The following is a 72,089-nucleotide window of genomic DNA, read 5'->3' on the forward strand; positions in this document are numbered from 1 at the left end:
TGTTCGTAATATTCCTTTCTCATCACTTTAATGTCTGTGGGACCTATGTATATGTCCATTCTTTCATTATTGCTATTGGTTGTTTTTGTGTTTTCTCTTGTTTCCTGGTCAGTGTGGTTAATGCTTTATTAATTTTTTTTTTGTTCTGTTCAAAGAGCCAGATTTTGGCTTCATTGATTTCCTGTATGTTTTTCTCACTCTTTCTTGATATTTTAAAAAATTTTTTATTGATGTCATAACAGTTTATAACATTGTGAAATTCCAGTTGTAAGTTGTTATTTGTCAGTCACTATATAAATGTGCGCCTTCACCCCTTGTGCCTACCCCGCAACTCCTTTCCCCCTGGTAACCACCAAATTGTTCTCTCTGTCCGTGTGTTAGTTTATATTCCACATATGAGAGAGGTCATCCAGTGTTTGTCTTTCTCTGTCTGGCTTATTTAACTTAACATAATACCCTCCAAGCTCATCCATGTTGCTGCAAATGGGACAATTTTGTCTTTTTTTGTGGCTGAGTAGTATTCCATTGTATATATATACCACATCTTCTTTATCCAATCATCTGTTGACGGACACTTGGATTGCTTCCACATCTTGGCTATAGTGAATAATGCTGCAATGAGCATAGGGGTGCATAAGCCTCTTTGGATTGTTGATTTCAAGTTCTTTGGATAAATACCCAGAAGTGGGATAGCTGGATCATAAGGTATTTCTATTTTTAATCTTTTGAGAACTCTCCACACTGAGGCTGCACCAGTTTGCCTTCCCACCAGTAGTGATTGAGGCTTCCCTTTTCTCCACATCCTCTCCAACATTTGCCATTTTTTGTCTTGGTGATTATAGCCATTCTCACAGGTATAAGGTGGTATCTTAATGTAGTTTTGATTTGCATTTCCCTGATGATTAGTGATGTGGAACATCTTTTCATATGCCTATTGGCCATCTGTATATCTTCCTTAGAAAAATGTCTCTTCATATCCTCTGCCCATTTTTTTGGTCGAGTTATTTATTTTTTTGTTGTTCGGATGTGTTAGTTCTTTATATATTATGGAGATTAACCCCTTGTCGGATATATGGTTTGCAAATATTTTCTCCCAGCTGGTGGGTTGTCTTTTGGTTTTGATCCTGGTTTTGTTTGCTTTGCAGAAGCTCTTTAGTCTGATGAAGTCCCACCTTTTTATTTTTTCTTTTGTTTCCCTTGTCCAAGTAGACATGCAATTTGAGAATATCCCTTTATGACCAATGACAAATAGTGTACTGCCTACATTTTCTTCCAGGAGTTTTATAGTTTCAGGTCTCACCTTCAGTTCTTTGATCCATTTTGAGTTAATTTTTGTGTATGGCAAAAGAAGATGGTCTACTTTTATTCTTTTGCATGTGGCTGTCCAGTTTTCCCAGCACCATTTATTGAAGAGACTTTCCTTTCTCCCTTGTATGTTCTTTGCTCCTTTGTCAAAGATTAGCTGCCTGTAGGTGTGAGGTTTTATTTCTGGGATTTCAATTCTGTTCCACTGACCTGTGTGTCTGATTCTGTAGCGGTACCATGCTGTTTTGATTACTATCACTTTGTAGTATGTTTTGAAGTCAGGGATTGTGATGCCTCCAGCTTCGTTTTTTTTCCTCAGGATTGCTTTGGCTATTCAGGGTCTTTTGTTGCCCCATATGAATTTTAGGATTCTTTGTTTTATTTCCATAAAGAATGTCTTTGGGATTCTGATTGGGATTGCATTGAATCTGTAGATTGCTTTAGGTAGTATGGACATTTTAACTCTGTTTATTCTTCCAATCCATGTGCATGGGACATCTTTCCATTTCTTTATGTCATCATCGATTTCTTTCAATAATGTCTTGTAGTTTTCATTGTATAGGTCTTTCACTTCCTTGGTTAAATTTATTCCTAGATATTTTATTCTTTTTGTTGCAATTGTAAATGGGATTGTATTCTTGAGTTCCCTTTCTGTTAGTTTGTCGTTAGAGTATAGAAATGGAACTGATTTTTGTAAGTTGATTTTGTACCCTGCAACTTTGCTTAGTTGTTGATTATTTCTAATAGTTTTCTGATGGATTCTTTAGGGTTTTCTATATATAAAATCATGTTGTCTGCAAACAGCAAGAGTTTCACTTCTTCATTGTGTATTTGGATTTCTTTTATTCCTTTTCCTTGCCTAATTGCTCTGGCCAGAACTTCCAGTACTATGTTGAATAACAATGGTGAGAGTGGGCACCTTTGTCTTGTTCCTGTTCTCAGAGGGATGGCTTTCAGTTTTTCCCCGTTGAGTATGATGTTGGCTGTGGGTTTGTCATGTATGGCTTTTATCATGTTGAGGTACTTTCCTTCTATACCCATTCTTGAGAGTTTTTATCATAAATGGATGTTGGATCTGGTCAAATGCTTTCTCTGTATCTTTTGAGATGATCATGTGGTTTTTATTCCTCATTTTGTTAATGTGGTGTATCACATTGATTGATTTGTGGATGTAGAACCATCCCTGTGTCCCTTGTATAAATCCCACTTGATCATGTTGTATGATCTTTCTAATGTATTACTGTATTCAGTTTGCCAATATTTTGTTCAGAATTTTTGCATAGATTTTCATCAGCGATATTGGCCTGTAATTTTCCTTCTTTGTATTGTCCTTATCTGGCTTTGGTATCAGGGTGATGTTGGCCTTGTAGAATATGTTAGGAAGTGTTCCCTCTTCCTCTGTTTTTTGGAATAGTTTGAGAAGGATAGGTATTAAGTCTTCTTTGAATGTTTGGTAAAATTCTCCAGAGAAGCCATATGGTCCTGGACTTTTATTTTTTGGGAGGTTTTTGATTACTCTTTCAATCTCTTCACATGTGATTGGTCTATTCAGGTTCTCTATTTCTTCTTGATTCAGTTTTGAGAGGTTGTATGAGTCTAAGAATTTGTCCATTTCTTCTAGATTGTCCAATTTGTTAGAATATAGTTTTTCATAGTATTGTCTTATAATCCTTTGTATTTCTGTGGTATCCATTGTGATCTCTCCTCTTTCATTTCTAATTTTACTTATTTGAGCCTTGTCTCTTTTTTTCTTGGTGAGTCTGGCTAAGGGTTTGTCAATTTTGTTTATCCTATAAAAGAACCAGACTTTTGTTTCATTGATCCTTTCTACTGTTTTTTTGTTTTTAATTTCATTTATTTCTGCTCTAATTTTTATTATTTTCCTCCTTCTGCTGACTTTGGGCTTTTTTTGTTCTTTTTCTAATTCTGTTAGGTGTAGTTTAAGATTGCTTATTTGGGATTTTTCTTTTTTGTTAAGGTGGGCCTGTATTGCTATGAATTTCCCTCTCAGGAGCGCTTTTGCTGCGTGCCATATGAGTTGGTATAGTGTATTTTCATTTTCGTTTGTTTCCAGATATTCTTTGATTTCTCCTTTAATTTCTTTGATGATCCATTGGTTGTTCAGTAGCATGTTGTTTAGTCTCCACATCTTTGTCACTTTCCCAGCTTTTTTCTTGTAGTTGATTTCTAGTGTCATAGCATTATGGTCAGAAATGATTCTTGTTATGATTTCAATCTTCTTAAATTTATAGAAGTTTGCCTTGTTTCCTAACATATGGTCTCTCCTTGAGAATGTTCCATGCACATTTGCGAACAATGTGCGAACAATGTGTAACCTGTTCTTTTTGGATGGAGTGCTGTCTATATTTCTATTAAGTCCATCTGGTTAGTTTTTCATTTAAGTCCACTATTTCCTTATTGACTTTCTGTGTGGATGATCTATCCATTGATGTAAGTGGGGTGTTAAGGTCCCCTACTATTATTGTGTTGTTGTTGATATCTCCTTTTAGGTTTGTTAGTAGTTGCTCTATGCACTTTGGTGCTCCTGTGTTGGGTGCATTTATATTTATGTGTTATGTCTTCTTGGTGGAATGTCCCTTTTATCATTATATATTGCCCTTCTTTGTCTCTCATTACCTTTCTTTTTTTGTGTGTGTGAAGAAGTTCAGCCCGGAGCTAACATCCATACCAATCCTCCTCTTTTTGCTGAGGAAGACTGGCCCTGGGCTAATATCTGTGCCCATTTGCCTCCACTTTTTTTTTTTTTTATATGGGATGCTGCCACAGCATGGCCTGATGAGCGGTGCATTGGTGTGCGCCCAGGATCCCAACTGGGGCCACCAGCAGAAGAACACACGCACTTAACCACTAGGCCGTGGGGCCGGCCCCTGCTCTCATTACCTTTTTTATCTTGAAGTCTACTGTGTCTGATATAAGTATGACAACCCCTGCTTTCTTTTGTTTGCCATTAGCTTGGAGTATCATTGGAAGATACTCCATCCCGTCACTCTGAGCCTGTGTTTGTCTTTAGAACTAAGATATGTTTCCTGGAGGCAGTAAATTATTGGGTCTTGTTTTTTAATCCATCCAGCCACTCTGTGTCTTTTGATCGGGGACTTCAATCCATTTACATTTAGAGTGGTTATTGATATATGAGGGCTTAATGCTGCCATTTTATCTCTTGTTTTTCAGTTGTTATGTATTTCCCTTGTTTCTCATCCCATGTATTTTGGACTGCTAATTCAGTTTCATGGCACTCTGTGATGGTTTTCTCTTTATTTATCATTTGTGTCTTTGTTCTGATTTTTCGTTTAGTGGTTACCGTCCGGATTGTATAAAAGATCTCATAGATGAGACAGTCCATTCCCTGATAGCCTCTTGTTCCCTTAGTCAAAGCAGGTTTCATCCCTTTCCTCTTTCCCTTCTAAGTTGTTGTTGTCACAACTTATTCTGTGATGTGTTATAAATTTGTGGTTAAAATGAAGTGATATTATTTATTTTTGATGTTTCCTTTTCCTTTATCTTTAGTGTTATACTTGTTTGCTAATCTGTTCTGATAGAGAGTTGCAATTTCTGATTTTGTCTGCTAATTTGTCTCTTGCTCAAGGCTTTGTAAACCCTTTCTTTTTTTCAGATATGAGGGATTTCTTGATCAAATCTTGTAGGGGGAGGTCTTGTGGCAATGAACTCCCTCAGCTTTTGTTTATCTTGGAAAGTTTTTATTTCTCCATCATATCTTAAGGATGTTTTCACTGGGTATAGTATTCTTGGCTGAAAGTTTTTGTGTTTCAAAATTTTGAATATATCATTCCACTCTCTCCTAGCCTGTAAGATTTCTGCTAAAAAATCCAATGAAAGCCTGATAGGGCTTCCTTTCCAGGTTATTCTCTTCTGCCTTGCTGCCCTTAAAATTCTTTCTCTATCATTGACTTTTGACAGCTTTACGAATATATGCCTTGGAGAAGGTCTTTTTACATTGATGTAGTTAGGAGCCCTGTTGGCTTCTTTTACATGTAATTCCAGTTGAATCTCCAGGTTTGGGAAGTTCTCAGTTATTACTTCTTTGAACAAAGCTCCCTTCTCCTTTTTCCCTCTCCTCTCCCTCTGAAATACCTATGATCCTTATGTTGCAATTCCTAATTCAGTCAGATATTTCTTGGAGAATTTCTTCATTTCTCTGTAGTCTAAGTTCTCTCTCCTCCTCCATCTGAAGCATTTCTGTGTTCCTATCCTCCGGATTGCTAATTCTCTCCTCCATATTATCAGCCCTGTTGTTTAAGGACTCCAGATTTTTCTTTATCTCATCCATTGTGTTTTTCATCTCTAACAATACTGTTTGGTTTTTCTTTATAGTTTTGATCACTTTTGTGAAGAATTCCCTCTGTTCAATAATTTGGTTCCTGATTTCATTGAACTGTCTTTCAGAATTATCTTGTAGCTCATTAAGTTTTCTTATGATGGCTGACTTGAATTTTTTATCATTTAGATCATAGATTTCCATGCCTTCGGGATTGGTTTCTGGGTGTTTGTCTTTTTCCTTCTGGTCTGGCTATTAATATATTTCTTTATACCATTTGATGGAGTGGATTTGTGCCAGCACATAGTGATAGTTTCTGAACGCAGGTTCCACCTACTGCCAATGTGGGGGGTGGGGGGCAGGAGCTGTGTAGTCTGAGCCCACTGCTATGATCCCTGTCAGCTGTGCCTGCCCAAGCCTGGGTCACTCTTTGGGATTGCAGTGGCCCTGTGGGGTCTCCCACCAAATGGGAAAGTAGGCACGCAGGGGGCTCATGGCTACTGCCACCTGCTCCCACAGAGCCACAGAGCTGTGCTCCCTGCTTTGGGGCCACAGCAGTACTATGGATGTTCACAGCAGCCAGGAGATTGTCTGTGTGGACTGGGATCTCAGCTGCCCTCTGCTTCTAGGTCGCACCAGTCATTGTGCTTGGTGGGTGGGACCTCCACTTGATACCGAGCAATGGGCTCACTCTGCTTGCCAAGATCTGAGCCAATTAATCACAACGAGTTAGGGATCGAGAAATGGAGTTTAATTAGATTAGCTGGAAAATTGGAAGACAGGTGACTAATGTCTCAAAGACCCATCTTCAAAGATTACAGAATCTTGAGGCAGTTATATAGGGAAAATGGGCAGTAAGGAGGGAGTCCAAGGATGTTGGTCTCCAGGCATCATGGGCTCCAGGCATTACATTGTTCCATTCTTCTGTCAGCTGTGATGGGTACCTTTGTAGGTGTGTTTCCCACCTGTGGTCAGCCTGTTCCTGGAGAGAAACTCATAGAACGAAGTTTTTAATTTATCAAGCTATTGGGGTGTACATAGGTAAGCATAGGCCATAAATAAGGAAAGCATGTGAATTTTTTGGAGTATGTGTAGCGCTGCGAGTGGTCACATGGAGGAGGGGCTGGGGCCATTTACTGTAACAAGATGGCCTCACTTATGCTCACTTATACCCTCTGGGACTGAGCCAAAGCCTGTCTCTGGGACCATGGTGGGTTTGTGGTTTCTCCCACTAGATGAAAGAGTGATCACACGGGGGCTCAGGGCCACTGTTGCCCATTTGGGGCTGCAGCAGTACTATGGGTGTTCATGGCAGCTGGGAGCTTGTTCACCTGAGTGGCAGCTCAGCCACCCTCTGCTCCTAGGTAGCACCAGCCTTTATGTTTGGTGGGCCAGGCTTCCCCACTGAGTCCAAGCCTGTGCTGCTCTCTGTGGGCTGCGTGGCCCTGAGTGCTCCCCAGTAGACAAGGAAGTGATCACACAGGGGGCTCAGGGCTGCTGTCACCTGTTTCCACAGTTGCACAGAGGCACGCTCTCACCCTTGGGGCCATAGCGGTTCTATGACCACTCCAGCCAGGAAAGTAGTCACACATGTGCGAGGGGCTGCCTAGGGTCCAGAGGGTGCTCACCTATCTCCACCACCTCCTGGAGTGGGGGTAGTCCACCCACCTTCAGATATACAGCTGCTCTGTCTCTCAGGCATCCTGGTGTGTTGTGTGGGTATCCTCTACTGATCAATGAATGTCCTTTTAGTTGTGGTTCAAAGGGGGAGAGAAAGAAGGAACAGGTCACTCGGCCATGTTGCTGACATCACTCTGTGTGTGTGTATTTTCAACTGATAAATGATATATGTTGTATGCCCCTTTGTTTCTTATTTTTTTAACTGAGCTCTAAGTCTTTTAGATCATTCATGTTCCCACGTGTACATCTAATCCCTTCCTTTTTACTGCTTTAGAATATCCTTGGTGTTCATCCACAGCACTTTCATTTATCTCTTGTCCCACTGAGGGATATCCAAATTACATGACACCTGGCCAACACAAATAACAGAACCACAAATCTCCCAGGAATGTACCTTATGTGTCTTTGTGAGAATATTTTTTTGGCTCTATGTTTAGCAGTAATTGTTGTGTCATAGAATATGCATAAGCATAAGATGACCAAGTAATACTGGATTCCTTTCCAGAATGGCTGTACCTTTCTACATTCTTCACAAATGTGAATGAGAGTTCCTCTATTTTCTACTTTTTTGCCAACACTTTATAGTATCTGACTTTCTAATTTCTACATATCTATTACAAGTTTAAAAAGATATCTCTTTGTTACTAATAAATTTGAGTATTGCCTTATTCTTTATTGACGACAAATCTCAGATTTTGATGAAATCAAATGCATCACATTTTTTCATTATGGTTTGTGCCTTTGTAGGTCAGAAAGATGTTCTCCTATGTTTTCTTCTATAATGCCATTGTTCTATTTTAACATTTAGATATTTCATCCATTTAGAGGCTACCTTCTTGTATCATGTTAGGTAAGGATCCAGCTTTATTTTTCTCTATGGAGTAAGCTAATTTTACCAACACTATTTACTAAACTATTTGTCTTCTCCCTAATGAGTTTTGGAATAACTGTGTCATACATTAAATTTCCACTTGGGTTTATCTATGAGCTCTCAATTCTGTTCTGTTTGTTTATTAGTCTTTTTTTGCACCAATACCACCTGGCTTTTATTTTTGTGGCTTGGCAATATGTCTTAAAATCTGGTAGGGTATTCCTACCCCCCCCTTTTAACATGCTGACTAATTGTGAATTGTTATTTATCCACAGAAATTTGAGAATAAATCTATTGAGTTACTCAAAAAATCCATCCAAAATGTTTTTGGCATTTCTTTAAATTAATAGATCAATTTGGGAGAAATGAAATCTTTATAATATTAAAGCCATCTGATCCATGAGATAAAGTATTTCTACATTTATTCAGGTCATCTTCTACTTTACTAGAGCTATGTTTTTCCCCATAAAGGTCTTGTGTCTTTTTTATTTGTTTCTATATACTTTACAATTTTTGTTGCTATTGTGAAATTGCTCCATATTTTAAAAATTATATTTTCCAGTTGATTACTGCTAGTAGAGAAATTTTCCTCTTTTTTTTTTTTAGGTTTGTGCTCTGATCTGGGAAATTTGCAATTCTTCCTTTATTACCTCTAACAGCTTGTTCATTGAAGATTTCTGTCTTTGTTTTTTCTAGGTGGGTAATCACAGGATCAGCAAATAGTACAGTTTTATTTCTTTCCTTCCAATTCTTATATCTTTTTTTCTCATGGTGTTTTCAGTGACTCTCAGTGCCATGCTAAACCCAATGGTGATAGCAGAATTCTTCTCTTGTTCCTGATCTTAGAGCTTGCACTTAAAATTTCTACATTAAATATGAGATGTATTATTGGGTTTTGGTATAGAATCAATCAGGTAAAAGAATCTTTATTTTATTCCTAGCTTATAAAGATTAAAAAATAATAAATAGGTGTTTTTCTTTAACAAACAATTTTCCTACATTACTGAGATTATTATCAGATTTTTATTCTTCAGTATAATAATTTGTGAATTTCCTTGTAGGGTTTCTGATGTTGAAACATATTTGCCTTCCAGAGACAATTTATGTTTGATCCTGCTGTATTATTTTTAAATACCCTTTTGAATTTGTTAGCTCCAATTTTAGTTAGAATTTTTGCATGTGCATTTATAAGTGAAATGAATCTACATTTTTCTTTTCTTATATACACTATTATGTAGTTTTGTACTCCTCAAGTTTACACAAGTCTTATAAAATAAGACAGGAAGCATTAACTTTTTTCCTGTCTTTTAGGGAAAAATGTATAAAGAAAGTAATGGACTGTTTCATGAAAGTCTGGTAGGAGTCAACTGTAAGACTATCCAGACCTGGAGTATATCGAGGGGGAAAGTTTTTGTGGTTTTATTTTCAGTGGTTATTTGTCATTTTTAGTTCTCCTGCAATTCTTTTGTACATCAATTTTGCATTTTTTATTTTCTACAAATTTACTCATTTCATCTGTTTTAAAATTTATTGGCATATAGTTGTTCATAATAGTCTTTCATTTAACAAAAATTTTATCTGTAGTTATTTTCCTATTACTCTGTATTTTGTTTATTTGCGTTTTCTCTCCCTTTAAAAAATCACTCTTTTTTTCAAACAAAAGTGGTGACTTTCATTTTTTCCTTAAATAATGCATCATAAGAGAAAAATATTGCTCCACATAATTTGCAGGAAAGGCAATGGGTTGGATTTGTGTTACTTGAGAAGTAAGAAAATCTTCAGAGCATTTTTGTCATGCATTTTAATAAATATGTTTGGGTCCCTAGTGTTATCATTATTTTGTGTGTTTATTCTGCTATTCATTTACTCAATTGTGGTAAAATACATATATCATAAAATTTGCCATTAAAATGTACAAATCAGTGACATTTAGTACATTCATGATGTTATGAAATTGTCACCACTATCTAGTTCTAGAACATTTCGTCACACTGAAAGGAATCCCCATGCCACTAACTGTATGGTATCATCCCCCTCTCCAGCTACTATCTGCCACTAATCTGCTTTCTATCACTATGTATTTCTATCTCTATGTATTTGCTCATTTTAGATATTCCATGTAAATAGAGTAATACATATGTGGCTTTTTGTGTCTGGCTTCTTCCACTCAGCATGTTTTCAGAGTTCTTCCATGTTGTAGCATATATCAGCACTTCATTTCTTTTTATGGTTGAATAATATCTGCTGTATAGATATGCTACATTTTGTTTAGTCATTCCTCAGTTGAGGGACATTTGGGTTGTCTCCATCTTTAGGCTATTGTGAATAGTGCTGCTATGAACATTCATGTATAAGCATTTGTTTGAACACTTATTTTCCATTCTCTTGGGTATATACCTAGGAGTGGAATTGTTGAGTCAGATGGGAATTCTATACTTAACTTACTGAGAAACTGCCAAGCTGTTTTCTCACAGTGGCTGCACCATTTTACATTCCCAGCAGCAATGTGAGGGGGCCCAATTTCTCCACATCCTTACCAATACTCCTTCCTTCCTTCCTTCCTTCCTTCCTTCCTTCCTTCCTTCTTTCCTTCCTCCCTCCCTCCCTTCCTCCCTGCCTCCCTCCCTTCCTCCCTCCCTCCCTCCCTCCTTCCTTTGCTTTATTATCACTTGAGTCCCTGCTGTGAGCCAGGAATTTTGCTAAATGTTGTGGATACAGAGCAATATAAGACACAGCCTCTTGTTGTTATATAAATGAGCCAAAGACAGCCTCTTTATGTTGTCTCTTATGTTGTTTATTTCTTCACAGTAGCCTGACCCATTAGCTCAAAAGCCCACTGGTGCCACACTCAAAATTTTACACAGACAGTTGTTTATGCTATAGCCCAAATAAACATATTTTAGCCATTTAGCGCCTGCCTGCTTTGCACACCTTCCAAAACTGACCCCAATATCTGTTAGCCATAGAAAGATAAACTCCAAGGCTATAAAGACCCCAAGCTGCTGCTGCCCTTTGGAGCTCTCTGATTCAGAGACTGCCCACTGAACCGTTGAGTATGTCACCTGGACATGTAGGCCCTTCTCTGACACCTGGGAGTTACCTTGCCCTTCTTCCCTTCTGAGTGGTGGCCCCCTATGGATGGTCTCATGCGGATGGAAGGCTTACCCTGCACACAAACCTGTGAGTCACCCCAATACAGCTAATGTGCGACTGCCATCCTGTGGTCATGTAATTCCTTGATCAGCCTTGAAATCCTTCAAACATCCTACACAAGGGTACACGTGTTTTATTCAAGGACTGCTTGATAGAAAGAAATAAATATTACCGACTACAACAAATTATAGGATTTTCTATCATTGAAGGAATTAAGGAAAGATATGGGGACACAGAGAGAGTAAGGCTTAGCTTAGCCTAAGTTGTGAGAACCATCAGGAAATGGTTTGAAGATAAGGGAGATGAAGTCTGGGCCAAATCTAGAAGAATGAAAACTGTCAAGCAAAGGTAAAAAATTCAGGCAGTGGGAAGAGCTTGGAGACTCTGAGGAAATAGAAGTCCATGCATATGGTTAGAGCACAAGTTGCATGTCGGGCCTGATAGGAGATTAAATTAGACAGGAAGGTAGGCGCCATGTTATAGAGGCCTGTTGACCCTCATGGGGATATTTGATTTTATCCTGTGTGGGATTTTGAAAAAATGCATAATTGTGCTGGACAACTTCCTTTTGTCTCTTCAGGATCACTCTCACCTTTCTACACTTTGCGTTGTATGCCGTGAAGCTAATCTCAGTGGTTTGAATAAATCAGTCTTCCTTGCCTTCAGACGACAAATTATGTTTGGCCGATGAGGGATTCTTGCAGGAGATTAGCGGGGAAGAGGGAGTTGAGGAGGATCAGAGTATTTGTCCTTCTGGTTCCCTCTTTGGCAGACTCAGGTTAGCAGTGACCCTTTCCTACAAAGACAGGTGTTTCAGAATTTCCCTTCCTGCTGTTGCTAGCCCCTGGGGCTTCACCATCCCTTTAACCCTACATTTGTAAGTTGTCCCTTCATTAAACTCTCTTTAATCACCCCTTTTGAATGTGCCATATTTTATGACGTAGCTCAAGTACATTCTTTTTCACACCTGTATACTAATTTTTGAAGTTAAGCCACTCAGTCAAGCCATGAAAAACAAAGACAGACTGAGAAATTGTCATAGACAAGAGGAAAATAAGAGCACATGACAACTGAATGCAATGCTCTCCTGAAACAGAAAAAGACATGAGTGGAAAAAATGGTGAAATTCAAATGAATTTTGGATTTCAGTTCATGATAATTGCCAATGTTAATCTCTTAGTTTGACAGAGATACTGTAATTATGGCAGATGTTAACATTAGGGGAAACTGACTAAAGGGTATACAGAAACTCTCTTACTATCTTTACAACTTTTCTTTAAAAGTAAAATTGTATTCTTGATTGTTGTAGCTTTATAGTAAGTCTTGAGTACAAGTAATTTCATTCCTCTGATTTTATTTTCTTTTTTCAAATTCTTTTGGTTATTCTAAGTCCTCTGCCTTTCCATATAAATTTTAAAATCCGCTTGCCAATTTCTTCAAAAAAATCTTATACGATTTTGATTGGGATTGCATTCAATCTATAGATAATTGAGTCTATGGTTTAATAAAACACTGAGTCTTCCAATCCATGAACATGTTATATCTGTTCATTTATTTAGATCTTTAGTTTCTCTTTGCAATGTTTTATAGTAGACTAGAGTCCAAAAATAGACAGACATTACTAGTTAATTTTTGACGAAGTTACCCACTGAATTAAGATGGAAAAAGATAAGGTTTTTAAGAAATGGTGCCAGAACAATCGGATATTTGTATGGGGGAAAAATGAACCTTGACCCTTGTCTCACAGTGTAAACAAAGGTTAACAGAAATGGATCACAGAACGAAATGTAAGATTTAAAACGATAAAACTTTGGGAAGAAAACATAGGAAAAAAATCTTTGTGACACTAGGTTAGGCAAGAGTTTCTTAAACAGGGCACACAAAGTACAACCTATTAAAGAACAAATTGGTAAAATGAACTTCCTCAAGATTAAAAACTTTTACTCTTTGAAAGACTTAAATTAATAAACAAAATATCAAGTCACAGAATGGGGGAAAATTTTGCAAGGCATATATCTAACAAAAGACTGGCATCCAGAATATATAAAGAACACTTAAAATTCAAAATAAGAAACCAACCCAAAAAGAGAACAGGCAGAAGATTTGAACAGACATTTCACAAAAGAAGATATACAAAAGATCAACAAGTACGTGAAAAAAAAGTTCAATGTAACTAGATACCAGAGAAATGCAAATTAAAACTATAATGTTTTATATTATACACTACATACCCACTAAAACGACAGACCATACCAGTGTTGACAGGGATGTGGAGCAACTGGAATTCACATACACTGTTAGTGAGAATGCAAAATGGCACAATCACTTTAGAAAGTGCAGGTAACTGGAACAGAATTTGTTTCTTCGGCTTAGTTATCTCTTCACCCCTCTTCCTTTGGATAATTTATGCCCGTGTTTCAAAACTGAGTTTAAAATTCACACTCTCAGAGAAGATTTTCCTTAATTGCTAATCTATATGAGAACCTTCTATTCTTTTCCTTCATGATATTTTCACAATTTGTAATTACATCCAATTTAAATGCTCCTCCCAAGAGTGTAACTGAACGTGATCAGGTACTCTGTATGTTATGTACTCCACTCTACTTGGGAGTTATCACAGTGCCTAGCACACAATAGGCATGGGAGGGGATGGTTCTTTGTCTCTCTCCAAATTTTCTTCTATGTCAAGGGAACATTGGTGTAAGACTCCTAGTCTCTACTCTATACTCATTTCTTCCCAAGGGAGGAGGAGGAATAAAATCAAATTGCAGAATAAACAGGAATAAATTTCTCGCTTTTGTTGGAAGATACAATGGACAGTACTTGGCCTGTCCTCTTCCCTTGTCCCACTAGCCCTTCTTTGTGGGAAGTACTGACTTGGTCCCTCATTGCCTGTGATTGCAAAGGTAATTATGTCCATTTTGGGGTTGGAATCTTCTTTCTTGATTGGTTCAAAACCTGGGTTGGAGAAAGGGGGATTCATATTAGATTCCCTCAAAGACCCTTCATCTCCGAAAAAAGAAGAGAAGAGGCAGAGGCTAGATAGCATGTGTTCAGATTTTCCCTTTAATCTTTCCCATTAAGTTGCTCCTCATTTCTCAGAAGTAAGTGGGATGCTGAGGCAGAGACAAGTCCAGACTTGTTGCACAAATGGGACTCCTTTAACACTGAAGGAAACATCAGAAGTGGGGAAGACATGTGCTCTTTTAACAATATGTGATCAGTTCATATTTGGTGAGTTAATTCATGAATGAAAGAGTATAATATGATAAGAGAAACTGAGCAACTAATTCCTGCTGGCCAATGACTGTAATGTTGTAAAGCCAGGGAGGCCCCAGTGACCACATCAGAACCACTTTACCTAGATTTTGTATAATTTCAGATAACTAAATAAACCACAGAATGGAGCTCTGGAACTCCACCTTGGGAAGTGGCTTCATCTTGGTGGGGATTCTGAATGACAGTGGGTCTCCTGAGCTGCTCTGTGCCATCATTGCAGTCCTGTACATGTTGGCCCTGACCAGCAATGGCCTGCTGCTCCTGGTCATCACAATGCATGCCCAGCTCCTCGTGCCCATGTACCTCCTGCTCAGGCTGCTTTCTCTTATGGACTTGATGTTTGCATCTGTAGTTATTCCCAAACCACTTGTGGATTATCTACGGGGAGAGAACAGCATCTCTTTTGGGGGTGTGCCTTGCAGATGTTAGTAGTCCTCACCTTGGGAGGTGAAGAAGACCTCCTACTGGTGTTCATGGTTCATGGCCTATGACAGGTATGTGGCAGTTTGTCATCCTGAGTTACATGGTCCTCATGAGGCCAAGGATCTGCTGGCTCGTGATGGACATATCCTAGATCCTAGATCCTGGCAGTCCTGAATGCTGTGATACACACTTCATTTACCATGCACTTTCCTTCTGTATGTCCTGGGAAATCAGACACCTGCTCTGCTAGATCCCACCCTTGCTGACGTTGGCCTGTGTAGATATCTCCAGATATGAGCTCATGGTGTATGTGATGGGTGTCACCTTCCTCATGCCTACATTTGCTACTATCCTTGCCTCCTATACATTTGTCCTAGTTGTTATTCTCCACATGTCTTCAGGAGAGGGAAGGCAGAAGGGTCTTGTCATGCGCTCTTGTCACCTGACTGTGGTAGGAAGGTACTATGGAGCTGCCATGTTTTTGTACACCCAGCCCAGTTCCTACCATAGACCCCAGCAGGACAACATCCTCTCTGTATTTTATACTATCATTACTCCAGTACTGAACCCTCCTATCTATAGTCTGAGAAACAAGGATGTAATGGAGGCCTTCAGGAGAGTACTGGAGAGATTAACATCTGTCCAGAGACTGTGGATGCCAATGTCATCTGGAAGCCCTATAGCTTCTAGATGGGACCCCATATACACTCTTTGTCTTAAGCTAGCTCCTTCCACATTTTGAAAATTCTGAAAATCTACTACACTGGAGATAAGTCCTCATTTGGCCTTAGAGACACAATTTTGTCTGCATCAGCTCTATGTTTCAATAGCTAAGGATGCATTCATTTCTCTGATCAACATCACATCAGGCTGAAATTCTCTTTCTGTTCTGACAGAGATGATCTTATTTTTCACTTCATATTTTCCTTTCCTCCCCGCCAACAATCCTACACCCAATCACACAGGAAGTGTGCCAGAATTTTTTTTGATAGGTCTACTTAAAGTAGGAAATAAAAACTGAAGAGAAAAATGAAGATGTTGAATAAAGACATAAATGTTAGACTTTACTACAGTTTCTAGTGACAAAATCACTCAATCCTTATCTCCTTATTAGTGTGAATTTGTGGTCATATAAAATTAGATGCTTTACTGCAGACAGATCTTCCCAGGTCCATATCAGAGTTCCAGACTCTGGAAAAAATTCCCATCAGATACCTATGTTTTGGATTCCAGTGTCAGTCCCTTAAGCAGCCCATGTTGCATTAGGACAGCCAAGTGCTTTCAGTTGACACATTATTTACAAATACGCTTCATTACAAAATATCAATGCCTTAAAGCTAGTGTGTGAAAGCAGCCAGCACGCTTCCTAACGAGCACCATACCACAAGAGTTCTCTGCTGGGAACATGCTCCTTTAAAGCCTTAGTCCCAATTAATACTGCTGAATGTGAACAAATGGTCAAAAGTGACATCTGAAATGGAAATGGTCTTTCCCATAGCTGCATCATCACCACTTACCCTTCACCCAGTGGTCAGACTTTTCTTTTATGACTCCTTCCTGCCTCAAGTCCTTTCAGTGTTCCTTGAATTCTCCATTTAAAATGAGACTCCTCTTTGCTCCAAGCCTCCTGGCTGAAGACCTTTAGCTACTCTGTAATGCTGGAAACTAGTTCATAAGGAAAAAGATAAAAAGGTATCTTTCCCTGAAAAAGAAATGAACTAACATTTTCTTTGGACAAGATTTAAGAAATAAACAAGTGAAAAGGCAGAACAGACACTGAAATTAATGCTCATGACGGAAAGTGATGTTATGTACTCAACCAGACAAAGATCCTAGGAATCATGTATGATTCATCCCTTTCTCTCACTCCTAATATGCAGTCTATCAGCAAGTTCTGGGTTGTTGTTTTGTTTTGTTTTGTTTTTCCTAAACTCATTCCAGATATACCAGTTCTCAATACTCAAATATTCCACTCTGGTCCAAACCACATTTATCTCTGCTCTGAACATGCACTATAGCAGATTACTAACTGGTCTCCCCAATACCATTCTCTATGCAGGAGCATAGAGCATAATATTCTCTTCTTTTTAATGCATAATGTATCCACAAACTATATATATATTATATATATATATGCATCTACCATCTAGCATTAGCAATACCATTGAGGCCCCCTGTCTAATTTCATCTTGTCTCTCACTAAAAATCCCAGTTTCTAATGGCAATAACATACCACTCAGTTGTTTTATCTTACCACATACACATCACAACCTGGATGCATAGCTAGATTTATTTCATTTTTCTTTCAGGTTTTAGGGATTGCTTTTAAAATTTTATTTTCATTTTATAATTATGTAAAATATTTACCTGATTAAAAAATCAACCGATGAAACAATGTCTAGTCAGAGAAGTCTAGCTGATATCTCCGTCCTTTCCAACCTATTCAGGTCCTCCACTCTCTATACATAGCTGTACATATACACTGTTTGTATAACTATTCTTTGAAATTTATTGCAATTGTGTTTGTAACAATATCTGTGAATGTTCCATGTACATTTGAAGGAAGATATAATTTTTATTATGATAGTTTACAGTTCTATATATATTTGCATTATCCACCTTATTGGTTATACTTTTAGACATTTTAGTCTTGCTATTTTTGCCCATTTGATCTGTCTTGAATTGGGAAAGGTATATTAAAATCTTCTCATTTTATGTATTTATCTATCCCTGATTGCATCTCCTGTAGAGTCTTCTTTGTGAAAGTTATTATTGGAGATATAAATATTAATAGCTGTTACTTTTAGCCTTCGGAATTATAAAGTTGTAAGTAGGGCAAATATTATCCTCATGTCACAGGTAAAATGACTGATTCTCAGAAAGGTTTGGTAGCTTATCCATATTCACACAGCTATTAAATGTTCTCTCTAATCAGAGGCGGTCTCTCTTTTGCTTCTGCTGAATAATTTTTATTCAATGCTAACTGAGCATATATTGCTCTGCTGATTTCCTGCTGTCTTGAATGGAGAAATAATCAGTGAGCAATATTGTTCAATTACTCTTTCATATCATTGTAAGAATTTCCTGTTGCTGCTTGTACAAAAGTAAAAGCAAAGTAAAATAATTAGAAACGGAAAAAGTACTTAAATATAACTATAAAATTGTGATCATACTGTTGAATATCAATAGCTAACAGGAGAAACATATCAAAAGAAGAAATAAATGTATAAATAAGCAAATAAGCCAGATATGTGTGCCTCTGAGTGTGTGTATGTGTGTATTCCAAGATTTACACAGCAAGAGCTTTTGCTCCCAGCTGAAATATAAATAATTTCTATGAGAAATACATAAATCCTGATTGAAAGTCCCTGGACTTGGATTGTTTTTATAGCAACTGCTGTCAGAAGAGCTTCCTTCACCCATTTGCCTTAAGGATAAGATTTTACAGTAGGTAATTTTCTACTCCAACAATTATAAAATTCAAATTGATTAAATACATTCACAGATAGGTGTTTGGTCCCATTCCCATTTGGTGATTCTCAGGGACACTCCAGGTGAGGAGAGAGAGGAAGAGAAGAAGTAGTGAATTCTGGAGGACCTATCATTAGGGGGATGTTACAAGAGCAGGTTGAGAAAGCACCTTTATCTTTCACATGTACACTCTTCCTTCTTGGGACTTCGCAATTTTCTGCCTTCAATTGCCATTTTAAATTCATAATGAGCCAAATGTAGACTCAAAATGTACTTTCATTCGTCTTTTCACCAAGGCCTCATCATTTCATGGGGTGGATAGAAGGTGTGGGAATGTATGGCACAATTCTGCTTGATTAGTCCCATCTGAGTAGTGGCTTTGAATTCTTACTCTACTCTGTCACAGTAGTAACTTTACAACATACCTTCATTTCACCATGGTGAAATTTTCTGTCTAATCAGACCTACTGAATGTGGAGAAAGTAATGGAGATCTTGAATCCACTACTACTAGTTTATCGCAACTGGATTACTTCAAACTACTATTCTTTGTGTCAAAAGACCCCCTTATTAAAGAATGAGATTTCATTTTCCTACCTGATACTACGCCTTGATTCATATGTCCGTTGATGACTCACTGGTTGCCGAAGGGCTAAATCCCATTCCACCACTGCTAATAAAGACACTTCCACAGGCTCCCCCGTCTCCTCCCAATCAATTTTAATCCAGATTTATCAGACTTTGAGCTAGGATCCCATATGTATTTCATCCATTATTAAGCTCTATCTACATAAGAATAAGTTATTTGAGCAATGACCCATGGGATTTTAGTCATATTTCTTCCCAACATCAATCATAGCTCTATAGAGACATAACTATAGGCCTTTTCAACTAGGCCAGCTTAGTCCTTCTGTAACACCCTAGGAAAAGAAAACAAAACATAAAACTTTTTTTTAAAAGGTTCTAAGTTAATCAAAGTTACATTGATATTTTTCTAGCCTCTGTCTCTTAGTACGGATATAGATCTAATGATGTACTAAATAGCCTCTGTGGTTAAGAAATTGGGTAATTTCCTCAAATAATTAGTGTAATTTAACTAGACCAGATATGTAAATGTTCATCTTACTTTGTAGGAAAATATAAGTTTATCTACGTTTATAGAAACTCAATCAAAAAACAAAGTAGAACCTGGTAAACTTGGCCATATCAAATCCTGGGTCCCACCTCCCAAATGGTCCTAAACACAGGAGAGAACAGCAACATTTAGTAAGGAATAGCAACAATACTCTTGTAAATCCATAAGGTCAGGACCATCTAAACTAAGAGAGTCAGAAGAAATAAAGAGAAAAGGATGGATTTCAGAATTATTTAAAGGTTAGAAATGATACAACTTGCTGACTGATTTCTTACAGGTTAAGGGAGAGAATCTAATGGTATCATGATTATTCTATTCATCATATATATGAATTATGATCAGGCAATTAGCAATGCCCAAACCATATCCACTGTACTGAATGGGGGACAATGAGCAGCCCCCTTCTTCTCTACATTCTGCACTAGGATGAGATGCATAAGGAGATGTGGTTGAAGAGCCCTTTCCCGTAGCTCCTCTAATCCATCACATACACCTTTCTTTGTTTCCTCATTGGATTTAACAGACAATTGTGAGTCAAACAGAAGTATGTTTCTTCCTTTTGGGGAATAAGAAGAGGGTATCAGGTGACTTCTGCTTCCACTTTTATGAGGCCATAGACACACTAGCTATCTTTGTTCTTTTACATGGTCTGGAGCCAGTCAGATGGGCAGTGTTGGGGAGGGTAGAATATTTTCCTGTTTATATATTTCTTCTTCTGCCTATGTAGAAGAGGAAAACGCTTCTACTCCATTTTTTACTATTCTCAGTACATTTGCTAGCTTCTGTACAAGAAAAGAAACATAGTAATATTGTAGGTAATAATAAAGGACATGAATTTGGCATATATTTACTGGTAAACAGGGTAACTGTGTTCCAGGAAGGCCAAGTCTAAACTCCATGTCCTTTCTCTCACTATTGAACATGAATGGGAAGGTAAAAAGATATTGAATCTTCTGGAAAGGCCGGGCATTCCTTCTCTTCATTTCCTATGTTCATGTGGTAAGTGCACAGATCCTGGCCCGTAGGGCTGTACTGTACATCTTTGTCCACATGCTTGTTGGGTCGTAGACTCAAGGGCTCTCTAGATACTCAGGCATGTCCTTACCTTTATGCAGGCATGCTTTCATATGCTTGTCCCAAGGTTTGAGATGACCCACAGTGGCCTTAAAACTAATGCACGAACCCTATGCTTACTGTTGAGAAGTCAAGGGTGAAGAGTGAGCTGAGAGATATTGAATATCTGTCCTACCATTGAGAAAGTGGCATTGGAGTTTTCCTTCAGCTGTTTTTGTTTGCGGTATGTCTGAATTCAAACAAATGGGATTCTCTTAACCTTTGATATATGACAAGAGTTCCAAAGGGGAGAAATTAACTGATTATTCATAGCGCAATGGAACACTTTTTTTTATTAAACAACAACAGTGTAAAGAAACAAACAACTCTATTCCACTAAATCTATTTTTACTCATCTTTTTAAATCTCTGAACATGGTCAATTTTCATCACTATTCTACTGTCAGGCCAAAAAAAAAAAAAATCCTTTACACTACCTATTTTCCTGCATCATCAGAACACTAAATTCCCTTGCAGAAACTTACCTGGAGTCAGGGTTACACATGGGGAAGTGGTACAGGAGGAGGTAAGAGAGACAGGCCTAGGACTAGAGCAAGGCTAGAGTCTTAGATTAGTTCAACTCTGTCCTTAGACTAGCCACTTAGTATGAATTCCACTATATTTTTCTATAAAATGGGAATAATAATAATAATAGCTAGTCACACTAATTCTTCCCATATCCTTTATCAGAACGAAATTCACAAGCATCTACACTGTCTTCCAAACTGGATCTCAATATTTCTTGATTTTTTTTCTTTCTCGTCCATCTCATTCAATAGACAGGGTATCAAATCATATGAATTTTACAGAAAAACCTAATAATGGCGAAGAGTTAAGTAATTAGGAATTAAATAACTTTTGAATCCAATTAAATGGAAAATATATTCTTTACAATATATTGACTGAAAACATATTGATGACAAACTGATTTGAATAAAGAAAAAACAACAACGATGTAGTAGAGAGAATTTGAAAGGGTAAACTAGTCCCATTCCTCTGGATAGTTTTAAGAATATATGAAATCCTACCTAGACATTTTACCTTAGAATAAACAGCAATTTGATATAAAATCCAGAAAAGAAAAAAATGCAATAAAAAATTTAAATTTTTATCAAATATCTGTGATGGAAGAAAGGAGTTTAGATTCAATAGAAATTTCACGTTAGGAAATATGGAAAATGTTGATTGATAAAATTTTTAGATTACTGTATAATTACATAATTATATTAGTGGCACCATTAAAAGAAAAAGTGGATGGAGAAAATTTAGTAATCAATATGATAAAAGATTACAATATTTTCCATATGAAAAGAAATAAACATTGATGAGAAAATACAACATTGAGCAATTTCAACCTAACATCCCTCAGAAAAATATGGATCTGTCCTTGTATTTGGCATATGGTTCAAACACTTGATTTTTATAGAATTTTTTTCTAACTTGCTATTTTTTGGACCAGCTAACATTAACAGTGGGCACTACATCCTCCAATGAACAACAACTGTAAACCCATTTTAATAGAGAAATACTGAAGAAGGGTACAAATTTCCACTTTTCTGAGGATTTAAAGTAAAGGATGCACAGCTATCTGCATGCATGCACTTTACACTCGTGAGTCTGTTCCAAAGAAAAGAGAAGGGATGGTATGGATGAATCCTTGGACCTTGCTCAAGCCCATAGCCTACGAAATTTTTTCTTCGTTTAGGGAAAGATTTTTAATTAGAGGGGGTTCACAGAATTCAATCCATGATTAGAAAAAATTACAAAATGTCCCAGCATATCTCATTGTTTTTGGAGATAATAGAGTGAGCTGTGCCCAGGAGAACCTAAGGGAATGTCCTGTTTACGTAATCCCTCAGGTACTCATCATTCCTCTCAGACAAAGATTCAGCCAGTATTGGTGCTCAAAAAATGTATTTACTTCATACAAGAACACAGTCAAAGTTTGGAACGGAAGCCACTGATATGTCCAGTTCATGCCCAGCTGTCAGGAGAGAGGACTGACAATCGCCAGGATCCAAAACCCAACTCTGGATCTGCAGCTTGCATCTCTGGATCTCACTCTGCTATACTCACCGTGAGGTCCCCTCGCCTGTAGTTCTCTATCTCTAGAACAGACTCATCCTAGGCATCCAGGTAAGAAGAAGGAAGATACAGAAGCGACCAAGTCTCACCATAACCAGAAATCATAAGTCTATTTTGGGAGATGGACCCTCCTTATTTTTACAACCCATAGTCTATTTGGGAGAGGAGATTTTTCCTTTTCTCTCCTCTCTAGATTCCTCAGTCTTAGAAATCTTGCTATTGGGCTCTTCCTGAGGGGGTCAGTTTGTGTGCTGAGAGGCCTAAGAAATCCAAAGATCTGTTGTCTCTCAAACTACCTACCCCTAAGTACAGAATCTTCCTGTACTCTGACCTTTCGTCCCTGTTATAATGGATGTTCTCTTCCTCCTTCACTTCTCCCACACTTTCTCTTGGTGATACCCTGGACTCACAGGGAAATACTTAGGATGTAAGACAGAGCTTCTTGCAACTTGCCACCCATTGCCCGGGAGGTAGGAAGGAGCCAGAGCTCAGTGAGTGCTAATGTTGAGTGTGTGGGCACTCCCTGCCCCAGTACCCTAGTTTTCAGGTTGGTACCACATTGCATATACTCTCCCTGGGGCTAAGAATGAGCAAGAGAACAGGATTGCATATTGAAGTTCTGTTCCTATTTCCATTGGAAAAGCAGCCACAACTGATGTCCTCTCACCTGCACCAGTAGTCCAGGTGATCATACCTTGTGTTTCTGCTTCTGATTGGTCACAGGATCTCCTCATTCCAAGGATATCATGAAGCTGGACCAGCATCAGCTGTGCCTTCCAAACTGTATACTGTGCTTTAGATAGGATAATTAGTGCTTGGGAGTATTTGAGTGTGTATGTGTGTCAGTGCCTGTGCGTGTGAATGGAGTATGCTTATTCCTGGATGCATCCAGTTACTCATTCATTAATTCTGTCAGTCAGTGGACGTTTCTTGTAAATTTACTGTATGCTAAGTGATGCAGACATATGGAGTGAGTTAGGATTACTACCCTGAAGAAATGTAGAACCATGTCCGGAAGACAGCCTTGTAAAGAAATAATCATGAATAAATTACTAAGAACCTTAAAAAGCTTATTATTATATATGTGTCAAAACTCATCAAATTGTATACATGAAATATGCACAGTTCATTACTTGTAAGTTTACCATGATAAAGCAGTGAAAAAATGCACTTATCAAAAATTATTGGAAAATGAGATCAGTAATGCATTGTTTTATTGATGTCCTTAGGAACTTTTTACTTATATCAGTATTCTTTTTCAGGATTTTGATAACATTTACATTGAACACAGTCTACATTGTAACCTAGTACACACAATACCCCCACACACACACTCACACACAACACATACACAGATAAAATTGAAACAAGTGTTTTCTGACTATACTTAGATTATACAAGAGATGATATTTTGTTTTATATTTCAGTTTTAGTAAATACTGGTGGCAACTCACTAAATCTATTTCATTACCCACTAATGTGTTATAAATCACACCTTCAAAATCACTGACTTAAGAAAGATCTATTTTGGCTATTGAGGTTGCAGACTTCATTAGTGATCCTCTTGTATCTTCTCCTTACACTGTATCTAAAGGGAATATGTTTTTCTTTAAATTTTGCCAATCCCTCAAAGTATTCCCTGACTCTGCCTTCTTGGTCCCTCAAGGCTAATGGACCCTACTGTAGGTTCAGGCTGGACTCACTTCATTTCCATCTGGATGAAAATTCATGAATAAAAATCTCACTGTTACCCACTGGCCTTGAAATCAAGTCATACTTGGCGGCTCATGAGCCAGTGGTCCAACAACAACTGATCTGACCACACTTTTCCTATATTGCCAGCTGGATCTAGGGTCTTACGTGTGAAAACAAATCCTCATATGTTTGCAATCTTGGACTTCCCTCTAGCTCAAGATTGCCCTGCCAGAGGGGCTGACTTTCACCTCTGACATCTCCTTTCTAACGGGCACTTCTAGGACTAGTACGTCAATGCTTCCCGGGAATATCAGACTGCAGCCCTGAGTCCCAGCAGTTTGCCCAGGACCCTGCTCCCTTCCTTAACTCTTTCTAATCTTCTTCCCCATTAGCTTGGGTTCAGCCATGCTATTCTTTGCTTGTTCCTGATGTACAGTAATGCACAGACTTTTAAGAGTGTTTCGTGCCTGGCTTCAAAGCATTGGACCATTGCCTGATTTCATATTGATGCACCTATCCAACTGGTTGGATGTTCTGATACAAACGGGTAGCATGAATGAGCTCAAAGACTGTTGTGCCAAATAAGACATTGCAGCTATGCAGACAACTATTGCAGCTGCATTCGGAATCCATGAGGGCCCCTCCTTACTTCCAAAGTGTGGTGCTGCCTAAATCTGGCCTCGTCTCAACTGTCTTGGCTCTGTGATAATAAGGTCCCATCATGATCTACTCTTCAGCACTGCCATCGAGTCTTGATTCTCTGATCCAGTGAAGGATTTAGGAAAGGACCAGGACTTGGACTATAACATAATGTAAAATGGTCTCTTAAAATTCCCTTCCTGCTTGGAAGGATGATGAAGGATCCCTTGAAAGCACAAAGGAAAACTTAATTATTGGTTCTGCTCCATGAAGAAATGAAAGTGATAGTCTGCTGACTAAAAAGTAAACTAGAAAAAGAAAACGCTAGGCTTTCTACTAAAGGCAGAACTCTATATTTTTTCAAATCCGTGTAATATGTTAGCATCCTTTTCCCAATAGCTTGAATAGGAACATAGGGATGGAAATTTTAGAAAATCAAGTGTCTTAAATGTTGGCAATATATATTTTTTAATCGAATACATTTGTTCTTGCAGTGAGATCTTCACCTTCAGGATTTGCTTCGTTATAGTCAACTTTTGATTGTTCTATTTATGCTCATGTGTAGACAGAAATAAACCTGAATGGGCACAGAAAACCAAACCTATTTGACTGAATTCATCTTGCTGGGGCTTTCCTCAGATCAGCAGACCCAGATCCTGCTGTTTGTGATATTTCTCATCATCTACCTGCTAACTGTGTTTGGGAATCTGCTCATCATAGTGCTAATTCATGTTGACTCTCAACTTCATACACCAATGTACTTTTTCCTTAAAAACTTATCATTTATTGATCTCTGTTTCTCTACAACAATCGTCCCCCAGATGCTATTCCATTTGTTGGTAATGAGAAAGACCATTTCCTTTGCTGGGTGTTCCATTCAGATGATTGTGTTCCTAGTAGCTGGATGTACAGAGAGTTCCCTCCTAGCGGTGATGTCCTATGACCGCTATGTGGCTGTTTGTAAGCCTCTTCACTACTCCACCCTCATGGTCCCCAGAGTTTATGTCCAGCTGGCCATAGGATCTTGGGCCAGTGGAGCATTCGTGTCTCTAGTAGACACAACATTTACTTTATGTGTCTCATACCACAGACAGAGCATAATTAATCATTATTTTTGCGAACCTCCTGCACTCTTGAAGTTGGCTTCAGAAGAAACCTACAAAGCTGAGATGGCCATTTCTGCAATGGGTGTGGTAATCCTCCTTGGTCCTCTCTCCCTCATCCTTTTCTCCTACTGGAATATTATCTCCACTGTGATTCGGATACAGTCAGGGGAGAGGAGGCTCAAGGTCTTTTCTACCTGTGGTTCTCATCTCATTGTTGTTGTCTTCTTCTATGGCTCAACAATATTTACCTACATGCGTCCAAATTCCAAAAAAATGAATGAGGGGGATAAGGTGATCTCCATGTTCTACTCAGTCATAACATCCATGATGAACCCATTTGTTTACAGCCTAAGGAACAAGGATGTGAAGGAGGCCTTTAGGAAAGTATTTGGAAGATAGAGCCTCTCAGAGGCAATGATATTTACATCGATATACAGTTGTGGCAATGAGAACATTCCAAAGTTGCTCAACATCTTTAACAGTTTCTCTCTGAACTATTTCTAGACTGATACATCAGTAAGGGTCATATAAGCACCCTTGTACATCTAGGATATTTTCTAATTTGTCTACTGCATCTTGATCAAGCTTATTCTCTGTGATTGCAGCTTGCTTGCCTCATAAGAGCTTTTTTGCCATTATATTATGTATCATAATATAAATTACGTTTATATATTATATTATACAAATATTTTACAATATGGAACAGGATCTTCATTTATAGTGTGTTATTGGTTTACTAATTCATTTTCACCCAGAGATATTACCTTTTGGTTCTAAATTCCACAGCTGCTTAACAGCCTCGTTCTATGCCAACATCATCTACAACCCTCCATAAATCTTGGACTTCTATTGGATATCAATATGCTAGAATCTATAATTTCCTGTGAAAAAATATAATGATTTTTTTTCTCTGTTGAAGCTCTGGTAAGGAATCTTGTTTTTTGGTTTTTTTTTGTTTCTTTGTTTTTTGTTTTTATGCTGTGAAGTCCCAAAATACTGCTATAGCCAATTCAACCGTACACGGGAGAGCTGTTGGCATAGACAATAATGTGTAGGATCTCATATTCCAGCAAACATCTTTGATATGTCACACACTGATCCTTGTAAGGACAAGTGCTGACTTGAGGTAGTAGAATTGAAAAGCAACCTGCCCACATTAGAACTGACAGGTCAGACACCCCTGTGACACCAAAATTCCACAACTATTCCCCCCTCAAACACGCTCTTCTCTCTTCTGCAGGCTTGACTGTGCGAGTACCCATTAAGTTCTCCTTTTTGGGGAGTAAAAGAGAATGGATGACATATGAGAAGCAATGCCAGAAGATGGAGATTGTTCTGTGGGATGAAATTGTCCCTTTAGTCTTTCCTAGCTACTACTATAACCCTATATTACGGCAGAAGCACGACTGGTGACCCACCTGCAGCTTCTCACCGATGTTCAGCATGTACATTGCTCCTCCCTTAGAAGAAAATCCACTTTTGCCCCTCCCCCACCCTCAACTAAAAGTCTAACTCCAGGTATTAAGTGGAATGGACCCAGCACTTTATTGGTACGTAGGAAAACTACCAATTCCCATCCCTGGTTGCAGGGTCTGTGAGCCTTGAAAACATAGCTGAGGACCATCACTGTCCTGCCTGTTTCCCCCTGTGGTCCTCCATTTCTCCAGGCAGAAATCCCATGACATAAACATATTCCATTTCTTGGTACTTCATTTACCAGACTTACATATATCCCCTGACTGATCCCACCTCATATACTATGGAACCATTTGTAGTGATTTTGTCATATAAAGGTAGTGTTGCTAACCATAGCCAAGCCCTCTTTTCACAAAGAGTATGGGAGCACTTGATCTTTTACTAGGAGCAGTTTCAACCTGGAATTCTACTCTCATTTCATGACCTTCTCATAAGTCATCTACAAACATAGTGACTATGGATGAAGGATGGCATGAGCCAGAAAATGAGCCCTGATAAAAGTTAAGCTTGCCGCATTGACTTCTGGCTGCTCCAGCTCCAACATCTGTGGCCTGTTCTGAGTATCCAAAGCTGTTCATTTTATGTGACAATGTCCTTGCTAAACTGAATGCATTGTGTATAGAATGATTCTGCATGGGACAATAAATGTGTAGCGATACTAGATCCACTGTGTGCACGTGATGTGTATTGTCAGATTATGTGGACTCTCATGCACCTGTACAAGGAAAAAAGGCTGGTCCTGCACTACAGATTCTTTGAGAAGCTGTGTTATAAATACCAGTAACTACTTTTAGACGTGCTGCTGCCTCATGACCATTCGAAAGCTCACATTACCACTTCTTTGTTTGCCATTAAGTATAAGAGAAGTCATATCGCATAAGTGGAATGATCATTGCAAAAGTGGCCATAGAGCACTTTGATTTATATAAACATATGTAATTATCCTCAGTGGGAAACTGGTGGAGTGAACAGGCTAAGAAAACACAGATACTGACATATATTTTTAAATGGAAACACCAGCCTCTGACCGGATGCCAGACTATCAATGACTGTGCAGTAGCAGCTAGATGAATAACAGCATGTGAGAAACTAACAAGCCCTGAAGTCACCACATTCTGGGAACTACACATGTTTTCTAGAGCAAATAGCTTTTCAGTTTTTAAAGGAAATAAATTTTCTTTCATTTATGCCACTGGTTGTATGATTGTTACTTTTGTATTAAATCTACCTATACAACTTTGATTTCAATAGCATAGTTTACTTAAGTTCATTTATTCAATGACTATTTAATTCATTTATTAACTAAATATTTATTGACGATTCTTCTAGGTATGAAATATATAGCAATGAATGAAGTTCAAAATTCCTATCCCCATGGAACTTACGTTTTAGAAGAGGGTGAAAAAAGTAAACGAACAAATAAGTAGAACACACAATATGTGTGATGGTAATAAGTGCTATAAGAAAGTAAAAGCAAGGAAACATGGGTTACAATTTCAAGCGGTGGTCAGGAAAGGCCTTTCTGAGAAGGTGATGTTAAAGGACATCTTACTTCTTGGAGAAATTAACATTTGTGCTGTGACCAGCAGGTTGAGAAGAAAGAACCAACCAAGGAGAGATTTGGGAAAAGGGGGTCCAGGTAGAGAGAACAGACAGTCTAAATGGCTTGGAGGGGAGGAAGTTTTTTGATATCAAGACAGAGAAAAGTCAGAGTGATTGAAGGCTGATGAGTGACAGGGAGAGTGGCAATGAATGAGATCACAGAACAGAAGCCAGATCAGCAAGGACTTTGTATTAGTTTCCCAGGACTGCCATAACAACTCATCACAAACTTGTTGGCTTAAAACAACAGGAATTTATTCTTTCACATGTCTGGAGGCCAGAGGTCTGAAATCAAAATATCTGCAGACTCTGGTCCCTCAGAAGGTTCCAAGGGAGGTGCCTTCCTCGCCTCTTCCAGCTTTTGGTGTTCCTTGGCTTGTGGCAGCATCATTCCAATTGTTAATGGATACATACCCGGGTTCTTTACCCTCCACACAAGAAGGGCCAAATAAAAACTGGAACGCCAGGCTTATGGCAAGGAAAGGGTTTTTATTTTGAGTGACATCAGCCAGGAGATAAAAACTCACAAATTTGTCCCATCTCCCAGAAAGATGGGAAGCAAGGGGTTTTAAAGGTTGTGAGGAATGTGGCTGCTTGTTTGGATGGAGACCCTGTGGCCTTGCTGGTCGGGGCTTTCCCATCAGCTTGCGTTTGGCCTTGTGAGGCTGTTGGCAGGGAGGAGGATGGCAAGATAAGGGAATCTCAGGTGGGTGTTCTTCAGCAGTCTCCATGGTGGAAGGTGGGTTCTGGCGCCAGGAAGCCAAGGAGTTGAGGTCTGAGAAGCTTTAGCTTTTTGATATTTTCTAGATATCAGTTTCCCTGTAACCTCAAGAACTGGTAATTAGCTAAAATTTCAAGTGAGCCCAGCTTGAGGTCACCTTGGCTTTTAACAATTTGTAACTTCTATCTGCCTTGTGAAGTTCAGTGATACAAAGGTTTAAAAAACCTGTATTTAGATATGAATGTAACTTAGAGAAGCAGGGAAAGAGGATGACTGCCTTTGGTTTTAACCCCAAGTGTGCTGGGTTTAATGTAGGGGAATTGATATCAGGGCCAGCATCACAATCTCTGCTTCTGTCTTCACATGGCCTTCTTCCCTCTGTGTCTGTGTCTTCCTCTTTTCTTAAAAGGACATCTGTCATTGGATTTAAGGCCCTCCCTAATCCAAGATGAGTTCATCTTGAGGTTTCCCTTAATTACATCTGTAATGTAATTGGACCTTTATTCCAAATAAGGTCATGTTCTGACGTTCCAAGTGGACACATCTTTTTGAGGGAGACAATTCCACCCATTACAACCTTGGAAGTCTTGAAAAGGTGATTGATTTTATTTTATGTTCAATAGAAAGCCATCCTGATATTATGCTTTTAAAAGGGCATTTTGAGTTTTGAATGGAGAGTAGATTGTTAGTAGGCTCACGTGGAAGCAAGAAAAGTAGTCAGTAAGATTGAGCTCTATTGGAGTAGCCCAGGAGAGAGATGATGGTCTTCACTAGGGTTGTAGCAATGCAGAGGAAGAGGAGGTGGTAATACAAGTGGGTAGATAAGATGGATAAAATGAAAAAAGAGAGGAATGAAATATCCCTACAAACCTTTGACCTCAGCAATGCTGTGGATGATGGGGAAACTCAAAAAGGGAGGAGCTTGTTGGGGAAATTAAGAATTCTCTTCTGGTTTTGTTTTCACGGCCCTGTGTTATATGCTAGCTTAGTTCTCACACAACTCTTCTGTATTTGAATACCTACAATAAAGCCTTCATTTAAACAGTCTTGACATCTTAAACTGCATCATGTACCTGTAGTTTATAGCTTGTTTTTCCCCCCCATTAGCAGAAGACAATTAAAGCATTTTGAGTACAACTGCAGACAATGTTTCTGAAATCCCATGGCAGGTCTTAGTTTGGGGGCATCAGCCAGATGATGCAGAATGTATTTATATTGGCTGCCTTTTATGTTACCATATTATTGAAACCTCTATTTTAAAACATTCTGACAGAGAACTTGGAGACCCCAGAGGTCCTTGGACTGGTTTGAGAAACAGTAGTATAGTACCTGACATTAGATGGGATTTAGGCATTTCAGTTTGTGATTACAATGAAAAATGCACCAGGGTATGTCTCATTGTACAAAGGTTTAAAAAAGTTGACAGTGCTGATTGCTCCAGGGAATGCCATGTTTATAAATAGCTCTTAGGACCTCAGGTTTAAAGACTTCCTTCAGAACTATCCTGCATACTGGTTCCTTAGTGAATTTGGGATTTTAATAAAATGGTGCTCCTTGGCTTGGGATAGAATAAAACTCATAGTCCAGTGATGTCCCAACCTTCAGAATATTTGGTAAACAGCAGTGGAGGTTGCCTATTAGGATATGGGTTAGCAGACTGCAGAAACCACACCCTCCTCCATTCATTAACTTATCTCTTCACCACTGAACCCACAGTCCTGTGTTAGTCTCATGCCAGTCCTCCTGGTGAGAGTGGGTAGGATGACTAGGGGGATTAATCCTCTTAGGGAGTCTGAAGTCTTGATTCTGTTCAGTAGGTGGGCTTTGCCTTTCACTCTTCTGCCTCTCTCTCTCTTTTCCATCTGGCTTCTAGAGAGAATATGTGTTCTTCTTTTTTGCTGCTCCTCCTGAGTAATAGCCTTATGAATCCTGTTCTGTAACTCCTCTGGGGATGATTAAATTGTAGACCAAGGATACTAGAGTGACTGCAAGGACTATGGACGCCCACTTCCTCTCCTTTCACACCAAAAGCTAATCTGCCAGACTCGCCTCTGCCCCTTGCTGTCTCCATCCTCTCTTTTCAGGAATTCCTTCTTCATTCCTTTTAGCCACTTAGGTTTGGATATTAGGAGTAGCCGGGACCTGGATGGAACCTGAATCTCCTGCCCCAGGGAATACAAGCAGGATTTTCTTGTGGTCAGAAACCCCTGGATGGCCACATAAGGCTGTGTGAGTATGCTAATCGGTGTGTGCAGGCATACACGGATCCTGGTATCTTGTCTCCTGTCACACTGATCTCACCCTTTATCATTTGGATGTGGCTGACGGTCAGTTCATTCACTCTCTTTAACCGGGTGATCACTGCTGGGACTTTCTAAGCCAAGGTCTTTCCCAACCCAGGTCAGAGTTCAACATCTCAACAGCCAACATAGCCCCCTCTTCCCACCTTCATTTCTCTTGATAGAGTGAATGCGTTGGTAGGATAAGGTGTTGGTGTGGAATGTTGGCATGTGTCTATTCACTCATTCAACTCACTTTTAAACCCCTACTATATATATATGTGTCAGGTGATATTGATATACAGATAATAGAGATAAGTGATATATGTTTTACTACCTTGAAGAAAGAACTCAGTCCAGGTGTTACTGAACCAAGTGGGCCTGCCTCCTGGTGAGTTAAATAAGACTCTACACTGGTCTCACGAAGTAAAGAGTATTTGCAGCAAATAGGAGGCCATGAGAAATCATTTCCAAAGTCATGGAGTCCTGGAACAAAGGGAAGGAGGAAGTTTTATTGAGTTGGGGAATGAATATTCACAAGGGAGTGGTGGGTACTGCAGTATTATAGTACCCACCATAATACTGCAGATTATGGTAATGAGGCTTAATATCCTCTTGAAGAGATCTTCGCATTAAAAATAAGGCAAGGTCATGGGCACAGCTCTTGTAGGGAGGCTTGGTTGGTTTAAGGGTGGTTGCTGGTTGTGTCTCCTTAACACGAAAAAACAGCTTGGAAAAACAGTTAAATGCTTCCAAACCCACCGTTAAGTTCCTCCGGGCACTAGGCGGTGACACAGGGAGATAAACATGTAATTAAATACTTAAATTAAATACTTAAATTAAAATACTTAAAAGACAATGTAACAACTGCAAGGAAAGAAGTATGTGCACAACTTTCCCTGGACATTGTGAAGATAAAGGTCAACTCTACCTTGTAGACTGAGTAAAGAACTTTAAGAAAGTGATTACATTAAAGCTGACTCTAGGCAATTAATGAGTGGTTAAAGTCAGAGGGACCAGAATGCTTCCGTGAAGGAATGTGAAGTTTAGGAGAACTGCAGATTCTTTTTTGGACTGGAGTCTAGGATAAAAGGTTAGGGAAGAGGTGAAAATTCATGATGTGTATGTTGGCAGAAGACAGACTACTCAAAGAACTTGAAGAGAATTACAAGAATGATAGGAAGCTGAGATGAGGATTCACAATTTTGTGGTAGTATCATTTGCATTCTTTGTGATGTTTTCCCACATGGACTGTAGACAATCAGAAGAAATCAGAAGTAACAACTTGGGGATGGGGTTTAGAGAATATGGTGAAGATGCAGTAGAACACCAGAAGAAAAGCAGTGAGATACAGTGTCCTACAGTCACAGAAAGGAGAGGTTTTAAGAAATATTTGTGGTCAAATTATGCCAAACGCCATAGAGACTAAAGAGGATACAGGATGAGAAAAGGTCATTGCTTGGATAAAAGCATGTCTTTGGCTTCACTACAGTGGTGGAAATAAAAATGAGATTGAAAGAATTTGAAGAGTCAATGGTATACAAAAAAATAGAAGTAGTAAACTCTGAACATGTACTTGATAAATTTACTAATAAAAGCATAAACACAAGTTATATATTAGACAACAAGGAGTGGTATAATCAAGGGAGGTTGTGCTGCTTTTCTCACTTTTATTTCCCCTGAGGAAAATATCATTTCTTTAAATTGTAGTAAAAAAAAAATAACAAAAAAAATTACCATCATAACCATTTTTAAGTGTACAATTCAGTAGTATTAACCATATTCACATTGTTGTGTAACGGATCTCTAGATCTTTGTCATCTTGTAAAACTGAAACTCTATACCCATTGGACAACTCATTTCTCCCTTCCCCCAGCCTCTGGCAACCACTTTTCTACTTTGTTTCTATGAGTTTGACTGCTCCAGATACCTCATACAAGTGGAATCATACAGTTTTTCTCCTTTTGTGACTGGCTTATTTCTCTTAGCATGATGTCCTCAGAGTTTATTCATGTTATAGCATGTGACAGGATTTCCTTCTTTTTAAAGGCTGAATAATATTCCCTTGTATGTATAGATCACATTTTGTGTATCCATTCATCCATTGATGGATACTTGGATTGCTTCCACCTCTCGGCTATTGTAAATTATACCACCTTTTTCTCTTTAAAGTAAAAAATATTGGGAATACCTAATAATGAAATTAAAGAGATGAAAGCAAAGTTAAGAAAAACAGAGAAAACAAAAAGGTAATAAGTTTCAAGAAAGGCAAATAGTGTTCATTTCAGCGTACAGCAAAATGGAGGTCTGCTTGATTTCATTCTTGCTCTGCACTATCCCATTAATTTTTATTTTGACATTACTAGGTTTTGAAAAAGAGGCAGTATGTGTGGTGGTTCAGAGCATGGAGCTTGGATCCAGCTCTTTACTTCACTATCTCGAGGTTCAGTTTCATTATTTACATAAAATGGATAGATGATATTGCCAAGGAGTAAGGTCATTCTAAAGATTAAATAAAATAACAACTATAAAGAGTTTAATGCAGGACCTCTCAATGAATAGCAGCTTTAAGAAAGGATATTTATAATGTTCTAGAATATAAAGTTGGAGGATAGGAAGAGGCAAGAGGTGAGAGTGAAGAAGTAAGCAAGTGCTAGATTGCAAAGGGTCAAGTGAAAGATTATTATTAGTTTTCTGATTACAAAACAATTTGTTTTTGTTGTAGAGCATTTGGAAACTATAAAATCACATAAAGATGAAAAGAAAAAGTCACTTATAATCCCATCACTCAGAAAAATACACACACAAACACCTTGGAGAGACAAATTTTAAAATGAGAATTACAGTGTAAAATATTTTTATAATTTACTTTTCTTTCTATCTTAAATATTTTGCAAACATTTTTGAAGTCATAAAATAATCTTATATTTTTCAGTGGCTGTATAGTATTTCATCATTCGGATGTGTTGGGGCCCAGGGCAGGACACCCCAAAATATCCCACAATAGCATATTAATTATTTTGAATTAAGGTTACTTGAGAAGCAAAGAGGGCCTTCTGACCCTCCTGTCTCTGTTTCCCCTGAAAGCAGGAAATAAGTCTTCCCTGTGAAAGGTGCTCTCCCTGCATCATTAAGTAGTAGATAATAACAACAACAAACAAACACATAAGAGACAGAGATTCGATTGGTGGTTACCAAAGGGGAAGGGGGGAGGGAGGAAGGCGAAAGGAATAATTTGGCACAAGTGTGAGGTGATGGGTTGTAACTAGAATTTGGGTGGTGAACATGGTGTAATCTACGCAGAAATAGAAGTATAATGATGTACACCTGAAATTTATACAATGTTATAAAGCAATGTTCCTGCAATAAACAAACAAAAAAAAAGAAACCTGAATAAACAAACCTTGCTAATATACTACCTCAAGCCTAAACTCTGCTTACATTCCTCACTAATTACATACCCTAAACCTTTGCCCTCTCAATTCTTCACAAACTTATTATTTCTTTGTGTAAAAGATACATATACTGCCTACTGTGTTCACTCTCCGAGCATCATTTCTTTATGGTCTCCAATACATACGTATTAAACTGGGTTTTTGTCCTGTTAATCTGGTCTTATGTCAGTTTTACTATTAGTCCAGCAATAAGAACACAAGAAGATAAGAAAGGTGATTTTTCCCCATCCCGACAGATGTTCTATATTTAAGAATATTTGTCTTTTTCCAAAGCTTTATAATTATAATTAATATTGTAATAAACATCCTCATAGATTCATTTTGCACATATTATTTTTTGACAAAATATAATTATATTTATAATAAAATAAGTTTGAATTTACTTTATCAAAGTATATTGCTCATTTAATGCATTTTCTATATGGACAAATTACCCCTAACGAAGATTTTAATAATTTATATTGCCAACAAAATAAGAATCTCATTTCCGTTGAATATTAGAAATTTTTAAAAATCATGCCAATCTGATTATCGAAAAAGTCATCTGATTTTATTTGTCACTGTTTAATTTTACTGTAAATGAAATTTATTTATTATGAATTGTCAATTCACATTTATACTTTTCTCTTATAGTAGTTATAATTTATTTTCTTGTAAGTTTATCATTAGACTTTCTGTACTAAAGATGTTAATCCTTGATCTGCTACATATGTTACCGTCATTTTTCCATGTTATTGTTTACTTTCAAATTTTTTTTGTGTGTATGTGTAGAGATTTTTTTTTCCAGCTTTGCTGAGGTATAATTGACAAATAAAAATTATATATATTTAAGATATACAATGTGATGTTTTGATACATGTATGCATTGTGAAATGATTACCATAATCAAGGTAATTAACATATCCATCACCTCACATAGTTATCTTTTTTTTTTCTTGGTTAGCATAATTGAGATCTACTAACTTAGCAGATTTCAAGTATATAATAAAATATTATTAACTATAGTCACCATGCTGTACATTAGATCTCCAGAACTTATTCATCCTGCATAATTGAAATTTTATTCCCTTTTAACAAAATTTCCCCATTTTCCCTAACCCCCAGTCCCTGGTAACCACCATTCTACTCTCTGCTTCTATGAGTTCAACATTTTTAGATTCTACATATGAGCTCATACAGTATTTGTCTTTCTGCTTCGCTATTTCACTTAGTATGATGCCCATCAGTTTCATTCATGTTGTTGCAAATGGTAAGATTTCCTTCTTTTTTAATAATAATAATATTCCACTGTGTGTGTGTGTTTGTGTGTGTATATACCACCATTTCTTTATCCATTTATCTATTGACAGACACTTAAGTTGTTTCTGTATCTTGACTATCGTGAATAATGCCTCAATGAACATGGGAGTGCAAATATCTCTTTGAGATCCTGTTTTCATTTCCTTTGAATATATATCCAGAAGTGGGATTGCTGGATCACATATTAGCTCTATTCTTCATCTTGGGGTGAACTTCCACACTGTTTTCCATAATCCCTGTACCAATTACTTTCCCACTAACAGTGTACAAATGTTCCCTTTTCTCCACATCCTCATCAACACTTGTTATCTTTTGTCTTTTTGCTAATAGCCATTCTAACAGGTGTGAGGTGATATCTCATTGTGGTTTTGATTTGCGTTTCTCAGATGATTAGCGATGAGCACTTTTTCATATACCTGTTTGCCATTTGTACGTCTTCTTTTGAGAAATGTTTATTCAGCTTCTTTGCCCACTTTTTTTTTTTTTTTGCTGAAGAAGACCAGCCCTGAGCTAACATCTACAGCCGATCCTCCTCCTCTTTTTTTTTTTTTTCCCTTTTTCCCCCCAAAGCCCCAATAGATAGTTGTATGTCATAGTTGCACATCCTTCTAGTTGCGGCATGTGGGACGCCGCCTCGGCATGGCCAGACAAGTGGTGTGTCGGTGCGCACCCGGATCTGAACCCTGGCCACCAGCAGCGGAGCGCGTGCTCTTAACCGCCAAGCGACGGGGCCGGCCCCTACTTTGCCCACTTTTTAATCGTGTTATCTTCTTGCTATTGTGTTGTTTGAGAGAATGCGTAGAGATTTAAAGTATTTTTGCAGTCAACTGTATCAGCGTCTTCTCTTATAGCTTGTACTTCTGTTGTTATGCTCAGATAAGTATTCTACCACGAGATCAATGAATAATCACCTTATTTTTAAATGTTTAAGGTTATTTATACATGTGTGTCTGTGTATAATGCACAGACACACATCTTTAATCCCTCTGGAATGCTTTCTCTGTAATGTATGAGGTAGACAAACTTCATTCATTTGCCAACTATTTAGTCAATTGTTCTAGCATGATTTATTGAATAATATGTACTTTTCTGGCTTATTGGAGGCATTTACATAATTTTTACACAGCCTTTGCTGGTTATAATCTCTATTCTGATCCAATGACGTATCTTTCTGCTTTTTTCACTATTCATATATTATTTGCATTGCTATAATTTGTATTATCTGTATTGTATTATCATTGTAATTCCTTCATGCTTTTATTTTAAACATTCATCTATTTAAAGTAATTTTTATTTTCTTTTTTACTTAGAAGATGCAGGCTAAATTGTACAATAATTCAAACAATACAGAGAAGCACTAAAAAATGAAAGTCCCCCTCAGCCACTTGCCCTGCTCCCACTAGAATCCCGCTTCCTGGGAGTAATCACCATTAACAGATTATTTTCTATGGATCTACAAACCATGTATACAGACTCTTCTGATAGGGCACAGCAGCTTTCCTAAGAATCCTTACATATGGTTATTTTTATTTTTTAAAATTTTAACTTTGGGGGAAGGCTAGGTTCTAATTTCAAACTTACATGACAAATAATTTCTCTTTTAGACTTTCAATAATGAAGGAGTTTTTAAATAGTTTTAGGTATATTTTGTTGTTACACTCACACTCTAATAAACTAAATGGTAAATTGATCAAAATTGATTAATATATTTGAATCTTATTGCTAGGTACTGGTATTTTATTGTACTATTCTCTTTATTTTTATATATGTTTGAAAATTTCTATAATAAAAGAGTTTCAAAAAAAAGAGAGAATAACATGATTAAATCAAACCAATGCTTGTCTTTGCCCTTCATTCCATAGACTTAGAAACCTCTCGTTATCCCCTATCGCACTTGACCTTGACATTGAATTTTGCTAGCAACACAGTTCCAGTCCTAAAGGATGAACAAAGAGCAAAAGAATCAAAAGGGTAAAAATAGTGAGAATAAGCAGCATCTTCTTCAGTCAAACACAGCAGCCTTGTGTTCCTATGCTTTGTCCTTAACTATTTTCCTAATCTTGCAGTTACTTCTAGGTCACGATCCCATTATTATAATGGATGCTATATAATATTATGAGCTAGCCTTGTTTACTGTCCTAGATTCTTTAAGTAGTTTATATTTTATTTAATGTTTACATAAACACTATAAGACATATATTATTTATATCCCCATTTCACAGATGAGAAAAGCTAGGTATGGAAAAGCTATGTAATTTGCTGTTGGTGATACATCAACTAGAAAAGCCAGGATTCAAACCCTGTGGTTTAGCTGTAGAGCCCTGGCTGTCAGTCAGTGAGCTATGCTGTCTCCTTACAACTGACAGCAGTCCATGATCTGTGGACTCTCACTGCAGGAGAAATACCTGGGGAAATACACGCATACCACAAATACATATGTATACACAAACAGACACATGCATTCACACTCCATTTAAAAGAGTAAATGATATATCACATGTGAAGTCTGGTGGCTTACCTTACATTTAATAACCTATCATCGTCATCTTGCTAAGTCACCAAACTTGGATGTTATATCCTTTTGAATTTTACCTAAAAGGCAAAATATGATATTTTATTTCTTGTTTTAATGTGCATGTTGTTTCATGTTTATTGTTCAGTTTTAACTTTTTTTTGTGAATAGAGTATTTAAATCATTTTCCATTTTTTAATGGATTCTATGTCTATTATTATTGATTTTTAAGAGGTGTTTATATATTATAAATAAAAAATTTCTGTTAAATTATTTTGCAAATTTTTTCCGAGTTTTATTTTATTTTTTTAATTTTGTTTATAATGGTATCCACTACATAGAAGTCTGATATTTAAATTGTCCAGTTTGTTAGCATTTTTCTTTATGATTTTGTGTGTGTGTGTGTGCATGTTTAGGAAAGATTTTATCACCCAAAGATTGGATAGATAGATAAATAGAGAGACACTACCTAATTTCAAAGAAAACTGAAATGTTTTTAAAAATTAGATCATTAATGCATTTGGGATTAATTATTGTTTATACTTACATTATGTGTGTGTATAAATATATGTGTATGTACTGTATAATAATGTTCAATTGTCCCATACCCTTTGCAAAGTAATATACTTATTTAAGATGACAAGTTAGTCATATATTAACTTTTCGCACATACTAAGATCAGTTCTATAGTTATCAGTCAAAAGTTTTATGCCTTCTCGGTATACACTATATCAATAAGGGAGGGAAATTTACTATATATTTTATATTTGGTAGGATGTGTTTTCTCTACTCCCTCATTTTTCCTTTCCACATCTCATTTTCTATCATAAAATTACTCATCTAGATAAAATTTAGAATAAGCTTATTAAATTCCCTTATAAAAATTCTCTGTGAGCTTTGTTGGAATATCAATAGATTTATGGATTAATTCAGATGAAATGAATATCTTTATAAGACTACATTGTTCTACTCATAAAATCAGTGTATCTATTCGTTTTTTCAAGTATCGTGTTTCATAGTTCTTCAAATACATCTTGAATGCTTCCTAAGTGTACATTTGGTGAAGTTTAGCCATTGTGAAGGAATTTTTTTTACTCACATTTCTACTTGGTTATTTTTGGTATATAATACAAGAACGTTCCGTTACTCATCTTGTACCAGACCATATTTCTTAGCAGTTATCACAGGCTTGAATTGGCTCTTTTTTATTTTTTTTAAGAAATGCAATCAAATTATCTGCAAATAATCTTTATCACTTTTCTCAATATTTGTTCCTTTAATTCCTTCTATTGTCATTCAGACAAAACCCCCCAAATGTTTTAAAATATCTGTTAAAATATGCCTGATAGTTATTTTTGTGCGTACAGATAGCTCTGCCATGGTAGTTTAGCTCTAAAATCCTTAAAATGAGAAGGTCTGTGGGTTTGTCTTTAAGGAGTGGCTGTGGGAATAGACAAAGAGAACTGAGTGAAACTTTAACCTTCTCTACAACTTTTTGAGTAAGAAAGAAAAAGGATTGCAGGATACAGGAGGAGTGAGGAGGCTTAGGGGAACTAGTTTGAAAATTTCTCTGAGTCTTGGTTTCATCATCTGTATACTTGGGGTAATAATAACTACCTCATACGGACTTAAATAAGAGGATTTAAAATAAAAAGTGAATGTAAAGAAACTATTAATAATGCCTGGCACCAGAGGAGTGCCCAACACATGATAATTAGTATTATTGTGGCCAATGGGCCTTGGCAAGGAGAGATAAAAGAGTGTGGAGGACAGATGAGGGCATATTTAAAGGATGGTACTGAGTGCAGGATGACCAATGAGGCAGCTAACTTCGCTGGTGTTCCTCAGCACCTTCTTCACCTTGAAAACAAATGGCAGAAGAATCTGTTTAAGGGCCAGGATCACAGACTACTACATCATCTCTTAATTTCCCATTCCTTGTTCAGAGTGCTTTTTTATGATTATTTTGTAAATAGTAAAATGAAAAAAATCAGCCTTCATAAATGTTATAAGACAGTTTGCAGCATAAAAATCTAACTTGAAAATCTAAGCAACATCAATTTGTTTGCTTCCCAAACCTACACAACAGGAAGGCTGCACTGTGAGCAGCACTTGAGTCCTCTCGAGACTGTACGTGGTTGAGTCAAGGTTTGGTCATGTAGTATATTCAGGATGATTCTGCTCCTCTGGTGCTGCTAAAAGATTCAAGGAAAGAGAAAATCAGAAATGGCTTTCAATTGTCAGCACTACTGAGCAAAGAGAGAACTCTGTCTTCTGACACATGGAAACTGTTAAGAGATAGAAATCAATAGCCCAGTTTTACTAATAACACCTAAGTTACTCAGATTTTTTTTATAACTGACCACTATGTGTTTCTTTTCTTGGTGCTGACCTAATGGTCAATGGTCAATGGTCAATGGTTAATGGGTGTGGTCATCCTCTTAGCTCCTGTCTCCCTAATCCTTGTCTCCTTCTGGAATATCACCTCCACTGTGACCCAGATGCAGTCTGGGGAGGGTAGGCTTAAAGCCCTCTCCACCTGTGGCTCCCATCTCATTGTTGTTGTCCTCTTCTATGGCTCAGCACTATTTGCCTACATAAGGCCAAACTCCAAGATAATGAATGAAAGGGATAAAATGATCTCTGTGTTCTCCTTAGCAGTGACACCCATGCTGAATCCTATCATTTATAGTCTGAGGAACAAGGATGTCAAAGGTGCTCTCAGGAGAGTGACTGCAAAATAATCTCTTTGAAGGTGGGGATCTCTGGTTATGATGACAATTTCAGGTATGTAGAGAGAAGTGATTTTCTTGTACACTTTTCCTGTTTTCGTTGGATTTCTCTACTTCCTTTTTTGTCTCCTATTTTCCCAGGTCTCTTCTCAGATAAATTCATCAAATTGCCTATTCAAAGCAAGGCACCTTGACAGACACAAGGTGTCTAAACAAAGAAATATAGAAAGAACAAGAAAGGGAAAAAAAGAAAGGAAGGAAGGGAGGGAGGAAGGGAGGAATGAATGAAAGAAGGAAGCAAATGAAAGGTAGATAAGTAAACAGTCTCTACTCTCTAAGACCATACAAGCTAATAAGGAAATTAAAAAACAAGTAGACATACAACTATACATAAAAAAAGAAAGAACCAAATAAACAAAACTGCTGCAAATACGAGAATACATTTCTGGCAAATGGAGTCATTTTCTTCATTCTTGCATGCATTCATCAAATATATTTCAAATATATTCAAAATATTATATTCTATATATATACTATCCTAGGTATACTTCTAGAAGCTGGGGATAGAGATATAAAAAGTAAAATCTTTATGGTGTTTATTTCTAACATGGCCTTAAATTCTAAATTTAAAAGAAAGCACATTTAAGGAGTGACAAATGATAGAATTTTTCTAAAAGTATGTGTATTGTTAGGACAATAGTGAGATATAAAGCTGAAAAGTAAGACAAAGAATCTAGATTGATAAATGTTTTGAATTCAATACTAAAGAATCTGCCCAGCATGTAATTCTGAAAATGCTGAAGATTGGTGAATTTATGGTACAGTGATGGGAAACGAGGACAAAGTTAAGAAAAGGAGGGCTGGGCCACCGTTATACGCCTTCGTGGTAAGGCATTTATAATGTAGACCACAGTTTTGTATATCATGACTTGAAATGGTGCTTGGGTTGTTATTTAAAAATATTTGTCAGTACAGGATGGGGTAGGACAGTCGATCTGAGGAATCTCCATTTGTCACAAGCCTCAGGTGATTCTTAGGCACGCTAAAAATTGTACACTGCTTTTTAGGCAACAAGATGGTTTTTATATAAACAAATTGTATGATTATTTGCTTCATGTCTGACACCCCCATTAGGCTGTAAATTCCATGGAAGTAAAGACTGTGACTGCTTGTTGATCTCTATATTATCAATTGTAATAAAGTGCCTAGCCATGGCTGTTGCTCAAGAAACATCATTTCGAAAGAATAAATAAAACTGGAGTTTAAGAGAAAGATACGGGCTGGAGAAATAGATTTAGAAGTTTGCTGCAAATAAATGAAAGTGAAGTCTGACATACCCGAGGATGTGTGCCAAAGGTTTAAACCAGAGCACAAATTGTACAAGACTGTCTTGCAGTCTTGAGAGAGTTATATTAAAATGTAAGTTCCTGGTCCTACCATAGGCCATAATGGTGGCAAAGATGGAGGCAATACATATGTTTTATAAAAATATCCCAAGGTAATTCTGAAGTGCAATCCTGGATGAGACGTGGTGTTGATGAAAGACAGCAGGAAAGAATCCAAGACAAAATCTTGGAGTTACCAACATTTCAAGGTGGATGAAGTGTAACCAGTCAAGCCCAGAGCATTCAGAATCAGAGAAACAGAAGGAGAAGCTGAATAAGGGTGTGTCAGAAGTGGAGAGGAGAGGCCTTCCAGGAAAGATTTCTCAACTGTCTCAAAGTTTTATGTATCGACAAAAGGCTATTGAATTTGCCAGTTCAGTTGTTATTGACCTTGGCAAAAATTATGACAGCAGAATAAGGTAATTACATAGTGACAGACTTTTAGAAAGCATACAGAATGCATTCCTGAGGCAATGACTTTTAAGTTGAAAACTGAAAAATGAAAGAATTAACCAGGTAAATGTGTGGTGTGGGGTAAGAGGCAGGTAGGCAGAGAATAAGCTGGGGACATAGATTTTACTTTTTACTAAGACAGGCTTTCCTCACTCCTAATGTAATAAAATAGTCTCTTATGTTCTAATACTAGTTCTAGTTTTCCTTTTTGTAAGGTAAAACTGGTTGCTCTAACATAGAGAACAGCAAACTTTTTCTATAAAAAGCCAGATAATAAATATTAGGCTTTGCAGGCCATACTGACGCCATCACAACTACTCAACTCTGCCACTGTAGCAGGAAAACAGTCACAGATGATACAAAAATAAATGTGTTACAATAAAACTTTATTTATAAAAACAGACAGTTCAGATGTGGCCCTGGTGACATGTTTGCTGACCCCCACTCATAACAGATAAATCTCAAATCTCAGCAGCTTAACAGGTAGAAGTTTACTTTTCACCTATGTTAAATTCTAGTTGAGGGATGGAGTGGCCAATGTGTGGACCCAAGCTTACAGAGCTCTGCTATTCGAGGCTTTCAAGGTCATCTTGCATGTCAGTATCTATAAAGGTGAAGATAAAAAGTTGTTCACTGGAGTGTTTTGTAGCTTAGAAGGAGCACATCACATCTGCTCACATTCCATTCATTGAAACTCAATCATAAGGCCCCATGTCTGCTGGGAAAAAAGTGGGACATGACTCTGAGGTAGGCAGCCTAACACTGGACTTTGTTTTGAACCATTAGATCTTTAAAATATCTCGAATTTATTTTACAAGAATTTATGTATGTGAGTTAGTATGGTATTTTTTTTTATAAATATTTAACCATTTGTTCTAGTACCATGGTGAGTCACTCTTTCCCTATTAATTTCAAATTCTGCCATAACATATACTAAATTTCAATACGCATATTGGCGTATTTGTCAATTACTGCTGTTTTGTTGCATTTCAATTGCTGTAGCTTTAGCTGGTAGGACATAATTTTTATTTTTCTTCTATATCACAATTTTCTTAATAGTTAATATGCTTTCTACTTCTCAGCTTGTCAAAATCCACTTTTTAAAATGCCGTTAGAATTTTGATGGTTATTACATTGAATTTATAGATTATTTAGCAAAAGTTAACATATTTAAATAAAAATATTAAATCTTTTCACCTAGGAACATGGCATATTCCTCTATTTCTTCAGTGAAGATATACACATGCATGTACCTTTCTGCATTGTTATTGTAGAGATTGTGCTATATGTATTCCTAGATTTTATGGAGAAGAAGCTATGACACACACATAGCATAGTTCATGCTCTCATGGAGCTTTCATTTTGGAAGGTGGAGACAGAGAGTAAGCAAGTAAACTAAGGTATAAATAAGAAAGTTTCACATAATGATAAGTGTAATGAAGACAATAAAACACAGTGTGTGATAACGCCTTTTGGTTTGGGTTCATGCCACTTAGATTGGTAACCTCTTCAAGAAGTTAACATTTTTAAGATGAGACTTTAGTAAGTCAAGCAGATTTGACAGAAAAACATCACTGGCTAGGAGAATAGCTACTAATTTAACCTAAAGCAGGAACATTTTCGGACTGTGTGATGAACTGCAAGAAGGTCAATGAAGTTAGACTAGAGTGAGTGCGAGGGAGCACAGTTTTAAATATGGACTGAAAAGCAGGGCAAGATCATGTGCATCCTTGTTGAAATATGACATGATCTGATTTACAGTCATGTGTCACATAATGACAGGGATATATTCTGAGAAATGCATTGTTGGGTGATATTATAGGCTATATTGTACTAATATAGGCTATATTGTACTAATCTTATGGGACCGCCATCGTATATGTGGCCAGTCATTGACTGAAACGTTGTTATGTGGTGCATGACTGTATGTTTATGAAGGTCAATCTGTATACTAAGGAGAAAATAGATTATAGTGGGGCAAGAGTGGAAAGAGAAAGACCTAGTGGGAAGCTATTGTAGAGCAACAGGAAATAGATAACGGTGACTTAGACTAAGATACTTGAGGGGAGACCAAGAAAAGTGCACATATTTGGCATGTATTATATAGATGAAATCAATAAGATTTACTTGGAGTAGTAAAGCTAAAAGAGAAAATAATGCTTATATTTAAGTTTTTCATTTGATCAGTTGTGCAAATGATGATGTTATTGATTTAGATGAAAAAGAATGAGGGAAGAACAGATTAGCAGGAGGACTAATCAAAAGTTATGTTTTGGATTAAGTTTGAAATTCCTATCAGACATGGTGAGTAGGTAATCGACGTATGAGTCTGTGGTTTATGGAAGCAGTTGGCTGCTTTTAAACCTATGCAACTAGATGAAATTACTCAGAAAGAAATTATTGAAGGAGATGAAAAAGAGGTTCGTACTAGTACCATAGGGAACTTCCAAATTCAGAAAGAGAGGAGATTTAATAGGAGGAAAGTGGAAAACTAAGAATGAACGATATCTATAAGCCAAGAGAAGAAACAATTTCAAGAGGAAGGGAGCATTCAACTGTGTCAATGTTGCTGAACAGTTGAAGGAGGAGGATACAGAAATGACCACTATATTTGGAACACCAATGATGACTTTAACAAAGAACGGGTCCATGGGAAGAGAAGAGAGCTTAATTGGGAGTGGGTTAAAATATGAATAGAAAATCAGCAAAGAAGAAACTGGGCATAGACGTGCCTTTTGAGATTTTGTTTTCTCTGAAGAGAAGCTGAGAAAATGAGTCAGTAACTGAAAGGGATGTGGAATCATGGAAATTGATTTTTATGATGGGATAATCAGAGTATATTTGTGTCCTATGGTTGTGATGCAGAAGAGAGGAAGAAAATGATTCAAGAGATTCTGATGAAAGAGATTAAAGAGATGCTGCAGGAGCAAAATCTTTGGTAGGTGAGTGAGATTGGAATCCAAATTACCGGTGGAGGGGTCAGCCTTGGATAGACAGTTGTAAAGGGGGAAAACAAGATGTGAACGTGCAGATACATACAGGCGGGTGGGAGGTTTGAAGACGGGAAAATAAGGGTTGCTCTTTCTTAGCTTCCCTTCCCTTTTTTACCCTACACTTCACTTTCCATTCCAAGTGAAATATGGGGTAAGATCACCAGCTCAGACTGAAGGTGTGAAATAGTCATTTTAAGAAAGGAATCAAGACTGGGTTCAAGAAGTGTAGCAGTACACTGTGTTCTGGAAGGCATAGCTGAGTATTGCAAAAAATGTCCAAATTACAAATTAATTTATAAGTTAAATATAGTCATAATCAAATTACCAGTAAGTTTTTAACATCTTCAGAAAGAGTAAAGAAGAGAATGAAGCTAGAATTGAAGAGATAGCCAAGAAATGTAGCTTAATACCACATTTATGAGAAGATAATATGTGATAAAAGAAATAGAAGAAATTAATGGAAAAAGGAAGGATTATTTTAAAATATTACTAGGAAAGTGACAACTTAGAAAAAAGTTCAAAGTCACCATATCAAGATAAATTAGAAATTTATTTTAAAAGTTAGATGTAAATTATGAAATGATTAAGAAAAAATAAAATACGTAAATTGTTACCTAAAGAGAGAGTGGAAAATTACATCCTAACAGTAAAATCACTGAAAGAAAACAGAAAAGAAAAGATGGATAGATTTCACGGTGTAAGTACTTTTAACACCTCTCATTCTAAAAATTTTTACCATGGAAACATAAACAGTCAAATAGCAAATTGGAGAAAGAGTTATTATCACAAATATAACAAAGTATCAGTATCTCTAATCCTTAAGGAATTCCAACAACTCAATAAGAAAAAAAGGTAAATTAATTTATGCAAATTAAAATAATAGAGTTAAATGTTATATCTAGTAAATTAGTAAAGACTATTTATATGTTAAGTTTAACAGAACTATTAAAAACATGAAAACATAAAACTATTAAAACTTAACATAAAAACTGTTTATATGTTAAACATGGAAAAAGGGGTGTTGGATTAAGTACACTTACATGTCGCTGGTAAAAATGCAAAATGTTTAACATTTAAAAAAAATCAACTTGTATTTTTGTATCAAGAATGTTAAATAGATTTTGACCTTGGTTTTACTAATTCCATTCATAAGAATTTATTCTAAGGGAAAAATTTAGTCACACACCCAAGAGATCAAGATTGCTGTTTTTACACAAACACACCACCCACCACCACCACCACCACCACCACCGGTATTAAATGTATAATGGTGATGAAATAGCCAATTCTATTACAAAGCATCCATACGATGTAATATTATATCACCGTGTGAAAGTATTCCCAAGGCTATTTATTCATGTGCCAGTTAAGATTTATTAAGTACTCATCGTACACCAGGTGCTGTTCTAAATGCCTTACACTTGTATTTACTAACGTTCATTTCATCCTCACAACAACTATGAGGTAGGTCTTACTATTACTGCCAATGTACAGTTTATAGACGACAGACTTAGGTACAGAGAGGTTAAGTAAAATACTCAAAGTTATATAAGTAAGTGAGGGTGTATTGAATTCAAACCTTGGTACTCTGATAACTGACCCCAGGCTTTTTGTCACTGGTCTTGACAGCCACCAGATAATATAGGGAAAACACTCACTATCTAGTAATAAGTGAAAAAAATCTCTATCCTATATGCAGATATCAACTCAGTAAAATACACGCCTGCATTACACATGGAAAGAAATATATCTAAATATGTGTAGAGGTTATCTCTGGGTAAGGAGAATTTAGTTGGTTTTTGTCTGTTTCTAGTATTCTTAATCTTATTAATCTTTTAAAAGGAATTTCTTTTTGTATCAAAGATGAAAGTGTTGTTTAATTTTTTTTTTAAAAAAGGGGAAGTGTTAGCAAATTTCCACAAAAAGCAATATTCCCTAAAATAGTACCTCTCGGATGAACCATGTTATTTTGAGGCTTCAAAACAACTCACAGCTTTTGTTTAAATATTTCAAGACTTATAAACAAATGATAGTAGAACAGCATATTTAAGATACTAGAAAAGGAATTTATATGTTGTCCCATCCTTTTTCATCACAAATACACATCCATAGACTCACACATCCACACATATCAAGGATATGAACCCTGTGCGATTGTAGGGACAATTCAAGACAGCCTTGAAATAATGGAAACCCAGTTTTGTCTTGTTTGTGTGTTTGTTTATTGCCAAGGAATAAGCATAGTTGTTTACCATGGATCTTGCGTACAAGATGCCTTACCTTTCTACTTTATTCATTTCAGTAGCAATTGAATTTTAGGCAGTATAAAATATTCCCATGTCAAAAACAAATAAACAAACAAAAAACACCTGTTGGATGTCCGGGTGGGGCAGTTTCCATAATGGCTGATGTTTGGAAAAAGGAGTGAACATCATGAAAACTACTACTAGTTTGGGCATAAAACTGTGCTGGCTACATGATTTTTAACAAGGTCACTTAGCCTAGAATTTGTGCAGATCTCCAAGTCCCCTCCCCTGATGTGTGGAGCTTGTTTAGTCCTCCCACTTGAAACTTTCTTTTGTTGTTTTCTTGTGTTGGTCCAATACGGACTTCCAAGGTCAGAGGTCATGTCCAAAGTTGGCAAAAGTCCCTAGTCCCATTTAACTCAAGAGCCACTAGGGAAAATAGAGAGCAAATTTTAAGTAGAGTGTGACTCATACCTTATAAATTACCTCCTGGAAAGACTTAAAGGAGCATTTGACAAGTTGAGTTACATTCCCTCATTTTTCTACTAAAAGATATATTCTTGGGCCGGCCCCGTGGCTTAACGGTTAAGTGCGCGTCCTCCGCTGCTGGCGGCCCGGGTTTGGATCCTGTGCACACACCTCCGCACCGCTTCTCCGGCCATGCTGAGGCCGCTTCCCACATACAGCAACTAGAAGGATGTGCAACTACGACATATAACTATCTACTGGGGCTTTGCGGGAAAAATAAATAAATAAAAAAAATTAAAAAAAAATATTAAAAAAAAAAAGATATATTCTTCACTGTGATATTTCTACCATGAAAATGTGACTTTTAGCAGAAATCTTCTGCTGTTGAGGAGGAATGAATTTTGAGAGAAGCAGTAAGCTCCTCCTAGATGGTAGAGTGTGTCGGCAGCATGTATTTCCCCAGGACCCTCCTCAAGGCCCCCATGACCTCCTTATTCCTGAGGCTGTAGATGAGGGGGTTCAGGGCTGGGGTGACTATTGTGTAGAAAACAGAGATGATGTTGTCCTGCTTGGGGCTGTGGAGAGAACTGGGCAGGACGTACATGAATGTGGCAGCTCCATAGAACATCCCGACCACAGTCAGGTGGGAAGAGCAGGTGATGAGGGCCTTCTGACGCCCCTCATTTGAGGGCATGTGGTGCACAGTTAGTAGGATTAGTGTATAGGAGGCAACAATGACAGAAAGAGGGAGCAAGAGGAAAGTCACACCTGTCACATACACCATGAGCTCATATCTGGAAGCATCTGCACAGGCCAACTTCAGCAGAGGTGGGATCTCGCAGAGTAGGTGCCTGATTTTCCGAGATGTGCAGAAAGGGAAGTGCATAGTATACATGGTATGTCCTAGGGCACTCAGGGATGCCAGGATCCAGAATGTGGCCACCATGAGCCACCAGACCCTGGGCCTCATGAGGACCATGTAGTTCAGAGGATAGCAAATGGCCACATACCTGTCATAGGCCATGAAGGCCAGTAGGAGGTCCTCTGCACCACCCAGCGTCAGTGCCAGGAACATCTGAAGGGTACAACCCCCAAAGGAGATGGTATTTTCACTACGCAGAAAATCCACGATGGCCTTGGGAGCAACAACAGATGTGAAGAGGAGGTCCATGAGTGAGAGCTGCCTGAGCAGGAGGTACATGGGCACGTGGAGCTGGGCATCCATTGTGATGACGAGGAGCAGCAGGCCATTGCTGGTCAGGGCCAACATGTACAGGACTGCAATTGTGGCACAGAGCAGCTCAGGAGACCCACTGTCATTCAGAATCCCCATCAATATGAAGCCACTTTCCAGAGTGGAGTTCCAGTGCTCCATTCTGTGTTGTGTCTTTATTTGCCTAGAACCAAATGGATTCTCAGTGAATATTTGCTGAAATGGTCCCCTACTTTTAAAACATCAGAGGCCCCTGAGGATGGCAATGCGAATCCAGTGAGGTGATGCCCTTCTCACTGATAACCGACTTGACCTCTTGATCTCAGAGTTTCTGTCTCTTTTAATTGTTTCTTGATAAAAGAATCATCTAAGTGGACAACAGCCATCACACATTAAGCGATCACTACATGAAAATACTATTCAGGATACCAAACCTGAACATATATCTTTCTGGAAAGATGAAATCATCTCTGTCTTAACAGGAAAGCAATGTCCTGGTACCCATGCCCTTGATTATTCTTGCACCTATCTTTTAAGTATAATGTATGACTAATGATTTAAATACCCACTTAGTGTTCTGCATAGACCTATTTTGAATATGAAATTCTAAAACAGGTATAGAAATGTGATTTCAATAAAGCATTCCACTTCATTTTCCATATAATTTATGTCCACATTTGTTTGCAGCACTCGAGGCTGTAGAGACAAGCCTCATTGGAAGAGCTAAAGTATGTCCACCTTAGCGTGTTCACCTCTCTGGACCAGCCCCACACTCTCCATGGACCTGAGAGAGAAGGGATTCTAGACCGTCTGAGACTAGGAGGTGGTGTGTTTGACATGATGGTGCTTTTAGAGGTAAACCTTCAGGATCAATGCAAACATAGGTTTTTTTTTTTAAACAGGTTATGACAAAATGTGAGCCTGGGGGGACTCAGAAATATAGCAGACAAGGTCCTACCCAGAAATATCTGAGTGTTTTTGTTTGGGAGAAATGGTGAAAGGCATAGGCAACAAAAGAGCATGTGCTGAATATTGTATTTAGGCTCAAAAATCCTATCTTCCTTCTCCTGCATCTGACCCAGATCTCCACTCTTTCTCCTGCAGGGCCAGAGTATCCACACTGGATTGAAGGGCCACAGGGACAGGGAGAAAGAGCTCCTGTTCTGGAAGCTGCTGTTGGAGTGTGGTACCTAACCCCAGAGAGAAGCCAGAGGAGACAGGGACCTGAGATCGACAGAAATCAGTGTCATGTGTCACGGTCACTGGACAGATAAAGCCAACTCTGAACATGTGTTCAAGAAGCTGTAAGGGAAGCATCTTTCTCTAAATCATTTCCCTATAATGTGGCTTCTATATTTTGGCATTTCGCTGGTTTCTACTGATCTCTTCTGGGCCCACAGGATTTTAATGTTAAAAAGGTATTAGAGCATATGACAGGCTTATCATCTGCTCTTAGATGGCCCCTTGGAGGAATTTATTATCAGATAGGTGCAGAAATGCCTTATCAGAGGGCAGCAAAGCCCCTCAGGGTCTAAAGACGGTTACTGATACTTCAACCAGGAAGCACGTACCCAGGCCTGGGATGTAGCATGGACCCTTTCATCATTCTCACTGATTTCATTTGTGTTTAGAAGACCAAGAATAGAGGGAATTGGGATGGGTATAGACCCCAAAGCACTAGAGAAGCTGGACACAGAGTAGCTTGAGTTCTTAGGGTCTGCTTTGGGCTCTGTTTCTCAGCTCACCATTCCTAGAGGCTGCACACTTCCCTTAAAGAGAGACAAAGTTCTTACCTCAGGTGATGAGAAGCCCAGCTGCCTGACCATACAGGCTGCCCTGGGGTTTGTTTCAGAGTCAAGGATGTTCTTGCAGAAATGGGGAAGGAAGATAGAACTTTTCCAGCAGTATCCAATTTACTTAATTTTTGCTAAGTTGAATTAAGAGTCTGAGGAATCTGAACAAGACAGGTATCAGGGCCCCACCTGCTCTGCATATCTTCTCTGGAGATGCTGTAGATACACACAGAGAGCTACTACAGTCCTTGGGTCCTTTCTATGGAACAGGAAGATGATTTCCTGTTCTCACACCTTAGGAGAATTAGGAGAAACTGTTTCTGTCACACAGTTTCCTCGAGAGGAAGCCCATCTAGCTCTGCAGCTGTTGTCAGACTGGGTTCTTGGGTCCTGATACTCAGCCGTTCATTTACTCTTGCTAGGGTCTAGGAGCAAAGATGAGCAGGAATCTGGAGGAGGTAGATATTGGAAGAGCTGCCCAAGGGAGACCCTGCCCTGCCTGGCCTCACTGTCTCTGCGGCAACAGTGAGCCAGGGCCCCATCATGGGGGAGGCTGCTCTGTCTCTTCATCCGGTGACCCCACCCTTTCTCCTTTATTATTCTCCTAAGTTCAGAGGGATTTATCTTCTCTGCTGAAATGGCCTCTCCTGGAAATGCTGGTCCAGGAAACAGGATGTTAATGAATCCTCTTGGGCATATTTCCTGGTCTGGTATCCCTGCTCTCTTCTCTCACTAAATGAGCTTCGAGACTCTAGGTTTCTATCTCACCCTAAGGGAGGTAGTTATGGCCCATTTCTAAACTGCTGACTAAATAGACCAGGAGGCGAGGGCCCCTTTCCTGGTCAGCCTTCTTCCACAGATCATAAGGTGGGTTTTGTGGCATCTGTGGGACACTCCTTCCACATTCCTCCCCCTGGCCTCTTTTATGATCCTCTTAGCCTGGACTATTTCCAATTCTGTATGACTGTGCTCTGCGAAGTCTGTAATTACAAGATCTTCTTCATCGACCTTTGGCAATCCGGTGTGTCCTGTGCATGAGCATGTGTGTCTTGGTGTTACTGTTGTCTGCTACCAGTGATATTTGAAGAGCTGGTGGACAATTTTCCAAGTATTGAGCAGGAAAAATAAAAAGAAACACAGATGGTACTGAAGCTGTAGAATGTCAATGTTAATGAAAATCTTTAAATGCCCCCTAGAGGTAAAAGATGGATTAACCACTAAGTAAAGATGGTGAGATTATAGTGGACTTGCAATGGCAGTAATAAGACAAGAGAGAAATACCTTCAAAACTGCTGAGGGAGTATAACTGCATACCTAGAATTCTATGCACAGCTAAACCTTCATAAGGAGTGAGAACAAATTAAAAAAAAAACTAAAAGAATTTACTGCCAATGACCACCAGTAAAATAATTTCAGCAAGATAAAAAGTGACCCCTTGGGAATATATATATATAATACAGGGAGCAATGGTGAACACAGAAGTTGATTCAATAAATAAGTTTGCAAGTTTAATTCATTGTGAAAAGAATAAATATATTTGTATTTTTAAAAGTAAAACTAAAATTTTTGGTAAACATAACAAGATGGAAGTGAAATTTTATTGTTGGTACTTAAAGAAGGCTACAGAAGCAGAATATAAAAATCTCTTATTAACTTATTTAAAATTATCATTTCCTATATTTTTTCCTTTTTATTAAGGTGTAATTTTCATACAGTAGAATTCATCTTCTTTGTTTACAGTTCTGCAAGTGTTGACAAATGTATATAGTCATGTAACCACCACCAAAATCAAGATATGGAAGTTTCATCAACCCCACACATTCTCTGGTCCCCTTTTGTAATCATACCCTGCTCTCATCCAAGCCCCTGCCAACTGTCTGATCTATTTGCTGTCGTTATTATTTTGGCCTTTTCCAGAATTTCATTAAATGGTGCGATACATTTGAAGTCTAGCTCCTTTCACTTACCATAATATGTTTGAGATTCATCCATATTGTGTCTATTTATTAGTAGTCTGTTGCCATTTATTACTGAGTAGTATCCAATTGTATGGATGTATCATAGTTTGTTTATCCATTCACCAGTTGAAAGATACTTGTGATGTTTTTTTGGTTTTTGTCGATTATGAAAAAAGTCATCATAAACATTCATGAATGGGTTTTGAGGGAACATAAATTGTCTATTCACTTGGGTAAATACGTCAGAGTGAACTTGCTCAGTTGTATGGTACATGTATGTTTGAGTTGACAAGAAAATGACAAACTGTTTTCCATAATGACTGAACCATTTTGCATTCCCAATTTTATTCTCATTTTGCATTCTATTAAGCTGTAAAATATAGGTTCTTTATTTTTTTCAGGTTTTTATTTTATTATTATTTTTTGCAGTAACATTGGTTTATAACATTATATAAATTTCAGGTGTGCATCATTATATTTTGATTTCTGTATAGATTACATCATGTTCAGTACCCAAAGACTAATTACAATCCATCACCACACACATGTGCCTAATCATCCCTTTCGCCCTCCTCCCTCCCCCCTTCCCCTCTGGTAATCACCAATCCAATCTCTGTCTCTATGTGATTGTTGTTGTTTTTATCTTCTACTTATGAGTAAGATCGTACGGTATTTGACTTTCTCCCTCTGACTTATTTCGGTTAGCATAATACCCTCCAAGTCCATCCATGTTGTCACAAATGGCTGGATTTCATCTTTTCTATGGCTTAATAGTATTCCCTTGTGTATATATACCACATCTTCTTTATCCATTCATCCCTTGATGGGCACCTAGGTTGCTTCCAAGTCTTGGCTATTGTGAATAAGGCTGCAATGAACATAGGGGTGCATGTATCTTTATGCAGTCATGTTTTCATGTTCTTTGGATTAATACCAACAATGGAATAGCTGGATCATATGGTAGCTCTATTCTTAGTTTTTTGAGGAATCTCCATACTGTTTTCCATAGTGGCTGCAACCAGTTTGCACTCCCACCAGCAGTGTATGAGAGTTCCCTTCTCTCCACATCCTCTCCTACACGTGTTGTTTCCTGTCTTGTTAATTATAGCCATTCTGACGGGAGTGAGGTGATACCTCATTGTAGTTTTGATTTACATTTCCCTGGTAGTTAATGACGTTGAACATATTTTCATGTGCCTGTTGGCCGTCTGTATATCTTCTTTGGAGAAATGTCTGTTCAGGTCTTTTGCCCATTTTTTACTCAGGTTGTTAGTTTTTTATTGTTGAGATGTATGAGTTATTTATATATTTTGGATACTAACCCCTTGTCAGATATATGGTTTGCAAACATCTTTCCTCCCAATTGTTAGGTTGTCTTTTCATTTTGTTGATGGTTTCCTTTCCTGTGCAGAAGCCTTTTAGTTTGATGTAGTCCCATTTGTTTATTTTTTCTATTGTTTTCCTTGCCCGGTCAGACATGATATTTGAAAATATCTTGCTAAAACTGATGTCAAAGAGCATACTGCCTATGTTTTCTTCTAGAAGTTTCATGGTTTCAGGTCTTACATTCAAGTCTTTAATCCATTTTGAGTTAATTTTTGTGTGTGGTGTAAGATAATGGTCTACTGTCATTTTTTTGCATGTGGCTGACCAGTTTTCCCAGCATCATTTATAGAAGAGACTTTCCTTTCTCCATTGTATGTTCTGGCCTCCCTTGTCAAAATTTAGCTGTCCATAGATGTGTGGGTTTATTTCTGGGCTCTCAATTCTGTTCCATTGATCTGTGTGTCTGTTTTTGTGCCAGTACCATGCTGTTTTGGTTACTATAGCTTTGTAGTATACTTTGAAATCAGGGGTTTGATACCCCCACCATTGTTCTTTTTTTCTCAGGATTCTTTTGTCTATTTGGAGTCTTTTGCTTTTCCACATAAATTTTAGGATTCTTTGTTCTATTTCTGTGAAAAATATTGTTGGGACTTTGATAGGGATTGCATTGAATCTATAGATTGCTTTAGGAAATATAGACATTTTAACTATGCTACTTCTTCCAATCCAAGAGCACAGAATATCTTTCCATTCTTTGTCTTCAATTTCTTTCAACAATGTTTTATAGTTTTCAGTGTACAGATCTTTCACTTCTTTGATTGTTTATTCCTAGGTATTTTATCTTTGTTTTTGCAATTGTAAGTGGGATTCTATTCTTAATTTCTCTTTCTGCTACTTCATTGTTAGTGTGTAGAAACGCGACTGATTTTTGTATGTTGATTTTGTATCCTGCAACTTTACCATATTCATTTATTATTTGTAAAAGTGTTTTGGTGGATTCTTTAGGGTTTTCTATATATAAAATCATGTCATCTGCAAATAGTGACAGTTTCACTTCTTCCTTTCCAATTTGGATTGCTTTTATTTCTTTTTCTTGCCTGACTGCTCTGGCTAGGACTTCCAATACTGTGTTAAATAGGAGTGATGAAAGTGGGCATCCTTGTCTGGTTCCTGTTCTTAGGGCGATGGCTTTCAGTTGATCACCATTAAGAATGATATTAGCTGTGGGTTTCTCATATATGGGCTTTATTGTATTGAGGTACTTTCCTTCTATACCGGTTTTATTCAGAGTTTTTATCATAAATGGATGCTGTGTCTTTTCAAATGCTTTCTCTGCATCTATTGAGATGATCATATGATTTTTATTCTTCATTTTGTTAATATGGTGTATCATGTTGACTGTATTATAGATGTTGAACCATCCCTGCATCCCTGGAATAAATCCCACTTGATCATGGTGTATGACCTTTTTAATGTATTGTTGTATGTGATTTGCTAGTATTTTGTAAATTTAGTAAATTACTAAATTACTAAATAGTAAATTTGCTAGAATTTTTGCTTCGATGTTCAGCAGTGATGTTGGTATGTTATTTTCTTTTTTTTGTATTGTCCTTTTCCGGTTTTGGTGTAAGGGTAATGTTGGCTTCGTAGAATGAGTTAGGAAGCTTCCCTCCTCTTCAATTTTTTGGAATAGTTTGAGAAGGATAGGTATTAAGTCTTCTTTGTGGATTCCTTAAATTTTGATTCAAAATGAATGAAATATTGCCTAAAGTTTTAAATTGCAAGTCTTCCCAATTAGCAATTAACGAAAAGAGAGGAATTTCAGGAAGTGAGCAGGATTATGTATGGCAAGTAGAGAAGAAAGTGTAATTTAAGACAGAGAGACATCCAGGGACACACACACACACACAAAAACACATATATTTAGAGTTGGAGACTAAAAATATTAATAACATGTCCTGTGTAGTTAGCAATGTTGGAAGTATTCTTACAAAATTTTTAAAAAAATTTTTGAGATATGTGGATTATAAATATTTATTGTATCTCCTATGGAGTGTAGGTTTAATTTAAGCCCTCTTATGCTCATTGGTCATCAGAAGTAATGATATTAAAATTCATATTTACCATTTTAGAAATATATAAACTATCTTTTTTTTGTCAGACAAATGAATCATAAACTTATGTCTTTGTTGGCAAGAAAACTGCAGTGCCAGGGGGTGGGCTGGTGGTTAGGGGTAAGGAGGGAGTCCCTGATTACAATGTCATGAGTCATGAATGATAGAAAAGGACATTGAAGCTATGAGCATAGACACATCTTTCAAGATGATTTGCTTTGAGAAATGGGGTCTACCTGGACGGGAATGTGGTTCAGAAAAGTGTTCTTTAAGATGGAAGATACTACAGCATGTGTGTAACCTATAGCAAACGTTCCAGTAGAGAGGGAGGTGATGCAGAGGAGAAGCAGGTAATTCCAATCCAATTTCTGTGAATAGTGAGAGAGCTAGGGATCAAGAACACTAGTGGAAAGTTGGGCCTCTTATGGGCTTTTTTAAGAGACAAAAAGCTATGAGCAGACGTGCTGGTACCTTTGGTAGTGGAAGATGAGGAACTCCTGTATGACTTCTCTTTTCTCAAGGATGTATGATGCAAGGCCATAACCTGAGTGAAGGTGTAAAATGATATTTTCAGAGAGTAATGAACAGATGGTATTAGGGTGGTACAGTAGGATACCATGTTCCTGGGAGGTAAGACTGAGTATGGCAAACAGTCAAAATTTCCAAATCAATTTATGGGTTAAATACAATCACAATGAATATACCGATGGGATTTTTTTTGACATATGATTGATTCAAAAGTTCATCAGGAAAGTTAAATAGAAAAGGTTAGTGAGGAAATATGGGTGAGGAGAGTCTTAATAGACTACTGTGACTAGAAAACTAGCCCAGAAATATTCTCTATTGCTGTATTTATAAGAAGACTATATAGTTGAACAATTGTAAAATATACATTGTGTTTTTTTAAGTATAATTCAAAATTTCTATGTCTGTTTTACATCAACTGCATTTTTCTCTTTTATACTTTTTACCTCTTGACCCCATTCACCCATTTCTTCCACCCTCCACCCCCCTCTGGCAACCACCAATCTGTGCTGTGTATTTATGAGTTTTGTTTTGTTTTGTTTTGTTTTTTAGATTCCACAAATAAGAGAGATCATACCAAATCAATACCAGCAAACTGGTATTGATTAAATAATGGCAATTAACAGGTGATATTTGGGGGAGAGGATGCTGTTGGACTTTTATTTGTTTTATCATAATTAAACTAAAACCTGCATATATTTCGCAAATACTTTCATTGTACACAATGAAATTTTGCCTAAGAATGAAACCAAAGTTCAATGAATATTGTGAGATTCATGAGGGAAGCACAGTAATTGTTTATTTTACAGATGTTCAAGTCCAGGATTTGAGGCCTCAACTCCTCCCACTCCCCCAACCCCCATTCCATCTCCTTTTGTTAGGTCCCTGAAAAAAAAAAGTAAATAAATAATATGAAAGGATTATTAAGAGTGCTAGTAAGAAAATAACCTATTTAGAAACACAATTAAATAAAGCCTCACCATACATCATATAACAAAATAAATTACAGAGATTAAAAAGTTAAATGTCACTTATGACATTATTAAGCAAATCTAAAAGAAATGTATGGAAATATTTTCTGAACTAAGAATGGGAATTATAAGGGTACAATCACCTGAAAAAGACAAAGGAAAAGATGGCTGTATATCAACTACATAAATGTTGTAACATTTCCCTATCCTACAAATCCTATCATGAGGCTAAATAATAAACTGAAAATAACCAGCTCTCAGTTTCGTTGATCTTTTCTGTTGTCTTTTTAAACTCTTTTTTCATTGATCTCCATTATGATCTTTAGCATTTCCTTGCTTCCACTAACTTTGGGCTTCATTTGTTCTTCCTTTTCTTGTTCGTTTAGGTGTAGTTAGATTGTTTGAGATTTCTCTTGTTTCTTGAAATAGGCCTATATTGCTATGAACTTCCCTTTTAGAAGTACTCTTGATGCATCTCATAGAGTTTAGTATGTTGTACTTCTGTTTTCATTTGTCTCTATGTATTTTTTAATTTCTTCTTTGATTTCTTTGATGATCCATTGGTTGTTCAGTAGCATGTTGTTTAATCTCCATGTTTTTGTTGTTTTTTCAGTTTTATTTTTGTAATTGACTTCTAGTTTCATACCATTATGTTCAGAGAAGATGCTTGATATGATTTCAGTCTTCTTGAATTTATTGAGACTTGTTTTTTTTGGCCTAGCATGTGATCTATCCTGGTAATGTTCCATGTACACCTGAGAAGCATGTATATTCTTCTACTTTTGGATGGAATGTTCTATATATGTCTGTTAGGTCCATCTGGTCTAATGTGTCAAAAGATCGATATTTCCTTATTGATTTGCTGTCTGAATGATCTTTCCATTGATGTAAGTGGGATGTTAAAGTCCCCTACTACTGCTTTCAATTTCTCCCTTTAGGTCTATTAATATTTGCTTTATATATTTTGGTGCTCTTATGTTGGGTGTATGTATATTTATAAGTGTTATATCTTCTAGCTGGATTGGCTCCCTCATCATTATGTAACGCCCATGTTTGTCTTTTATTACAGTCTTCGTTTTAAAGTCTATTTTGTCTGATATGAGTATGGTTATACCAGTTTTCTTTTTGTTTCCATTTGCATGGAAAATCTTTCGCCATCCCTTCAATTTTAGTCTGTGTGTTTCTTCCTCCTGATGTGAGTCTCTTGTACATAGCATATAGATGACTCTTGTTTTTTATCCATTCAGCCACTCTATGTCTTTTGATTGGAGAATTTAGTCTATTTATATTTAAATAATTATCGATAGGTATGCCCTTATTGTCATTTTGTGAATTGTTTTCCAGCTGTTTTTGTAGTTCCTCTGTTCCTTTCTTCTTCTCTTTCTCTCTGCCCTTGTGGTTTGATGATTTTCTTTAGTGTTATGTTTAGATTCTTTTCTCATTTTCTTTTGTGTCTTTACTATAAGTTTTTGCTTTGTGGTTACAGTGTGGTTCATATATAACATCCTATATATATATATATATATATATATATATAACGATCCGTTTTAAGCCGATAGCAACTTAAATTTGAACATATTCCAAAACTTTACATTTTTACTCCCCCTCCCTGCGTTTTATATTTTTGATGTCACATTTGCATTTTTTTATTTTACACATTTCCAAATTAATTATTGCAGTTTTAGTTTATTTTACTACTTTTATCTTTTAATTCTCATACCTGCTTTATAAGTGATTGATCCACTACCTTTACTATATATTTACTTTTTCCAGTGAGATTTTTACTTTTATATGTTTTCTTGTTATTAATTAGTGCCATTTCTTTTCAGTTTAAAGAAGTCTCTTTAACAATTCTTGTAAGGCTAATTTAGTGTTGATGAACTCCTTTGGCTTTTGCTTAACTGGGAAATTCTTATCTCCTTCAATTCTGAATGATGACCTTGTCGGGTAGAGAATTCTTAGTTGGAAGTTTTTTTCCTTTCAGCACTTGGAATATGTCATGTCACTTTCTTCTGGCCTGTAAAGTTTCTGCTGAAAAATCTCCTGATAGCCTTATGAGGCTTCCCTTTTGTGTATCAAGTTGTTTTTCTCTTGCTGCTTTTAGGATTCTCTCTTTATCTTTAAAGTTCACTGTTTTAATTATAATGTATCTTGGTGTGGGTCTCTTTGGGTTCATTTTATTTGTAACTCTCTGGGCTTCCTGGACTGGGTATCTGTTTACTTGCCCAGATTGGGGAAGTTTTCAGCCATTATTTCTTCAAATGAGTATTTTGAGCCTTTTTCTCTCTCTTTTCCTTCTGGGACCTGTATAATGCAAATGTTACTTCTATTTTCTCTTGTTCTGTTGTTTGGAACACATTCCTTTATCTCCTCATTTTGCCTGACTCTGTGTTTGTTTCTATATATTAGGCAAATCAACTATTTCTGCCAGTCTTGAAGGAGGGGCCTTATATAGGAGATGACACATGGGACCCAGGAGTGCTATCCCCCCGGCCACCAGAGCTAGGTGCTCAAGGAGTGTCCCCTGTGTGGGCTACTCACACCTGCCTGCTGTGGTGGGGCCGTGTCTGCTGTGCCGGAGTACATGGGGCTTTCACTCAGCCCAGTTGTGTCATGAGGCCATGGTGCGGGGGTGGGTGGGTCTCTCACCCTGCTAGCTGCTGCATGCTAGGCAGCATGTTTTATGCACATTTGCCAGACTCTGGTCTGAGTGCTTGACATTTATTTTCTTATTCAATCCTCCCCAAAACATCATGAGTGCTATTATTATTACACCTTTTAAATGAGGAAACTGAGGCACAAAAAGTTTAATTTAGTGTCCAAAGATGCACAGATGATATAGGGGGTGCAGAGATTCATACGCACACACTCTGGCCTCCTCCCTACCTGCCACTCACTCACTACCCCTAAAATATAATTTCCCCTCTTAACAAGGAAGAAGGTTTACCAAATTCTAAATGACAAAAAAGCAGGACTTTAATCAATGTACAAAACAATTCAGTAACATACATATATGGATAACAAAAAAATGAAAGGAAAACTTTTTCGGTGTCTTTCGTTTCTTTCTAAATTTCTGAATTTTCTGTTTTCATAATGAACTTGGATTAGTTTTATAGATTAGCTTTAGCTTTTATATTATGGTTTAGCTTTGTAGATTAAGCAATTTAAGATTGTTTCAGTCAAGAAAAGAAAGTATTCTGAGTTTTCACAAAGCACTATCCTCAACTATAATTTCAACTATGTGAGCCAGGGTATTACGGAGCTTCTTAACTGAACAGATGTAAGTTCCCAGATTTTGTTATAAATCTTCCCATGCTTATAAAGCAAATGATAAAATAAAGCATATTTAGGCTTGCTAGAAAGTGAATTATATATTTATCCATCCTTTCATGCGGATACTGACATATACATATACTCAGCTCAAGAATATGAACTCCTTGCAATTGTTTTAATATTTCAAAACATGTTTGTATACATATAAGGTCACATTTTTAAAAAAATTCAAGCAATATACACAATAGATATCTCTCACTGTTATTGTACCTCTAGTAATCACTTCAAATTTGGGTAATTTACATTCTCTTTTATTCATTTCTCTATTTTACTTTTAAATTTAATTTCAGGCAGTATAAAAACACCCTGTTTAGCCTTTTCCACTATATCAACATATGAATTGTCTTCACTTATATAATCAATCCAAACTGCTCCTTAAGTCTGGAGTACAAATGCAGTCACAAAACTATTATTCTTTCCAACTAATTGCTTGAACAACCATCTGCCTAACAAACAAGAAGCCTAACATATGTTCTAAGCATAATTTTCTCTATTAATTATCTAAGAATCCAGTTCAAAGGAGAGTGGGCCTCCCCTGATGTTAAGAGGCTATTGGAGTTTGGTCAGCTTAAAACTACTGCTGCTTCTCACTGCTGCATGGTATTAAAATGGAAACTTAGTCTCCTACTGTGTCTACTTGGTAATTATGTTAGGAGTGTGTCGGCAGCATGTATTTCCCCAAGACCCTCCTCAGGGCCCCCATGACCTCCTTATTCCTGAGGCTGTAGATGAGGGGGTTCAGGGCTGGGGTGACTATTGTGTAGAAAACAGAAATGATGTTGTCCTGCTTGGGTCTGTGGAGAGAACTGGGCAGGACATACATGAATGTGGCAGCTCCATAGAACATCCCGACCACAGTCAGGTGGGAAGAGCAGGTGATGAGGGCTTTCTGCCACCCCTCATCTGAGGGCATGTGGAGCACAGTTAGTAGGATTAGTGTATAGGAGGCAACAATGACAGAAAGAGGGAGCAAGAGGAAAGTCACACCTGTCACATACACCATGAGCTCATATCTGGAAGCATCTGCACAGGCCAACTTCAGCAGAGGTGGGATCTCACAGAGCAGGTGCCTGATTTTCCGAGATGTGCAGAAAGGGAAGTGCATAGTATACATGGTATGTCCTAGGGCACACAGGAATGCCAGAATCCAGGATGTGGCCACCATGAGCCAGCAGACCCTGGGCCTCATGAGGACCATGTAGTTCAGAGGATAGCAAATGGCCACATACCTGTCATAGGCCATGAAGGCCAGTAGGAGGTCCTCTGCACTACCAACCATCAGTGCCAGGAACATCTGAAGGGCACAGCCCCCAAAGGAGATGGTGTTTTCACTGCACAGAAAATCCACGATGGCCTTGGGAGTGACAACAGATGTGAAGAGGAGGTCCATGAGTGAGAGCTGCCCAAGCAAGAGGTACATGGGCACATGGAGCTGGGCATCCATTGTGATGACGAGGAACAGCAGACCATTGCTGGTCAGGGCCAACATGTACAGGACTGCAATTATGGCACAGAGCAGCTCAGGAGACCCACTGTCATTCAGAATCCCCATCAATATGAAGCCACTTTCTAGAGTAGAATTCCAGTGCTCCATTCTGTGTCATTTCTTTGGTTGCCTAGAATCAAATGGATTCTCAGTGAAAGCCTGTCTAAGAAAGTTCTCCCTAGTTTTGTATTGTCTTATGTCACTATGGGGTGGCCAATGGGAATTCCGTGAGATGGTATCTTTTCCTCTTGGTAGCTATGTTTGCCGTCTTACTTCTGAATTTCTGAATCTTTTTATTGAATTATGTGAAAGCACGTTGCTAAGAGCTAATCATTTAGAAATCCCTTCAAATAAGATATCCAAGAGAACGTGCCCAAGCAAACTTCTTTGTAAATAAATAAAAATATATCTGTCTTCATCGTAAAGAAACACATTGGCCATTGGTTTAAATTCTAGCTGGTTTTCTGCTTAAAATATACTTGGGATTCCAATTCCGTTTTTGAAGTTTAATTTATAATAAAGCTCTATGATGTCTTCCCCAGAGATGTGGCACCTGCATTTACTTCCCAGTCTCATTGCTGTTGACAGCTTCCTCAACAGGAAACCTCTCTGCTCTTGGACCATTTGATCTCTTGTGTTCTTGAACTATCGTCACATCTTTGATGAGCACACCACTACTCTGCTGGAGGGAAAAAGACTTCCGGGATGAACTGAATGGTCAAGGTGGTATAGATTTTGGGGGCTGACCTGCAGGAACAGTACAAAAAGTGTTTGCTTATTTGCATGTAATGGTAAAATCTTTTCTAGGGAGGAATCAGGTAAAAGATAATAAATGAGATTTGCAAAGATCTCAGGGTATTTGTGTTTAGAGCATATGATAGATCGGGAGAGCTATAAAAGAGGAGAATTTATAGAAAAGTCCCAAAGCCATCCTGCCACCCAAGAGTCAAAGCAAGACCCTGAACAGGAAAAGGAGATTCCTCTATCTCATAAATCTAGCAGCATCTGGAGGAGTGCTCATCCTGCCGTACCCTGAATCTATATGATAGTACTGGTGGAAAGGGTTGTGGAGGAGAGAAAGTGGAGTGTTTCGGGTGTGTGAGACAGTGTTCACTTAGCTTGTTCTTTGTGAAAGCAGCCCATTCGCAGTAGAATGGAGGCCTTAGGAGGCTCTCTGGAAGAGAAGAGAATTCATGACCAAATTCTTCATCTTTCCCTTGTATCATCTGCTCCTACTCCTCTTATCTTCTATTTATGTCATCATCCTGGTCAACTTAGAGTTGGGACCTTGAAGTGGTAGGATCATAAAGTCCTGAAATTGGAAGGCCCATCTGATCCAGCTCCTTTCATTCATTCAATAAACACTTACTGAAGATCCTCAATGTATCAGGTGCTACACTTCATGCTAGGGAAATGGCATATAGATGAAAAACCTATTACACAAACACCTACATAAATCCATTGGCAATGGTTGATATATGAAGGAAAATATAACATACTATGAGTCCATGCAAGTAAGCTTTCGGGAAAGAATTCCCTGGAGAAGTGACATATAAGCTATAGGCTGAGGATGAATAGGAGGTGGCCAAGAACAAAAGGGTCAGGTATAACAATAGAGAGAGGAAATAACATTACAAAGGTTGGGACACTGAACCACTGTTCAAGAAGATCCTCCCTGCACTTGTGCGGCAATGAAGTCTGAGCAAGAAGCCAGCCAGGAAAACATCCCCTGTAAAACTGTGTCTCATCATTCCTTGGGGTCTGAGATCCTTCCCTTGATTTACAAAACCAAAACTATGGGTTTAAACTAAGAAATCTTGGCAGGAAGACCTTTGCCTACTCACAACAACAAGACAAATACGAAGACAATACGTAGCATTGTTCCTAGTGAATATTTGACTTAAAATATTTTTCATTTCATTGATTTAAAATGATGAATGGACAGAGTAATAAAGGGAAGAAAATAATTAGTCGGGCACATTTTTCCAGATTTCTGCACCAGGAGTTTGGACAGGATTTCAGAGAGCTGAAAAAAACAGGGCTTAAGCAAGGGGGTAATCATTAGGACTAAGGATCCTGCCTATCTGCCTTCCTCTCCTTGATTCAGACCCCTGCTTTCCCTCCTTTTCCATTCTCTGACTCGTCTCCTCTAGGCCATCTGAAGATAAAGGCCAGAGAACACACACCGAGCCTACAGAGGAAAGAGCTGCCTTTCTGGAAAACTAATGTTGGTGATGATCTCAGACAAAGAGAAGTCAGTGGAGACTGAGATTAACAGACGGGCATTGTTGTACCTCATAGAAAATGGTCAGACAGAACCAATTAACAAGAAGGAGCTAAAAATTTGGAAGCATATTTTTATAAATTATTTCTCTGTATCATTGCTCAGTACATTTTAAAAATGTATCGACTTCAACTGGCTTTTTCTGTGGTTTTGGACTGTAGTGTCAAGCAGGCATATAAGGAAGAGGCACTTCAACTGATTCTAGATGATCACTCTTTTAGGGCACACATCAGTCTAGTAGAGGCCAGGATAATCCAGGTCCAAAAGTAAGTACCGAGACTTTTAATTGGATGCCAGCATTAGAAAGTACAGGAACCCAAGTCTGGTCAGTGGAACAGACTGATTGTGGGTGTACCCACACATGCAGGGTGCCCAGAGTGTAGAAGGGAGTAGATGAGTATAAAGCCTGAGGGACTAGACAATATGAGAAGCAAATCAGTGAGGTCTTAACCCTGTTTCTCAAGACTTCCAGACTCCACATAATTTCTGGAGACAGAGACAGAGCCCTAACCTCAGATGAGGAGGGGCACAGCTGCCAGACCACACCTACTGCCCTGTGATTCGTTTGAGGGATGAAGATGTTCAAGAAGATGAAGTAAGAAGAGGTGGTTCTTCCGGCAGGGTGAGATGTACGGGTGTGTCTGGCTGTGTCTGAGATCAGAGGTCAAAGACTTCTCCAGGCACTGGCATTGCAGATCCTCTCTGGTGGCAGAAATGGATGCAGACCTAGGCAGGAAGCTAAATCTCTCCCAACTTCTTGTCCATTCTCCTCGTGAGAAAGCCTTCACAGCCTTGGCATGGTTCTGGCCGAGTCCTTGAGTCCAGGTACCCCGATTTTCATGTGGTTCTCTTCTGCTGGGGTCCATGAGAAAAGACGAGCACAGCAGGAATCTGGGTAAAAAGTTATAAGAGGAGCTTCCCCAAGGAGATGCTACGGGGCCCAGCCTCACTGCCCCTGGGGTAACAGTGAGCTGTGGCCCTGTCCTGGGGGAGGCACCATGGTCTCATCTCCTCAGCTGACATGAAAATACTGCTCCAGGAAACAAGATTTTAATGAATCCCCAGGCATGTCCCTGGCCTCCCATTCCTGCAAACTTCACCCACTAAATGAGCTCTGAGGCCTGAGGGCTTATTTTGCCGCATATGAACTTACTGAGGCTGTTTCCAAAACCCTGTCTATAGAGGCAGTGTCAGTAACCAACCCAAGAACAAGGGCCCCCCAGGCTAGTCCTCTGCCCAAATTATAAAGTATGTCTCAAGAGAGCTGTAAATGCTGCCACTCCTCATCTCCCTCTTTGTGCCTCGAGCCTGAGCTATTACCAGCCAGAGGGAACTGAAATCAGCAGTGCTTCTGTTCATGTCAGGTATTCTTTCCTTCGCCATTAATTACCATCAACGTACTGATTTATTGGACCTTTCTATGCTTTTAAATTATTTGTCTCTCCTTTCTCCTCCCTCTAATGCATGTGCACACATATGTGCAGGAATGTATATATATCCCTGCTCTCTGTGTCCAGTGGGCTCAGCTGCTTAGAGCGCTGGGATGATGACACAACACCCGCCTCCACCCATCACTGCTTTAGTTCAGGCAATTCTCTCCCTCAGTTTTCTGCCAGGTCTCTCTCATTCCTCAGTCTCTCTGTAATCACTGATTTTGCCAGGAAATTCTGGAACTGCTACTAGAGTTATATCTTTTTTCTTTCAACTTAAGAAAACTAAAAATAATTTTTCATTTTCTGATTGTAAAAAGAATATACTCAAGAAAATTACTGCACAAGTACAACAAGAGAAATATAATACAGGATCTTTTTATTTTTCTCATTGTAAAAGGAACATACTCCTAAGGTTTTACACATGTAAAATGTAAGAACAGCACTATTAAAAATAGAACAAAAATTGGAAACAACCCTTATGTCCATCAACAATGGAATGGATAAATATTCACTCATGAGAATATTACGAAGCAATCAAAACAAAGGAACCAGAAGGACATACAACAAAAGGAATAACTCAATAATCTAATATTCTGTGAAAAAAGGGAGTCCTAAGGATAATATATCATGATATTCCTTTTACAGAGTTAAAAACTCAAATAAAAGTAAACATTTTATGACTACATGTAGATTCAGTAAAAATACATAAAAGAGTGAAAAAGAGAATGATGGACATAGGATTTGGGACAACAGTTACTAAAATGTGAAAGGGCAGAGACCTAATAGTTAGATGAAAGATATTGTCAAAGTCATAGCTTTCATTTTGGATGGTGAGCTTATGGTAATGATGAATTAAATCCTGACTTTCAATCTTGCTTTCTACTTCACAGATAAAATAAAGATCACAGGTGATTAAATCCCTTAGATGCAAACTTTCTTTCACCTCTTCATTATCTTCTGTAGGAATTATCTTTACTGCTTGGTCTTTTATTTCAAAGGAATGAATGCACCTTCACTTGAGCATTGACTTCTCCAATTATTACTGAGATTCTATCTTTCTCATCTTCATTGCCTGCTGTATCTCTTTGATACTTCATTTTCATGTTCTTCTTGTATCTTAAGCTCTCTCTCAATCCTCTGATTTAGCTTCCAAGGATGATCAAGACTTCTCTGTTCAAAAAACAGTCCCTTGGGCCAGCCCTGATGGCCTAGCAGTTAAATTTGGCATGCTCCACTTTGGTGGCCTGGGTTCGGTTCCTGGGCGCTGACCTATACCACTCATCTGTCAGTGGCCATGCTATGGTAGCGCCTCACATACAAAAAGAGGAAAATTGGCACCGGATGTTAGCTCAGGGTGAATCTTCCTCAGCAAAAAAAAAGCACAAAACAAACATACAAAAAAAAAATAGTCCTTTGGTTTTCCTTTTCTTGCAGACTATTTCTCTAAATCCCCCCATTTTTTTACAACAAATTTCTTGAAAAAGCATTTGGAATAACTGAGTCTACTTCTACTTTGAGTTGCTCATTCATTGTTTGTGAAGGTAACACTTGCTACCTGCTATATCAGACAACCCAGAAATGACAACAGCATAACCCAATAAAATTGTATTTCTCACTCATGTAACCGTTCAATGCAGATTTCTTGGTTAGGGAGCTGTCCTTAACTGCTTTCCTCTAAGAGGTGCTTCGAGGACCCAAGCTTTTCCATTTGGTGAAGCCAGTTTCTTCAATATGTGTTTCCCAGGCTGACAACAAGAGTCATCTCCATTCTGGGTAGCCTGAAAAAAAAAGAGATCCTGAGGTGTCAAGTGTAGGTGTTTTCTATGGCTCCAACTTCACTTTACAGCACACTTTGTGGCACACTTCACTTCTGCCCTGCACTCCTCAGCCTGTTTGTATCACCTCCTGTCAAGTGCCCTATATGAGCTGAACTGACAATCTTTGTCCCAAGATCACTAATGTCCTCTTTGCAAAATCCGGTAGTGTGTACTGTTTTATGCTACCGGGTTTGTTTTAAACTCACTAAATTCCCGTATTCCTCCTTCTCTTGGTGCAAAAGAGACTAACGCTTTGTTTTTTTTATGCTAACCCCAATACTTTCTTCCTTCTGATGTCAGGGTTATCTGGTAGCACATTACACTAGCACATAAGCTCCAGAAGGGCAGGAACTGGACCTGTTTTGTTTCCAATCACATCTCTAGCTTCTAGCATGTAACTGGCAGAGGTTTGGTACTCAATAAATGTTTGCTGAATTAGTAAATGAATGAAAGTGTCTTTCACCGGTCCTCTCAAATTCCAACTAAAATATCCATGAAGATACAAATATTTTTAAAAGCTGACTTCAGGTCAGTAAACCAGGGAAAAGAAAGTGTTATAGGACAAGGTTTAGAATAAATCTCTACCAATTCTATAATAATAATAATAATAATAATAATAATAATAATAATAATAATAATAATAAAAGTTATATTTAAAAATATAATTTTTACTTCAATCTTGGGAGCATTTAAAGTTTGAGATACCCAAAGAATTTAGGCTATGTTTTATTTATGTCTAATTCTAGTATAAAGGGACTCTGCAGATCAGAAAATGGAGAAATATCAACTAATGATGCAGGAGCTAGGCCACGTCAGAGCCTTCCCCATATTTTCTCTTCTCTACCTCCTTCACTCACACATGCAGGGAACACAGTTTTCAATGAATATTAAAGGATTAGGCAGAATTAGCCTGTATTGTGAGATAATTCATAGCAAAGGGAAAAAAATTACAAACAGTGAATGTCTCTTAGTTTAGGGTCCCTCTCAAGTTGACCCTGAACAAGGATTTGAGTGCAAAAAGTTTATTTGGGAAGGAAACTCAGAAAAAATTAGCTGGATAGGGAAGTGGGACAGCAAAGCAAAAGAGTCAATAAAGGGTGTGTCATCACACAAGTTACCATGGGCAATTGGATCTTAACAGACTTGGGGAGTTCTGAGAAACAGAGTAGAACATGTATCTCAGAGGCATCTCACACCTAAGGTGTGAGGGATGTGCGGTATTTACATGCCAACTCTCATCAATCATCAAAGTCCTGGTTGCTGCAAAGGACATTAATTCCCTGGGCCATTCAAGCCTTCTGGGTATGGGGACAGAACCAGCATGTCAGCCAAAGAAAGTCCTCAAAAAGATGCAGATACTGGCTGTTGGAAGTCAACATGCCCTGAGATGATAAGGGGCAAAAGGATGTGCAGGGCTTTGCCCTCATTTGCTATATTGTAAGACAATAAGGTTTATAATAATGACTGCTCAGAGGTGTAGTCTCAAATTTATTAGAATGTACAAAAAGATGAAGGGATAAAGGAAATGATAACTAAAAATATTATGGCACATTATATTTTAATTATACTCCTTGATTCAATTTCTTAGAATTTCATTTAGATTATTGCATCTATGCTAATGTAATAGAAATATTATATATTCCAAATATTATCTAAATCCCAAAATAAAACAATATTTTTCATTACCTCTGAATTCTAAACTGAGGAGCTACCACATTAGGAGGGACTTACATGGAGGTGATCAGTAGACGATTTGTAAACATTAAACTGTCAACCCTTCTAAGGTATAAAAAAGAGATAGTTGGAAGCTGGTGGAGAGGAATACTTTGAAGATATTTTTCAGAATAGTGTTTTACTCCTCCCTCCCTGAGAAAATAAGGTGCTTCTCCTCATATTAAGTTAAGTGACAGGAGCTTCAAAAGCCCTGCTAGAGAACTTCATGTGTCTTATCTGGAATTTGAAGAA

At 37.8% G+C, this 72,089-nt stretch overlaps 3 protein-coding genes and 1 pseudogene across 3 annotated transcripts; 2 read left to right on the plus strand and 2 right to left on the minus strand.

Moving 5' to 3' along the window:
* Window positions 1–14,708: 14,708 nt before the first annotated feature.
* On the plus strand, window positions 14,709–15,750 carry LOC101391687 (olfactory receptor 2AG1-like; annotated as a pseudogene).
* A 9,975-nt stretch (window positions 15,751–25,725) lies between these two features.
* LOC101391442 (olfactory receptor 2D3-like) lies at window positions 25,726–42,338 on the plus strand. The gene is made up of 2 exons (XM_014791953.2): window positions 25,726–26,350; window positions 42,040–42,338. The coding sequence occupies exons 1-2, from the start codon at window positions 25,726–25,728 to the stop codon at window positions 42,336–42,338; spliced, it is 924 nt and encodes a 307-aa protein (XP_014647439.2).
* Window positions 42,339–50,295: 7,957 nt separating this feature from the next.
* LOC101391199 (olfactory receptor 2AG2-like) lies at window positions 50,296–51,246 on the minus strand. Its single transcript, XM_087433993.1, has one exon. The coding sequence runs from the start codon at window positions 51,244–51,246 to the stop codon at window positions 50,296–50,298; it is 951 nt and encodes a 316-aa protein (XP_087290119.1).
* Window positions 51,247–63,753: 12,507 nt separating this feature from the next.
* LOC101390944 (olfactory receptor 2AG2-like) lies at window positions 63,754–64,698 on the minus strand. The gene has a single exon (XM_014784795.2). The coding sequence runs from the start codon at window positions 64,696–64,698 to the stop codon at window positions 63,754–63,756; it is 945 nt and encodes a 314-aa protein (XP_014640281.2).
* Between the last annotated feature and the right edge of the window lie 7,391 nt (window positions 64,699–72,089).

The sequence above is a fragment of the Ceratotherium simum genome, chromosome 7 (assembly GCF_057802395.1).
Source record: "Ceratotherium simum simum isolate JZ-2026a chromosome 7, ASM5780239v1, whole genome shotgun sequence".
Taxonomy (NCBI): Eukaryota; Metazoa; Chordata; class Mammalia; order Perissodactyla; family Rhinocerotidae; genus Ceratotherium; species Ceratotherium simum.

Bases quoted from the DNA above. Each gene is read 5' to 3' on its own strand.
- LOC101391442 (XM_014791953.2), top strand. From the start codon at position 25,726: ATGGGCACAGAAAACCAAACCTATTTGACTGAATTCATCTTGCTGGGG. The intron at 26,351-42,039 runs GTCCTCTCTCCC...TCATCCTCTTAG, and splicing joins GGGTGTGGTAATCCTCCTTG to CTCCTGTCTCCCTAATCCTT.
- LOC101391199 (XM_087433993.1), bottom strand. From the start codon at position 51,246: ATGGAGCACTGGAACTCCACTCTGGAAAGTGGCTTCATATTGATGGGG.
- LOC101390944 (XM_014784795.2), bottom strand. From the start codon at position 64,698: ATGGAGCACTGGAATTCTACTCTAGAAAGTGGCTTCATATTGATGGGG.